The sequence below is a fragment of the Humulus lupulus genome, chromosome 1 (genome assembly GCF_963169125.1).
Source record: "Humulus lupulus chromosome 1, drHumLupu1.1, whole genome shotgun sequence".
NCBI lineage: Eukaryota > Viridiplantae > Streptophyta > Magnoliopsida > Rosales > Cannabaceae > Humulus > Humulus lupulus.
The window spans coordinates 146,595,071-146,667,159 of record NC_084793.1 but is presented as its reverse complement, the minus strand read 5'-3'; the positions used below and the strand labels follow the sequence as shown (position 1 = coordinate 146,667,159).

Sequence of the window (72,089 nt, the reverse complement as noted above, 5' to 3'; positions counted from 1 at the left end):
TTACCCAGCTCCATTCAACACCTAGAAAAACCCCCCGGATGTTAGACATTAATGGTTTATGACATACGGGTTCCTTTTGGAGAAGAACCCCACACTGGTACTGGACTTTCAGCGCGTGGGTAAGTTACTTTTCTTCCTGGCTCACTTAGTTTTTTTTTTTGTCTGCTCCCCACTCAAGTTCCTGGAAAACAGGACCGTACGCCCAGACTCTCCTCACCAAATCAATTCTGGACCACAAGAAGTATTATGCTACCCTGAACATGGAGGAGCTGGATGTAGGGGGATTTGTGGACATAGACAATCTTCGACTAGTTGGGATGCTTGCTGCCAACCAGATGATAGATGCCCCTAGCTTCCGGGGGCTGCAGTGCAAGAGGGATCCCGTCTTGAGGGATGAATTGAACCTCATTCACATCGAGGCTGTAAAAGCCGCGGCCCGGGCGGACGCGTAGAAGAAGAAGAAGAAGGAGAAAGCGCGCCAGGTTGAGAAGGTCACATTTGAAGAGCTAGACACCCTTATCGAGGGGGCTCAGCCAAATACTGGGGATCCTAGAGCTAGCATTTTGGGGAAAGGTAACTCGCCTTTGCTTTTAACTTATGCCCCTCATTTTGAAGACTTAGTTAGGGATAGGCAACTGTATCGAGATTACATGACCGGGGCCATCAGAGAAGTGGGGCTTCCTTGCCCCATTGTCTTAGATACGTTAATCCTCATCTACTCTTCTGGGTTCTTATAATACGGTAACTTTTTGGACCTGGACAACATGGGGGACCGCATTCATTCTTTCGCCCTAGGGGAGTTGAGTTATGCCCATTACTTAGATAAGGGTTCGTCCTAGAGGACTTTAGACTAATATTTCCCTTATTGTTTTTTAACTTCCATCCCCATTCGTATATTTTGTTGATGAGTTTCTGTCTATCTATTTCAGGTGATCTAGAAATGTATAACCCCATGGCCAAGATGAAGGAAATGATCAAGGCTAGGGCGGCCGCAGCCATGGCTTCAGCGAAGAAAACCGCTAAAGGACCGACCAAGAAAAAGGTTATGGAGCTGGTGCTCGGGGGTTCTAGGCCAGTACCGAATGTTTCTGAGAGGGCTCCAGCTGCGAGTTCCTTCTCGGTAGCGCCTACCGAAATGATCCCACCCCAAGCTACTCCTCTCCAAGTTATTAACTGGGACATGGAGCCATTCTGGGAGGGCAGAGAAGATGGTAGTGGGCTTGGCCACCATAGATTCCTCGAAGTGGGCCAAGAGGGCCAGGACCAAGGATCTTGCCTTGCCCGAGGAACATTCCTTAGGGGAGAGCCTGATCATCACGCAAAAAGTCCCAGATGCGCCCAGGCTCCTTGTTAACCCAGCTCTTCCTGAGGAAGGGGATCTGGTCCTCTAGGAGGAGAGGAGGAAGATGGTGTCCCAGGCTTGGGACGATGGATGGGACAAATGAGATGAGGTGTATTGGGCCCTAACCATTTTGCGGAAGGTGGAATTTTCCAACCCTCTGGGGGCTTTCAATGCTCCCCAACCCATTGTGGAATGACTAGTAACTGAGACTAGGTTTTGGCCTAAGCTGGGCCAGGACACGGCTCTGTTGGCTGCAGATTTGCTGGCCCATATGGGAAATACCATGTCTACCCTCCAGTTGAAGTGGTATGCTTCCTTGGCTAGCCAGGATGTCCTCTTCATCTCCCAGGCCATTCATCACTAGGCCATCGCGGTAAGTCACAGAACCGTATAAGCTTTTACTTAACCATACTTATTACTTGTATATTTTCTAACTTTGGTTTGTTCTAGGATGCCTTGTTGGCTCATAAGAATGCGAATCTGGTGGCTGAAATGGCGATGAAGCTAGAGACGACCATATGGAGCTAGAGGGGGTCGTGAACCAACGAGAAACTATTAAGGATGCCCTAGCCAGGGAAGATGCTCGGAAATAGGCTGACCATGAGGAGGCTGCCCAGATTAAAGCCCAGCACAAGGAAGCATTCTCCAGGAAGGATGCTGACCATAAGAAGTTGGTGGACAACCTAGAGGCAGAGCTGCTTCGTGCTCGGGGCTCAGAGGCATCGACCAAGGCCCTTCTCGAGGCAGCTGAGGCCTAACTTTCCCAGGAGCGAGAGAAGGTGGGAAACCTTGAGCCCCGGAACCAGGCTCTAGATGGCATGCTTTAGTTGGAGATAAAGCGGAGCGAGGAGGCTCACCAAGTGAAGGAGCAGGCTGATGCCTTGCTAGAGGCCACTTTTGACGAGGCCATTTACATGAACCTCCTTGTCTACCTAGATCCGGCTACGAAGAAGGCCAAATTTAAGGCCAAGGAGAAAGCTGATGCAGAGCTTTTGGCCGGGGGCGAGTAAGATGAGACTATTTCGAATGTCCTGGATCAGGGCGAAGCCTAGGTTTGGGTCTTCATGTGGTAATCCTAGCTTCATTCCTTTTTGTTTGAACAAGTATTTATTTTATGGATGCGGATGCGTCCAGGACAATTTTTATCATTTGTATTTATATATTGATTTTACCTTATGCACTATGATTTCCATTTTTCATTCGTCTATTTTCCCCTTAGAATTCACTAAGTGTCTTACCACTCTGCATGAACCTGGGTCGAATGTTGGGTACTGGTTCCAATGGTTGAGACCACTAAGGAAATGTTGTAGAAGGCATTTAGCCTGTCTTGGGACCCGTGTTCGGATCTTGACGGCCTGGACTGTTTTGAGCTTATCAATATAACTTAGCTTTTTTACCCTGATTTTATAGTTCGGGCTCCAACAGCCTGGACCGTTAGAGATTTGTATTAGATATGACTTAATTAGTTAACTCACTTTAATCGTGACGTTCAGGTTCCAATTGTCTGGACCGCTAGGGAGTTAATAACTATCGTTTGATTTATTCGTCCTGACTCTGGTGTTCAGATTCTAAGGGCCTGGGCCATCATAGGTTAGTTGATTAGCTTATTATGAACCTAGGGGTCAGGTTTCAACGACATGGGCCATTTATAAGACTAATTTCAAACAACTTATACCTAAGACTCATATTCCAATGGCTCTGGACCATTATAGAGGAAACATGATCAGGGATTTGGTTATTTGAGACTAGGTTAGATCAACCAATCTTTAGGTATTTTACACCTTTCAGACCGTGAATGTCCGGGTTAGGGCTGCGATTTGAGCCTTGCACCCTATTGGGTTTTGAACCCCTCGGACCATGTATGTCGGGGTTAGGAATGGTCCTATGAGTTACATCCTATTGGGTTTTATACCCCCCGGACCACGTATGTCCGGGTTAGGACTCGGCCTAAGCCTTACGTCCTTTTTTGTTGGGAGTTGGGTTTTGCCACCCCCAGTCTATACGGTCCAGATCAAGATTAAGCTCTGCACTTTGCATCCTATTTTTTTTTTATTCCTGGACTTACTCGTATAGATGTTCATACCTCCCAAGTGATTGAAGACTAATCTTAGGTTACTTGCTAGTGTAAAAATTGAAGATGGATGCGAAACTTTATTTCTTTACAATATTTCTTTATGATATTTTGTACACACATTTTTTATTAAGAAATCACCCTGGGGCGTACATTGTTAAAAAGAAGAAAAATTAGGAGAGAACAACAGAATCAGATCCTCTCGATTACTGATAGTACCGGTGGAGGTGTTCTGCGTTCTAGGCCCTTAGGACCTCTGTTCCGTCTAGTCGCCTTAAGCTATACGTTCCAGGACATACTTCATTTTGGATTTCATAGGGTCTTTCCCAGTTTGGTCCTAGAATCCCCACTCCTGGATCCTAGGTAGCAGGGAAGACTCTTCTAATGATAGATCGCCAGTTTTGAACTTCCGGCTTTTGACTTTAGAGTTAAAGTGCCTGGCGATCTTTCCTTGATACATCTTCAGCTGAACTTGTGACTCTTCTTGGATCTCTTCGATGAGATCTAAGGATTCTTGGAGTAAGGCGTGGTTCTGGAAGAGATTATATGTGTCCCATCTGTGAAACGAGGCTGTCATTTTTACTGGGTTGACCCTTCACATCCGTAAACCATTGAACAGGGAGTATGTCCAGTTGACGTTCTTTCTGCGGAACGATATGCCCATAGGACACGTGATAGTTCTTCCGGCTACTTGTACTTGTAGGCTTGTAGCTTTTTCTATAATGTTACCTTTAAAATCTTATTCACAACCTTTGTTTCCCATCTGCGTGAGGCCTTACGACTCCGGAGAAGCTTTTGATGATGCCATGTCCTTCACAGAATTCAATGAAGTGGACACTATCAAATTGCTTCCCGTTGTCGGACACGATTTTGTGAGGGAGACTGTATCGACACAAAATGTTATTGATGATGAAGTTCAGGGAATTTTTGGAGGTGATGGTGCTCATTGGTTCCTCCTCGACCCACTAGGTGTAATAGTCAATGACCACAATTGCGTATTTTACACCACCTTTTCCAGTCGGGACTGATCCTACTAAATCGATTTCCCACACTGTAAAAGGCCAGGGACTGGTCATCAGGGTTATTTCTGTTGGAGAGGCTTGCAGGATATTTGCATACCATTGGCACTGTAACATTTTCGGATAGAATCAACACAATCCTTCTTCATCGTTCGCCAAAAATATCTTTGCCTTAGGATTTTCTTGGACAAGCTGAGTCTGGCCGTGTGATCTCCACAAAAACCTTCGTGCACCTCATGCATGATCGCGCTCATTTCTATCCTAGATACACATAAGAGATATGAGATGGACAACCCCCTACGATAGAGTTTTCCATTCATCATGACGTATCTGGGAGCTTGGTACTGAAGTTTCATGGCGGCAGCCTTGTCCACAAGCAACCCCTTTGTGGTTAGGTAATGGATGAGAGGGTCCATCCAGGACATGGAGTAATCTATGGTGTTGATTGCAGGTGCGTGAATATTGGGTGCGAGAAGATGGTCGATCGAGACAAGCCCAGAAAGTTTTGCTTCAACATCCATGGAAAATTTTGCTAATGTGTCTGCAAGCACATTCTGTTCCCTTGGGATTTGGCGGATGAAGTATTTCTTGAAGGATTGGAGTAACTCTTGGGTTCGCGTCATGTAGGCGACCATCCTTTCCCCCTTTGTTTGGTATTCCCCCAAATCTGCCTGACCACTAGTAGGAAGTCATTGTAGACTTCGATATTCGCTGCCCCTACCTTCCGGGCCAAACGTAATCCGGATAACATGGCCTCATGCTCGGCTACGTTGTTCGATTCTTCAAACTGGAAGCGTAGGGCGTTCTGTAATTGATGGCCTTGGAGGGATATTTAGATGATCCCAGCCCCAGCGCCATTTTCATTCGAGGTTCCATCTACGAAGACCTTACATATAGGCGTGACGGGGTCGACGAGTTCTTAATCTTCGGTGATCCCGGAGCATTCCACAATGAAGTCATCCAGGGCCTGCCCCTTGATAGAAATCCTGGGAACATACACTATGTCAAACTGACTAAGCTCTATGTCCCATTTCAAGAGTCTTCCTGATGATTCGAGCTTTTGTAATACTTGTCATAGGGGATGATTCGTCAATACCTTAATGGCGTGGGCCTGGAAGTAAAGCCTTAGCTTCCTGGACGCAGTCAATAAGCAAAATGTCAGCTTTTCAATTAATGGGTATCCGAACTTTGCGCCCAATAACCTTTTACTCACGTAATAGACCAGGAGCTGGACCTTTCCCTCTTCCCGTACTAACGCGACGCTGATTGCATGTTTCGACATGGCCAGATATAGGTATAGCAGTTCCCCGTCCACTAGTTTAACCAAGATTGGTGCTTGGGCGAGATGTTCCTTCAACTTCTAGAAGGCCTCTTCACATTCGGTCGTCCATTCGAACCTCTGGTTTCCGCGAAGAATATTGAAGAACGGGATGCACTTGTCCGTGGACTTCGAGATGAAGCGGCTTAGGGTCGCTATTCTTCCCATCAAGCTTTGAATGTCTTTGTGCTTCCGTGGCAAGGGCATTTCGATCAGCGCTTTGATCTTGTCCAGGTTGGCTTCTATTCCCCTCGAACTTACGATGAAGCCTAGGAATTTCCCGGATGTAATGCCAAAGGTGCAATTTTTGGGATTAAGCTTCATCCCATACTTCCGAATGATGGAAAATGCCTCTGTCAGATCATCCACATGTCCCTCTGAGGCCCTAGACTTGACCAACATGTCGTCTATGTAAACCTTCGTGTTCCTTCCCAATTGGGTCCGAAAAATCTTGTTGACTAACATCTGATAAATGGCTTCAGCGATCTTGAGCCTGAAGGGCATGGCAATATAGCAGTACACACCTTTGTCTGTTTGGAAGCTGGTGTGTTCCTATTCTGCTACGTGCATTGAGATCTAGTTGTAACTAGAGTAGGCATCCATGAAACTCAAAATTTCGTACCCGGACGTTGTATCTACCATTTGGTCGATCTGGGGCAAAGGGAAACAATCTTTCGGACAAACTTTGTTAAGGTCGGTGAAGTCGATGCAAGTTCTCCACGTCCTGTTCGGCCTTGGTACCAACATCGGATTGGCTAGCCAAACGGGATATAAAGCTTCCCAAATGAAGATGATTGAGGACAACTTCTCAACTTTTAATCTGAGGGCCTCTTCCCTCTCCGCCCCTAGAGGTTTTCCCTTTTTCTAGACTGGAGTTGCATTCACATCAATGTTCATGGTGTGACATATGACGTTGCGATCGATTCCAGTCATATCCGAGTGAGACCAGGCCCAGATATCCAGATTCTCTTTGACCCAGGCAATAATGACAGCCCTGGCCTCTGAATTCACATTTTTTCCGACCCAGATAACTCTGGTCGAGTCGATGTCACTAATACACACCTCTTCTACCTCCTCCATGGGTTTTAGTGCCCTGTCCGCTCATATTCTCTGATCCAATTCATCTTCTCCCCAGATCACCCTTTGTGCTGGTGGCGAGGGTGGAATCGGATCAGCATTTCCTCTTCGAGAGGCTCTTCATGGACCATGTAAATTGGTCGGGGAGAGATGTGATAGCACTTCTGGGCGCTCTTCTAATCTCCCCGGATAGTTCCCACCCCTCCATTATCGCATGGGAATTTCATGCAAAGGTGGCGAATGGAGGTGATAGAACCAAAGTCGACCAGTGCAAAATGACCGAAGATAACATTGTAAGCAGTGGGGAAATCCACCACTATGAATGTGCAAAACTTGAACGAGCCCTGGATCTCGTTCCCTAACATTACAGGCAGTTGAATCTTCCCCATCGGGAGCAGTGAGTCCCTGTTTAAGCCATAGATCTGCATTGGGCATAAGGCCAGATCTGCCTCGGTCAAGCCAATTGCAGTGATGGCCGGCTTGAACAGCACATTGATGGAGCTCCCGTCATCCACAAACACTCTAGATACCATTTTGTTGGTAATTTGAGCATCCATGACCAAGGGATCATGATGTGGGAAGTGGACGTTCCGGGCGTCCTCTTCCATGAAAGTGATGGGCAAGTTCATCAACTTCTGGCGTTGGGCTAGATTTTGGACCAAGGCGCATATCTCATGGTCGTGGTCGAGTTCGCTGAGGTAGCATTTCTGATCATTTCGGGATGGTCCTCCCAGATGCGGCCCTCCTGATATGATGGCCACGTGACCATCTATCCGTGCAGGCGTGATTCCAGGAGGATATGACATTCCAGGTCTAAATGCATGCACAATTGGGGCCCCTTGAGGGGCCTATGCTCCTGGACCTATAGCATACCCTCCATGGGGAGGTTTATATGATCCAGGTGCACCCGGGGTCGTAGGTTATTCGGGAGCTACTGGCGATCCCCGAACACCCATTGGCATTCTGACCCATTGGTGGAGATGTCCCAACTTGATCATATTTTCAATCTCGTCCTTCACTTTACGACACTCTTCGGTCATATGACCCACGTCCTTGCGATAGGCACACCTTTTGTTGGTGTCCCTTGAGTTCTTTCCCCCTTTGAACATAGGGACTGGCTTCTGGTAATGGACCATACTGCCCGTCGCTAGGTATATATTCTCCCTGGTGTCCACCAGGTTGGTATATTCTATGTATTGGGGTTCGTAACCCCTTTTTCCCTTTTTGGAGGGTTCGGACCGATTCTACCCTTTGCCCGATCTCTTTCCCTGGGAAAGGTTTACGCTCGCCTTCATTCCTCGACTTGAGATGGTTGGGCTCTGCCGGGAGCGACGCTCTACCTGACTGACGCCATGATGTACCCGGAGAATGGGACAGATTGAGTTGGTGCGTACCTCGTTGAAGTGGGACCATAGACCGTTGGGGTCACGAATGTCATCCCATGGGTACCAGCGGATCCAGGAGCCGCTGGGGGTGCCGGATAATGATTTGTGGGGTATTGTACCCCGTATTCGGGAAAGGTCTGGGCACTTGATTAGGTTGCCGACTGCCGCTCAAAAGCTTGGATTCAGGCCTCCTCCCAGTTGATAAAACCTTGTGCCCTTCCGATGAATTCTTCCAGGGTGACTGCCTTACTGTGCTACATATCTTTCCCAGAGAGGGAACCAGCTCTGATCCCAGGCTGGAGAGCCACCAGGCGTTGTCCGTCATCCACCTTGGCTTTTGAGGCTTCCTCCGTAAAGCGCTGGATATAAGCCCTGAGAGTTTCTATGGGATGCTGTTTGAGATTGGCCAGTGAACTGATTTGCATGTCCATCTTCATGGCGACAACAAATTGTTTACAAAATGCTGATTTTAATCCCGACTAGGATTGGATTGATCCCGGTTTAAGTCTCTTCCACCATTCTTCCGCGGGTCCGGCCAGAGTGATTGAGAAACAGAGGCATTTGCCGTTGTCGCAGACGTGAGCTACAGTCTTCAGGCGGTTGTAACGAGACAAATGGTCCTTGGGGTCTGCATTCCTGGTGTAGGTGGGTAGGTTCAGCATTTTTGAACCCTTTTGGTAGTACCACATCCAAGATGTGTTTAGCGCACGACTCATTTTCCTTCTCTTTGGAATCGGAGCCTCCTCCTTCTTATTTATGGAACAAGTGATCTGTGACCCTCTTTAACACGACCAACTGTTCCATGACATGTTTGGCCATTCCATCATCCAGGGGAACTCTCTTGCTCCTCCTGTCATTGAGATTATTCCTGATGTCACCCCATCAGGGGAAAATCTTTTCCCTTCGGGCATTAAGGCCGTCACGCAAGTCTACCCGGGAAGTATTGTCTCCCGAATTGATGGCTTCCAGATCTTCCTCGCGCTTGTGTCCTCTGTGTTATTTATTCACGGAGGCACTGGGATGGAAATGTCATTTCCATTCGGTCTGTCTAGGGACATTCCGGGGCCTGACACCCTGCGGGCGCTTCCCTTGCAGATCGATCGGATGATCCCGTCTTGGGACAGGATGCATCCGTTCTTTCTCAGGGAATCGCCCTGGGTTAGCCCCAGTTTTTGGAATGGGATGTGCCTTCTTTTGGGGGTTTGCTTTTCCCACTGGGTTAGCCATCTTGGCTTTTCCTTTTACTTGAGCGGGATTCAATTGGCTGTCTTTGGGATGTAGTCTTGGAGGAGGGATCGGGCTTGTGTTCTGAGGTACGCCGATCCTGATTGGCGGGACTGGCGACTGTGTTCCTGGAGGCAGAACGGTTGAAGGATTGGCTGCCAATCCTTGGGCAACGATGAAGTCTTGGAGAGCTAGTAAAGACTCTTGCATCTGGCAGGTAGACTCTTTCTGTTCGGTTATCCTGGCTTCTTGGTCCAAGACTTGCTGTCTCAGGCGGACCACTTCTGGATCCTCTTATTCAGGGTTCATATTTTCTTCTTCAGGGTCAACAGGGTTTTCGACCTCGTGATCCTGATATTTCCTTTCATCTTATTCATAGTAACCTTTGTTGTAGTCAGCCCCGTCCTCGAAGTTTTGGGAGTCATCAGGCAGAGGCACTTGATAGGGAGTATCCTCAGGTTGATCCTGAGGAAACGGTTGTTTAGGCAATGGTCCTTCATTGCCTTGTTGTTGTTGGTGAGCAGGATCAAACACAGTATGTCTGGTGTTCACCATTGTTGTAGACAATCAAGATTGATATAAGCTTTCTTCATCTCTCAATGAAAGCACCAAAATGTTTACCGAGTTTTTTAGAAACAAGAATTATGAAAGGTAAGAGAGCTAAAAAGAAAGGATTTAAAATATGCAAGCAAGGTTTTTACGTTGTTGGGGCGTTAATGAGCCTTAGTCCACGAGTCAGTTGTATTAGAGCTTAGAGAGCTTTGTACAATGGAGTTTTCTGCAAGTTTGAGCAGAGTAATTGCTTACTAGAGAAAATCTCGATCCCCCCTACAGTGCACAATTGGTCCTATTTATAGGCAGTTTAGGTGCGGTGGGCTTGGGCCGGACTAATCCGGGCCCAATAGGGATGTAATCATGGTGTGCTTGCTAATGGAGGCTTAATACAAAGAATATTGCTAAATAATACATATTAATCAGGGCCCAAGCTGTAGAACTTTCAATAGTACATAACCTCAGACTGGTCTGCGGGGGCTTCTAAAGGGATCATAGGGATATGATCTGTCAGAGTAGTGGCAGTACTGTTTCCTAGTAGTGGCATACATTCCGTATGTAACCTCTTGAGAAGGTTAGTTGAGGAGACTGGCTTTCGAGTTTCTCAGGAACATATCAGCGTCTGGGAAGGTCAATCTTGCCCTATCCAAATGTCTGGTCCGGGATTAGACTTGCCACGGTTGCCGCCGACTCGGGCAATTGACTTCACAATAGAATTAGTACCTGCGAGCTGAATAAAGTAACGATTAAGAATAAGTACCTGCTACCTCGGATTGACAACTTGTTTGATCAAGTCCGAGGTGCGACTGTATTTCAAAGATTGATTTACGGTCCGGGTACCATCACCTCAAGGTGCGGGGAGAAGATATTCCTAAGACAGCTTTTAGGACTCGTTGTGGGCATTACGAGTTCTTAATTATGTCTTTTGGTCTTACCAACGCACCAGCAGCGTTTATGGACTTGATGAATAGGGTCTTCAAGGACTACTTAGATAAATTCGTCGTAGTGTTCATCGACGACATCTTAGTATAATCCAAGGACGAAGTCGAGCACGAGGAACATTTGAGGTTGATTTTGTCGCGACTAAAGGAGCATCAACTCTACACCAAGTTCAAGAAATGCAAGTTTTGGATTTCGCAAGTGGCGTTCCTCAGACACATTATATCAAAGGACAGAGTTGCAGTAGACCCATCAAAGGTAGAAGCCATGAAGGATTGGCCAAGACCAAAGAACGCATCTAAAGTAAGAAGCTTTGTGGGATTAGCAGGTTATCATAGGAGGTTCGTAGAGGGCTTTTCTAAGATAGCCACTCCACTCACCAACCTGACCCGGAAACAACAAAGATTCAACTAGAATGATAGATGTGAAGAAAGCTTCCAGTTGCTTAAGGACAAGCTGTGCTTAGCACCAGTACTCTGTGTACCGACACCCAACGACAAGTTTGTAGTTTATTGCGATGCATTGAAGCAAGGGTTGGGTTGTGTGTTGATGCAGAATGACAAGGTGATAGCCTACGCCTCACGACAGCTAAAGGAGTATGAGAAATGCTACCCAACTCACAATATGGAGTTGGCAGCGGTGGTCTTTGCATTGAAAATCTGGCGCCATTATCTTTACGGAGAACAGTGCGAGATTTATACAGACCACAAAATTTTAAAGTACTTCTTTACTGAGAAGGAGCTCAACATGAGGCAGCGCAAGTGGTTAGAATTAGTAAAGGATTACGACTACGAAATCCTATACCACCCGGGAAAGGCAAACGTAGTTGCCGATGCGCTAAGTAGGAAAAGTTATGGAAGTTTAGCAGCACTAGTAGGAATAGAAAAGCCACTGCAGCAGGAGATGATCAGTTCTCGAATAGAAATAGTTGTCGGTAAGCTGGCTAATTTGTCTATCCAGTCAAATCTGCTAGAAGATATACAGATTGGGCAAGGACAAGACGACACACTAGTGGCACACATGGATGCAGTCAGAGAAGGCAAGGCCACATATTTTTCAATATCAAATCAAGGATTATTGAGATATAAGGATCGAGTATGCGTGCTAGATAATCAAGGTATTAAGATGACGATTTTAGAAGAAGCACACAGTACCCCATACTAAGTTCACCCAGGGTCGACCAAGATGACTCACGACATCAAGGCAATCTATTGGTGGCCAGGGATGAAGAAGGACATAGCAGAATTTGTGTCTAAGTGTCTAGTATGCCAGCAAGTGAAAGCAGAACATCAGCGGCCTGCAGACTTATTGCAACCGCTTAGCGTACCAGAATGGAAGTGTGACGATATAGCTATGGACTTCGTGACATGTTTACCACGAACAAACAGGCAGCATGATTCAGCTTGGGTAGTAATAGATAGATTAACCAAGTTGGCTCATTTCCTGCCTATTAAGACTTCATACACGGCGGACCAATACGCAAACATCTATGTCCAAGAGATAGTACGGTTGCACAGAATCCCCAAAACAATAGTGTCAGATAGAGGATCGGTGTTTACGTCAAGATTTTGGGGAAGTTTACAGCAATCCATGGGTACTAAGTTAAGTCTTAGTACAACTTTTCATCCTTAGACAGACGCGCAGTCCGAGTGTACGATTCAAATTTTAGAAGATATGTTGCGCGCTTGTGTACTTGATTTTGGAGGATCATGGAATAAGTACTTACCGCTGATAGAGTTCTCTTACAACAATAGCTATCAGTCAATAATCGACATGGCACCTTATGAGTTGCTTTATGGAAGAAGGTGCCGATCACCGTTGCATTGGGACGAAGTAGGAGAAAGGCAGCTTCTCGGTCTCGAAGCTGTTAGAAAAGCTCAAGAAGCAGTAGTGCTAATTAGACAGCGTATGCTTGCTGCTCAAAGCCGTCAGAAAAGCTATGCGGATGCCAAGCGACGCGATGTGGAATTCAAAGTTAGAGATCAAGTCTTCCTGAATATATCTCCTATGAAAGGTGTGAAGCAGTTTGGGAATAAAGGCAAGCTTAGTCCCCGATTTATAGGACCATTTGAGATATTGGACAAAGTGGGAGCAGTTGCATATAGACTAGCTCTACCGCCAGCCCTAGCAGATAGCCACAACATGTTCTACATCTCAATGCTACGCAAGTATGTGTCAGACCCATCTCATGTCCTCAAGTACGATACGATAGCACTCCAGAAAGGCTTGAGTTATGAGGAACGACCGGTTAGCATCCTAGATAGAGGGATGAAGCAGTTACGGTCCAAGAGTATTCCGATAGTCAATGTCCTATGGAGTAATAGTTTTGAACGAGAGGCAACGTGGGAGTTGGAGGAGGACATGCAAGGCCGGTATCCGGAATTATTTGGTAAGTAAATTTCAAGGACGAAATTCTTTTTAGTAGGGGAGAATTGTAGAGTCCAAGAAATTTACTTAGCTAGTTAGATAGTGGTAGTAGTAATATTAATAAGTAGTAGTTATAGTATGTTTACGGCTGTGGATTTTGGTTCAAGCTGGGACTTAGTTGGACACTCGTAGCACACTTGTAGAGTTTATAAGTTTAACCTATAGTTTAAGAATATTAATTTTAACCTAAGGTTTGATTAATATGACTGATTATGAAGATGATATTTATTATACTATAAGGTTTAGATAGACCCAATAAGATATTAACACTTGTCATGTGTACGTTTAATGAGAAATTAAGTATTTTTGAGGAATAGTTTATTAAGAGTAATATTTGAAAATCCTAGGGTCTGCCAGCAGATTTGAAATCGTTAAAGGACTTAGTCAAGGCTATTTACTTAATTCAAATTAGAGTGAAAATGTGTAATTAATAATATTTCAGCGTATGCTGATATATCGCAGCTCTAGGGGGCGATATATCGCCACACGGGGATACAAAAAACACGTAACTTCGCACGACCACCTCGACGAGCCTCAGGCATATGAGCCCAGGCGATATATCGCCTATGGTAGGCGATATATCGGCCCTAGGGCATAAATTTTGAATGATTTTGAAACCGAGCTCATTTTAATCCTTAACCTCTTAATAAAGTCCAGAATCTTTTTGACCGAATCTTCAGCCTCTGCTGAACGATTATTCAAATGTTTTTCAATTAAAAAGTGATTATTTTATTCAAGCTAAATGAAAATCTTTTCATTCTTGAACTCTATAAATAAGACCTAGTACCTAGCCATTTCTTCATTCATCAAGTTGAGTTAAGAGCCTACAAGCTGCTAGGATTACTTTAGAGTGTTAAACACTTGGGTTGGGGTTATAAGCTTTATCATCTTAAGCTTATCAAACACTTGGGAAGTAAGGTTTATAGTGTATTTCAGTTTCGAGGTGTAGTTCGGGTATAGAAAATTCAAAGGTATTCCTATTCTTTGTTTCTTTCTATATTATTTCATTAAGTTCTTATAGTCTTTCTCTACTCAATTCCTAACTCAGTATTCTTTATTTCTGGTTAGGCGTCTAAGTTCTTTGAACTTGAGGTTCTCGTTGGTAAGTATTTTCTCGATGGTTTAGTTCAATCTTTTCATCTCTTTTCTTTTAGAATACTCACCTTTCTCAATTATGGTTTTAGGAGTGTTCCAAAATCTCGACCTTGTTCTCATCATCCCGGTATTTTGGTAAGGAAAATAGGATAGTTTTTATGTGATATGTGCTATGTTATGATTATGCTATAGTATGTTTCTATGCGTTATGATATATGTATGCTTGGGGCTTATAGTTGTTATATAGCAAACCCTATCACATTTATGTTTTGGGGCTTATAGTTGCTATATAGCAAACCCCAATAGTTATATATTTTGGGGCTTATAGTTGCTTAACTAGCAAACCTCATTATAGTTCGAGGCTTATAGTTGCTTAGTTAGCAAACCCCAATAGTCACCATGTACATGGGTTAGAATTGTGATATATGTGTTATAGTATATGATATATGTTCATCGTTTATGTGTATGATTATGTTCATGCTTGTAGTAGATTTTCCTTGTTGGGCATTATGCTCATTCCTTTATGTTTTATATGTACAGGAAAATAGTATGGCGGCGGGAAGGTTCTTGGCAGCTTGTGAATGTATATTGAGGGAGAATAGAAATCGGTGGACTGTGCGAACGATTCGAGGATGAAGTTTTTTAAGTCTTTTAACCAATTTACACTACTACAAAAAAGGCTTTTCTCTGCGGTTTTTTTACTCAATACACTGCGGTTTTCGAGAGTATTGAAAAGCGCAGTGTATTCGACCGCAGAGAAAAGTGTTACGCAAACTGCGGAGAAAAGCTACACTTTTCTCTGCGGTTGTAGTAAACCAACCGCGGAGAAAAGATACTTTTCTCTGCGGTTGTAATAAGCAAATCGCGAAGAAAAGCAACCTTTCTCTGCGGTTTTCTTATCACAACCGCAGAGAAAAGTTGCTTTTCTCCGCGGTTGGCTTACTACAACCGCAGTTAAAAGTGTTTCTCATAAAAAAAAAATTTCAATTTCGAATTTTGAATTTTGATTATATATATTTTTATAATTATAACCTAGCATTTTTAATAAAAAAATTTAATTTTCAATTTTAATTATATATAATTATTTTCAATAGTATAACGTAATTTGTTAAATTGTTATATATACATTTCATAACTAATACAAAATAACTGGCTAGTAATGAATCAAAGACTTTAATCATTCTAACCAATATAAGTTAGCACTTTAATCTTACATACATACAAAAATTTAGATTTCATAAACAAATGACATTAATCTAGCTAACCAATCACTTTGTAGTGGTAGTTGATCCTCTTTGACATTGAATTGCTTTTTGTCAAACCACTGTAAAATTGAAAAGTTAATATAGAATAGATAATTAAATACTATATCTAGTTTTTCTTAAGAAAAATAGAGTTTAAAATATAACATACTTTCTTCTTGATAACTTCTGCCGGATTCGGTGCATTTACAAGATCATAAATGTATCTTAGTACATAATAACCACATTCATGACTTTCAGGTTGTTTTGGACAAGAACCTCTCAGCAATTTTGTAAATGTGCCGATGTATTCATTTTCCAAATATTGTGCGTATGCTCTACAAAAATTAAAATTAATTAAATACATATTATACTCTCAACTTTTAAAAATTAATAATGCATACATTACAATTGAAGAACTTACTTTTCCATAACCTCCTTAATTATTGGTGGAGATTTATGATTTTTTAAAGGGTCCAAAATTATGGTCATCCCCCGCATCATCACGAGCACCAACATCCAATGTCGACTAAAATAATAATAAATTATGATTATTATAAAATTAAAATTCAACCATAGTAGTGATAATGTTTAAGTAGTTCGTTCTTACTCAACAATCCAAGGAATGAAATATATTTGGCCTCGTCTATCCATAGTCATCATTCATTTGGCTATAAGATCCACCGTATAGTTTTTACTTTCATCATTGCCAATAGTAAGATGTTCGGTGTCATAAAATTTGTATAATTTTCGTGAATTTGGGTGCATGCTTTCCAAAATGCATCTGTAGAATCAATCATTCATATTACATTTTCAATTAATAAATTAATATCGTCAAAAAAAAAAATTGGGCAGAGTTTCCTCTGTTTCTATAGCATATCCAAAATTATTAGAACCTATAAATTAAATTCAGACAAAACATACAACAAAAAACATGCATGTTCTCAACCATAAGCCACCGCAGCACACAAAATTCGCAGAACCTACTTCACTAAGACACACATGTTCTCAACCTTCTGTTATCTTCACAGCACACAATTTCATCTCAGAACTTACTTCACTATGGATGAATATCTAATATATTCAAACTCCTCTAATAGTTTGTAATGACATAACGAATTGATACACACCTTATACCAAACAGCATAGCTGAGGATCCAATATTATCCATGGAGGCTGCTTGATAAACGTCTTCTGAAGTGATGAAGATAGCCTCGCGTTCTCCTATAAACTCCGGGTCAACGGGAACTTGTACAACACCATCTATTCCTTTAATGGAATAATACTCCTTCACTATAAATTTTAGACTCAGATCAATTTTGTCCCATTGGTTATCTGTTAACCCATTTGAAGGTTCTGTACAACCCCAATTGCTTGATAAATGCTCATCTATAACCCATTTTTGTTTATTTTTAACCTTGTTTGGAATCATCGACCGTAATAACTCTATGTGATCACTAAAACATAAAAGAAACAACAAAAAGTTTAAACAACAAAAAGAAAATCACTACTGTAATATATATGATTGAAATATATTTTCTACTTACATTATATATGATTGAATCTCAGGATTATTTTGCAACACAACTAATTGAGCTTGATCTACTTCTGCCCTAGACACGGAGATCACTGTTCCATTCCCTCGTAGTCCTTTATCAACTTCATCTGAGTTATTTCGTGGTTTGCTGATTCCGATTGCCTCAACCCCACTCATGTATTCTGAGCAAAATTCTACTGCCTATTCCGATATATAACATTCAACCATAATAGCTTCAGGACGATAATGATTACGCACATAACATTTCAACACCTTCATACTTCTTTCAAATGGATACATCCATCTCGCCCAAACTGGTCCACACAACTTGGCTTCCCTTACTAGATGAACCATTAAATGTATTATAATGTCAAAGAAGGATGGCGGAAAAAACATTTCAAGGTTGCATAGAGTTTCCACTATCTTACAATGCAATGCATCCAATTTTTTCATTTCTAATTCTTTTCCGCATAAATGATTGAAGAATATGCAAACATTCATTAAACAATCTCGAACTTTTTTTGGTAATACTGACTGAATAGCAATCGGAAGTAATTGTTGCATCAACATATGACAGTTATGTGATTTCATACCCATCAGCCTCAAATCTCCCATGGATACCAAGTTTCGAATGTTGGATGAATAGCCATCAGGCACTTTCATCTCTGCAAATGATTTACATACAACTTTTTTCTCTTCTCTGGACAACGTGAAACAAGCAGGAGGTAAATATGTGCGTTTACCTTTCTGTTCAGGTGCTAAATCAGTTCGTATACCCATTTCAACAAGATCTAAACGACTAGTTAAACCATCCTTAGTTTTACCGGGAATATCAAGTAATGTACCTATAATACTTTCGCACACATTTTTTTCTATATGCATGACATCCAAACAATGTCGAACAAGTAAATCTTTCCAGTAAGGGAGACGAAAAAAATTGATTTCCTTTGGAAACATCCATTTACTTTATTAGTTTTCTGCATTTTTCAATACTTGAAATCAATTTTCTCTACTTCTTTAAGAATTTGTTGCCTCGAAAGTGGCAAAGGAGCAACACCTTGTTCTTAATCACCATCAAATGCTTTTTTTTGTCCCTATAATGATGATTTAGGGGCAAATATCGTCTATGACCCATATAACAAATTTTGTGCCCATTAGACAGACGAATAGCCTTTGTGTTAGTGCAACATATTGGACATCCCTGGTAACCTTTTGTGCTTAACCCTGATAGATTACCATAAGCTGGGAAATCATTAACAGTCCACAACAAAACAACTTTTAAGTTAAAGACTTCTTTCTTAAAACCGTCATATGCCTCAACACCATTTTCATACAAATCTTTCAAATCATCAATTAATGGTGCCAAATAAACATCTATATCGTGTCCTGGTTGTTTTGGGCCTAAAATCATTAACGTGAGCATCAAAATCTTTCTTCTCATCACTAACCATGGAGGAAGATTGTACATAACAAGGAAGACAGGCCACGAACTATGCCTACTACTTAGAGATTTATGTGGATTTACACCATCGGCAGCTAGACCTAGACGAAGATGTCTTGCTTCAGTTTTAAATTTTGGATTTAAGTTATTAACTTTTTTCCAAGCCTGAGAATCAGCAGGATGTCGAAGTTCACCATCTTTCACTTGCCTAGTATCATGCCATATTAAGTTTTCACAGTGTTCTGCACTTCGATATAATCGCTTAAGCCACGGAATCAAAGGCAAGTACCACATCACTTTTTGAGGAATAAGTTTCCTAATCTCCTTACTCTTGTTAGGTTTGTAGCGGGGTGAATCACATTCTGGGCAAGTGTCCATGTCTGCATACTCTTTATGATATAACACACAATCGTTTGGACATGCATGGATCTTCTCATACTTCAAGCCTATGCAATTTAAAGTTTTCTTCACTTCATACGTAGACTCGGGGAAGCAATTATCTGACGGGAAAATCTCTTTAAAAGCAGCTAAAAATTGACTAAAACATTTCTCGCTAACTCCATTTTCTGCTTTTATGTTGTAAAATTTTACCATCGTTGGTAATCTTTGTTTCAGACAACCACTGAATAATGGTTTATCTGCATCTCTAACCAATTTATCAAATTTTGAAGGATCATCAACAAACTCGTCTTGTGCTTCATCGAGCAATTCCATAGGATGATCGTCAAAATCAATATAACCCAAATCATCAACCCATCGCCTCCCGAATGGATATGGATTATTATTTTTCAATGATTCCCCATGCCAATACCATGTACGATAACTTGTATCAAATCCCCGACAAAATACATGATTTTTTATCATGGTAATATTTCCTTTTGTTCCATTACAACAATCTTTACATGGACAGTGAATTCTTTCCAGATCACTACAATTTGTTTAGCAAAATTCTAAAAATTGGTTGAATCCGTCTTGAAATTGTTGTGTTTCTCTATTCTCAAGAATCCATGACTTATCCATAATGATAATATCTACCTAATTCCTAAGTTGATAATGAAAAGAAAATTAATATAGTAATTGAAAAAATTATGTTCAATTATTAAATTATAAAATGAAATGGGCAGAGTTTCATTTATTTCTATAATATATCCAAAATTCATATGTATTTACAATTTCAATAAAAACATTATTATTATATATAGTAACTTATAAAACATGTTCAACTAATATCATAAAAAAAAATTGGGCAGAGTTTCCTCTGTATTTATAGCATATCCCAAGTTATCTACCTATAAATTCACATCAAACAAAACATATAACAAACAACATGCATGTTCTCAACTATAAGTCACCGCAGTACACAGAAAATTCCCAGAACCTACTTCACTAAGATACACATGTTCTCAACCTTCTGTTATCTCCGCAGCACACAATTTTATCTCAGAACCTACTTCTCTATGGATGAATATCTAATATATTCAAACTCCTCTAACAATAGTTTGTAAATATAAAAAACAAAAATAAAAAATTAAGTAGTAATTATTACTCACCTTCAAAATTAATATTCAACAATTTCAACCTCACACTCAAACAAATATTTCCTACAATAAAAAGTTAAACATTAGTAAATATATGGTAATTGAATTGATCCTAAAATAATATAATTAACAAAAATATACTTTAAAAAAATTATTACCTAAATAATATACAAAATTATGTAAGCAATAATTTTTAATATAAAAAATTATGTAAACAACATTATTATAAATAAAATAATACAAAAATACCCTAAAACCGAAATATACATTAAAGAAATCAAGTTTTAGTGATCAATACACGTTTTAAACAATGAAAATGTCTTCTAATCCTATATAAAATTTCAAAAATATTAGAAAAATCTTTAAAAATAACCATATAAGCATACATTGAAACCCCCATTAAGTCCACATAGCATTTCTTCATTTTTATACTAAAACTTCAAAATAAATCAAGATTAAGTATATTTACATGATTTCAAGTTTTGATATGCAAGAAAATGGAAAAAAAAAAAATGTACAATATGGGGCTTACCCGTGGCTGGGGACGGTGGTGGGAGATTCGGCCGTGCCTCTCTGTGAAGTGATGAGTAAGTGCAAATGAGAGGGAAACATAGGGTATTGTGTTGAAGTAGGTGAATGACCACTTTTCTCCGCGGTTCTATACCCAAAACCGCAGAGAAAAGTATTACACTTTTCTCTACGGTTCTAGACCCAAAACCGCGAAGAAAAGTGACTCATTCAAACTTTCCACTGCGTTTTTTTTAAAACCGCAATAAAATAGGGCACGGACATTAAATATAATTTTTTTGACTCTTTCAAACCTTTTCTCTGCGCTTTTTATTTATTGTTGAAAAAAAAACGCAGAGAAAGCCTATATTTGTAGTAGTGTTATTTAGGTTATGTTCTATTTTATTTCAAACAATGAGATCTCATATCCTAACTAAATTTTATGTATTTTAACCTTGGTTTTATAGTTTTTTAATAAAGTTACGACTGTTTTGTATATAAGTTTTCTTAAGATTAGTATCTATGAATAGTAGTTATTAATGGTCCAAAGTCTAGAATAAGTTGGGTCGTTACAAACTAGCAACAAACTTCTTTTAAAAAATAAAATAAAATAAAAAATAGCAACAAACATAAATTTAAAATTCACTTATAATATATAATCTCTTGTTGTCACCGCCAAATTAAAAAATTAGAACAGACATAAAGTTAACAAAAATAAATTAATTAATATAGAATCTTTTTAAGATATTTTATTATAATTTAAATAATTAAATCATATTTATTTTAAAATAATTAATCATACATATTATTTTTTTATCTTATAAATTTGTGTGTTAGTTTGTTTTTTATCAAGTGATTGGAACTCTTTTAATTCATCATCAAATTCACCAAAGGATATTGTAAGATATATTAGAAACAAAAAATAGTTGATATATGTATACTACACTACACTATGACTTTTTCTATTATTATTTTAGTCTATTATTAATTTCTTTTAAATATTATTATAATTTATATATATGTCACGTAGCCATGTAAATATATATTCATGTTAATGTTGCGTTTATATGTCATGTATGTACAAATTATTCATATATACTATATAATTGTAATTCTTTCTATTATATATATATATTAAAAAAAGTGAATTAACATTTTTTATTAAAATTATAGACAATATTTTGTCATAATATTTTTAATACATTTATATCATACATTATACTAAACATCTTTTTATTTATTTATGATATTGTTTATTTATTTAAAATTTATATGATAATTAAAAAATATATAATAAAAATAAATACATATTTAAATAAGCATGTTTACAATTTTAAAACTAAGAAACGTGCATTTGCACGTTGCTCTTCTACCTACTATATATATTGTGAGCTACTTGAAAATAACTAATACATATTTTATATATATAGTTGGTTTGATCAGACGCTAGCTCTTTTTTGTTCTCATATGCTTGAATTATTTGATATTTCGAACAAACAATTCCACGTTTTAAATAATTTAACAAACGTGGGTTACCTCGTCATATGAAATCTTGATGAACAGTCCCCGTAGGTCCAACAAAAAGGATAAAACAATTATTGATCAAATTATATATTCTAAGACATTATGAATTATCTTTGGGAGAACACATATCAAATCCAACTATTAATTATAGCAAAAGCATCAGGAAAAGTAATAAATTAATTAAAATTGGAAAGATGAGAAATGATTACACTCGGTATATCAAAGATTTGATGAATTAGGTAATTACCTTTACATATAATATTAATATCTTTTTTTATTAAAAAAATAGATAATATATAAAATGGAATAAGAATCGTATCTAATTTCACTTTTACACAATTGTCCACAGTTTTAGGAGGTAATTCAAATTAAAAACCCACCCCGATTACTACCTAAAATTGAAAGTAACACATGTTATAGTGTTTTTTATTAGTAGTTTGTTTGTGCAAAACTTAATATATATATAGCGAAGAACATAAATTGGAAATGTTGATAGCTATATTATTTGTAAATTTGTGAAGCTTCATTTTGATGCTTCCCTTGTATCATAATGTCATCATCATCTTTTTCTTTTTTCTTTTTTCAAAAGCATTATTAGTTTTAATAAGTATAAATTATTTATCTTTTCTCTAACCATCAATAATAATTTTATTGTTTTATTCCACATTAAAATAACTCTATCCTTTGTCTTTGCATGGTCAATAATTTCATTTCCACATTTCAATGCAATTTCAAATCTTAGCACGTCATTGGAAATCCGATACCGTGATATAAAATAATGTTTTCTTGTCTTTAGTCCCATGAATTATTTTTATTTAAAACAATTTGACACGTATCATTTTTCATTGTTATATATATAAATCGAGTTATATATTATTACATAGATAGACTTTACACACTTAAAATACACACAGTAATATATCAATGACTCAATATTTTAAACATCACATTCACATAAAAATAGTGTGGTCCTAGCTTAATAAATTTAAATAGTGTAAAATGTATCTCACATTATTATTATGTATATTTTGTTTATGTAAAAAGAGTGTTTGTCAAGCATCATATAAATATATATAATTTTTTTTATAAAGTGTAAACATCGTAGAATATAAATATATATATATAAAAAGAAGCGACTACAACACATTCATTTTTTTGACAATACTGGTGTATTTTTTTTAAAATTTTTGGCACCTGGATAGATATAATCCAAAGAAAATTATTTGACGATGTACATTTTAGCTATCTAAAATATATTACAAATTTTTGAAGAAATTCCGAATAAATTATAGTATAGAAAACAAATTCAAACAATCTATTGCACCCGTGCTTATTTTTTGTATACGAGTGTAAAAGTTAATTGTTTGAATATTGTTTTTGTTTGAATATTGTTTTCAGTAAATTATCCAGAATTTATTGAGAATATGTAGAATATCTTAAATGATTATAATATACACTGTCATATAAATAAAATTAGAAAAAAAATGATCCAAATGTAGAAAACATAAATTGGTTGTAAAAAAAAAGTTGATGCAGTATAGTCGTTATATATATATATTTCGAGTAACAAAGTAAAATTTCATATGTAGAGAGATTTCGTCAATTTTTTATTAAAAGAACTAATAAGTTAGGTAAGAAAAATTATGCAATCTTGTGGCCCTGTAAAATCAATCGTTGCTGAAGTTATCAAACTTGGATATGCTCTCTATCATTCTCGGAAGATCACATTATCAATCCACGCTTGAAATTTCTAGAAATGAGGGTCTGTTAAAGTATTGTATTTTGTTTTCAATGTATGTTTTCATAAATATATTAGATTAGAAGATAATTTTTTTTGTTGTTTTAAAAAAAAAAAATATGTGTTTGGTTAATATTTTAAAAAATATAATTTTTAAGATTTTTAAAAAAACATTGAATGAGAAATTAATAAATATATTTATAAAATAATATTTTAAAAGTTTGTAATAAATAATTAGATAAAGTAATATGAAACAGAAAGTAATAAAAGAAGAAGGAGAAAAAAAAATTAAGGAGATAGAAAGTAAAGAGAGATAAATTGAGAAAGAGAAAAAAATGATAAAAGAAATAATGAGAGAAGATATGATAAAATAGAAAATAATAAGAGAAAAAGTGATACATGAAAAATATAAAAAAAAGTTTGACAATTTTTTTTTTAAAATTATAGAAAAACTACTCAAAATTTTGTCCTTTTCTTTATAGTAGCTTTGTTTTTAAAAACGGTTACCTTAAAACAATGCCGAAAACACTCATATTTATTTTCAGAGAAAAGATTTTTTTTAAAAAAGCAATATATAATTATTAGTTACCATGCCAAACAACATCAATTATATGTGTGAATTTTCTGTCCAATACAAAAATTATTTATTAGTTATAATAAAAATTAATCTCAACCAATTGTAAAATATAATCCCCACATAAAAAGTATAATGTGAAGTAAAAGGAGAATAGTGGCCTCCAAGCGAAAAAAAAAATTATTTATCTCTATTTTGCTCAATAAATTCCTAGTAGAACCACAACAAGAAAAAATGTCATTTACTTCGGTTTTTAAGCTTGATTTACTTCGGGTTTCGCTAAAATTCGCAACCGCAGTAGTTCGGAGCGAAGTAAAAAGTAGTTAAAAACTGAAGTAGAATCTCCACTTTCTACTTTAGTTTTTACATAATAACCGAAGTAGAAAGTAGGGTATGCCTCCATCCTGGGCACTTTCTACTTCGGTTTTTAAAAACCGAAGTGGAAAGTGCACATTTTACTTCGGTTTTAACCTAAAAATCGAAGTAGAAAGTACCCCTTTTATTTAATAATTATTTCTGATTATTTTTAAATGGTCCAATTCTATTTATATATATATATTTGCCTAATTTTTTTTAAACGATCTTATTATAGGAATTTATAGTTATATATATTTTTATAATTGGAATTGATTATGAATTTTTTTGAATGAAAATATGATAACTTTCATTAATTAGAAATGTCATACATAAGTGTTATACCCAAAAATTGGAGAATGCATCCTAGGAGGCTAAGGAGAATGCATTCTAGGAGAGCTAAGGGGAGTGGTCCTAGGAGACCCCAAGGAGGGAGTGGTCCTAGGAGACCCCAAGGAGGATGTGGTCCTAGGAGACCCCAAGGGAGTGATCCTAGGAGAACCCAAGGATGAGGTCCGAGGAGAACTCAAGAAAGTGTTCTTAGGAGACCCCAAGGAGGATGTGGTCCTAAGAGACCCCAAGGGTGTGTAGGAGGCAAGCCTCCCAAGGTTTCCTAAGTGTTGGCTCGAACGTGTCCAAGGTAAGTAGCTAAGGAGGAGGAGTCTCATGCAAGAGAATGGAGACTTAGATTTTGATAAGGAGAGCCTATACAATGTTCGATCGGACATGTTTGGGAGATGCTAAAGGAGGTTGCCTCAATGTTGTCCAAGGTGAGGTTCCAAGGAGGTTGCCTCAATATTGTCCAAGGTGAGGTGCCAAGGAGGTTGCCTCGGACCACCTTGGTCCGAGGAGAAGCCAAGGAGATTGGTTCAAGGAGGAACATGGCATGCTAGAGGAGAGTGCCATGTTAGAGGAGAGAAGTGCATGTCCTACCACCATGCACGTTCAACCCACGAAAACATGTCCTACCACCATGCACGTCCGACCAACACTTGCATGAGTGGTCAGTAGGAGGTGGATCAACTAGCTAGAGGAGACTAAGTCAAGATTCCCAGAGACAGCTTCAACAACATACGCGGGAATCTCTCATTCTTCCCACAAATGGGGGGTTTGTTACATTTCGAATTTTGAATATTTAAATGTAATAAATATAATAAAATATCCCTATCATAAGGGGATATCAGTTGAGGATCCCAGGCCTATAAATAGAGAGCTTATGGGATGGAGAGGTTCTTCTTCTGCTTCTTCTTTCTAGAGAGAGAAAATGGGGACTGTGTATTCTAGAGAGAGAAAGTTGGGTCTGAGTATTCTAGAGAGAGAATTCTTGTATTTTTTAAGTTTGTACTGAAGAAACTCAGTTGGCTCAGTCCATCTGATCTTGAGTACAGGTTTATAAATCACAACTCTAAGTGGATTAGGCTATTACCGACAATCGGGGCTGAACCACTATAAAATCTCTTGTGTTATTTACTTTTCTTGTTTAAACCGTCTGTGTCGTTTTTATTTCTCTTGAAGGCTTGTCGTATTTGACGTTCTCACGTCGTTGGCTAAAAACGCAGTCAACAATAAGCATATAAAACACAAGTACTTAAGTAAGATAGCTAGCCTTAACATTAATACATTTACATAAAACTAAACTTAGAACTAAACGAACTTATAAAAAAAATAGGCTTACTGATAAATGTATGTCATCAATTGACCTAACCATTCGTGTTGGATTGGCAAGAGGTTTGTAATATCACAATATTGATTCTTCCCATCAAACTGTAAAATTAATTAATAACAACATTGATTATTTTATAGATTATCGATACCAAAATAAGTTATAAAAAATGAACTTATTTTTTCTTTTAAGGTTTCTATTGTATTTGATGTCCGTACAAGATCTCTAATGTACTTCAATACATAAAAACTACATTCATGACTTTGTGGTTGTCTTGGACATGAAACATTGAATATCTTTGTAGGATTGCCGAGTAATTCATTGGAAGAAGCATTATAATATGCACTATTTAAAAAGAAAAATAACAAAAGTTATTAAAATGTAGTAACATGTAATAGTTGTTGCGTATTAAAAAATATTTTTAAAAATTTAAAAATTACCTCATTATCATTGAATCAATTTCTTCAGGACATTTGTGTGCTTTCAGTGGATCCAAGAATACGATTTTTCCTTTTGGCTTAGCAATCACCAACATCCAATGTTCCCTAAAATAATAAGCTTGTTAAATAAAATAATTAAATTTTTAATATATGAATAATCAAATAAGAAAAGTTTATAGTATTTCTTACCGTATGTTCCAAGGTATAAAGTATAGTTGACCAACTCTATCCATGGTCATCAACCAATTTGCCAAGTCAATGGTTGATTGTTCTACATCGTTAATGTTGACGCGGTTTTTCGCCAACAGTGAATTATATGAATAACTAGGATGGATTAGTGCTTAATGGTAAACCGTAATAATAAAATGATAATATTCAAGGATGCTGACAAATAATTATCAAGGGTAGGAAAATGATCACTCCTTTTTATGTGGTTCGGAGGTTAAAATCCCCCTAGTCCACGAGTAAATATTATTAATGTTTCTCTCTCTTGCTATTTTATAGAGTATTTGCCTTACAAGAAGAAATCCAACCTTTTGCACTATCTAGGGTCTTGGTATTTATAGGAGAATGGTCTCTGAATAGGCCTTGGGGTCATCCCATGATCTATTTATCCTTCACGCCATCTCTGTGACACTGATGATTAATCTCTAAACCTTACCTTGAAGTGTGGTCTAATCAGTAGGTAAGAATGGATGATGGGCCGCATGGCCTAAATCAGGTGTGGGATGTCTGATCACGCACGTTTATATTGCGTATTTGGGAATTCAGGAATAAAACAGACACGTGCTGTCTGTTATAGGCACGTTTATATTGTGTGGTTGACTTTATAAAGATTCTGGGATATGTCAGGCCTTTGATGTACCACAAGCTTAATGTAATGCTAGCTCGTGCCTTTTGACGCCATGCTGACAATGGTTCCAGGTGATAAGCAGCTAAACGATCCATCAACTCGAGCTATTCGTTTAGGGGATCATACTAAATTTCTCCGAATGAACGGTGAACACGTGGCACATCGGTTATGGCTTTTTATTAGTTCCCTTTTCCTGAGCTGCCTCAACAAAGTACGTGCTGATACTCAGGGGGTACATTTTCCCCCCAAGCCCCTACCCGTGATCTATGACATCACTTTTGTCTTTCACGGTGGGGGCTTTTAAACTTCCTTTTCGTATATCCAAACCCTGTGCGTTACTTGAGTATCGGACACGTGGAACACTGTGATTGGTGTCTGTTCGGGTTTTGAGGATTGTATTAAATGGCCTGGCCAACTTTTTGCTGCCGTTTCGTCTTTCGAGTTATGACCCTCGTATCTCGCATTAATTTGATCGGACGGTCCTCGTTCTCTCATGCCTCTTACGTATAAATAAGGTTGGCAGTTTTCAACACTTATCACCCTTCATTCGAAATTTTCCTTTATTTTCTCTCTTTCGAAATTTAAAAAGCTATTCTTCTTCTACTGCTTATAATCCCAGAAATCCCCATACTCTTGCCACAAAAACCTTTCAGGAGTCCAGCCTTACGGATTCTTCCAGGACTCCTACTTTTATGCTGTAAGCCACTTTTGTTTGGAAAATACATTGTAAGTTTCCTACTCATTGTATGTTTTGTGTAACGCCCTGGATAGCCAAGACCGCTACACTGTGTATTTATAAAGGTGTGAGACTTGCTAATCAAGTCGTTTAATCAAAACGTGCCATTAGTTAAAGTGTTCTAGGGCTAAAAGACATTTTGGCCTCAAAAGATACATTTTATAAGTTATAAACAATTTACAGAAGGGATCCCCAGAAGTACAAAGTTTAAAAGCCATTTTACAAAATTCAACAGTTAAAAGTAAACATTAGCCGTACTAAGGCAAAATACAAGGTTCTGGTCCTCTCGTCCTTGTAATCTCCTCAACCGTGGCGGCTGAGCGGCCTGACATGTACATTCACCCTGCAAAGCTCTCCAATCAGGGTTGATCAATCTTGCCCTTGCCTTTACCTGCACCACGCAGCACCCGTGAGCTGAGGCCCAGCAAGAAAACAACATACTCAGCATATACAATATTATCAAACCTATATTCTAATAAGCATGTTCAGATATTCAATCCATAGCATATAAGCATACTTCAAGGTACAATTAACCTCATCTATACTTAGAATATTTAACAACCTTACTAACCACAATCATGGCCAAATATAACAATCACCTAACACAAATACTAGGGCTGACACCTTAGGCCATGCCCTCTGTTTAACCCACTGACTCTGGCCCGCTTAAACCGAGCTGAGTGCATAATAAGCTGTCCTCGGATACCAGTGTCCGAGCCGTGCCAATTGCACAAGTTGACTGTGGCACACTTAGGCCGTTGGTTTATAATTTACATGGCATAATACCATTCTTTCAATCATATATATCAGGGAGCCCTTAGTCCCGTTCAAATATTCAACCGGGTGTAGTTTTCTTACCTTTGGCTTCTAGATGAACTAGTTACGGGCGATACTCCTTGAGCGCGATCCGATCCCCGAGCCCTAGCTTAGCACCTAGTCACAACCATGATAAAGGATACCATTAACAATCTTAAATGAGCTTCTAGACAAAGTTCTAGTCCTCGGAACATTGAACTTCACCAAATATGGTAAAAGATTCAATCCCGAGCACCCTAGGTTAAATTCCCAAGCCTAAAATCTCAAAATCCTAAAATCCCTTAAGCGCCGCGGCATTAGCCATTCATACCTCGGCATGGCCCCAAACGAAACCCTCCAAAGACACAAAAATAGGTAAGGGCCGCGGCCCTACATGGACCATGCCACGGCCCGCCCTTCTTCCTCAGCACAACTCAACTTCCAAGGGCCGTGGCTCACCAAGAACCATGCCGCAGCCCGACCCTTCGAACCCAGAAAAATCCACCATTTTCAATCTCTAAACCTCACTTTAAGCCATCCCAAAGCCCCCAACTCAAAACGAATTAATAACAACATCATTAGAATGATTTAAACAACACAATTCAACCAAAATTCCAGCCTAACACTCACCAAAATCCTAATTCCAATTTCTGATATTTCAAACCTAAAAACTCAAAACCAGCCATGGAAATACTAAAATTCAACCATCAAACTTTGAATTGAAACTTACCTCAGCTGTAGAATCGTTCCTCCAAGAATCCTCTGACCTATCTTCAAAGTTTCAATCCTCAAACTCCACCTTAAATATCAAAATCACAACTATTAGAAACTCAGCCATTTTTCTTAAAGTCCCTAACCACAGAATGAAAATCAATGCTTACCTTGGCTCTAATTCAACCCTTGATTAGTTCCTTGAGCTAATCCTCTAGTTTAGCCCTTCAATTCCCCCAAGTTTCAGTTAATTCCCCTTGAAAATCAGGGTTTTTCCTTTGCTAAGAGAGATAAGAGAGAGAAGGAGAGAAAGGTCAGTTTAAACTTGTGTCTACTGTTTTCTAACATATTCCTTAAGTCTATCCTTAAGTTATCAGACTAATCCCAAAGCTCGGGGTGCCGGAAACGCCCCCGAGGGCAAAACGGTAAAATCCCCCAATAATCCCGCCTAGACATCCTAACCTCAAATATATCTCCAATTATTTATTTTCATAACCCGATAGTCTAAATCACTACTCGATACCCAAAATATCCCTGACTTGTCCCAAAGTCAATTATAATGCCCCGTTGTGACTTTTCCCGCTATCTAGCCCTAGGATCGCCTCGAGTCGCCGGCTACAGAGTTATCCACATAATAATGTGGTTCTTACATTTATCACATATATATACCATATTATCATCAATTATCATACAAGCATTACTAATCATATAATTACACATTTAAATCACATTAAATCTATTATTGCCCTCCTGGCATACTAATCAAGACCCTTAAGCCTCATTAGCGAATTTGGGTCGTTACATTTTGGTTTCCTTTTTTCTTTGTTATGAAACCTACATCTCATAGTCCTAAACAGTAGGTTGTTTCTAACTGGCTTTTGGAGCATAGGTTCCGATTCTAGGTATATTGAATAGACCCAAAATAGGTTTAGGATGGTGATGTTCACAACCAGATAATTTATGAGTAATATTTCTCGGTAAATTTCTGGGTAATATTTCGTGGTAAATTTCCATTCGGGATATGGAAGATGAGTGGGTTTTAGGGTGTAAAAATGGGTAGCTTAGGGGTCACGCTTCCTAGGTGGTTTTTCCACTCAAAACCTCTCCCCCAAGGCAAGTAATACTCTGTCCCTCCTGATATAAGGATCCCTGAATATCAGGGATCCATCGGAAACTTTGGCGCGTAGCCATGGCAGCGCGTGGCTTCACACTGCTGGTTGAGATTACCTTAGCTCGTGCATGAAAACCCTTGTTCTTCTTGCGTTGTTTATCCTTTCATAGCTTTTAGGTTGCCTACTAAATTTTTGATCATTCTTGTTCGCTAGGCGATTAGATGGGGCCCAAAAGGAATGTGTCTAAGAAAAACGCGGTCGGCTCGTCGTCCCAACCATCCAGCAGAGGGAAGGAGGTCACGGTGGAGTCTCCCATCCCCCAGTTCGATCCCACGGTGGAGAAGGAGATTGAGGTGGGACCTGATGCTTTCTTTGAGGGAGAGAGGATAGCCTCAAAGATCACGACCCAAGGGAGGGTCAACAAAATAATGTTGTCCCATAACATCGAGGTTGGGACCGACGCTCTTATTGCCCGACCTCCCTTCGAGGGTGAGAGGAGCTGCGGACCCCTTGATGAAGACTTCGCGGCTTGGAGCGATGAGCATCTCAGGGTCGGGGCCTTCCTCCCTCTAGATCAATACTTTGCCGAGTTCCTCAATTACATGAAGTTGGCACCATTTCAACTACCTCCAAATTCTTATCGTCTGCTGGCGGGGCTAAGGTATCTTTTTCTGAAGCACGAGTGGGAGGTCCCTACCCCGGCAGATATCCTTTACTTCTTCTGCCTCAAGGCCAGCCCTGATCAAAGGGGATGGGGCAATGGGTTATACTACCTGACCCACTTCCCAAAATCATCTGCGGTAATCGAGCTTCCCAGCCATCCCAACGACTTCAAAGATCAATTCTTTATGTCGAATGGGTTTCACAACTCCGAGTAGCATTACTTCAACCATCCTCATAAGCTTTCTTTCTTTCTTCACCTCGCGTAATATTTATTACTTTTTTCTTTCTTTTCACGTGTATACTGACTGGAGTAACATCATGCAGCCATTTTCGCGAGGATGGCCAGATCCGTGACCCTTGGGGGTCAATATGATACCTTGGCTGGGATCCCGCCTAGTGAGAAGGACTACCACCAGCTCGTGTCTGATAACACGATGTTGGCGTGTAAGTTAATCTCTGTAGGTCAAACTCTGGCCTTGAAGAGGATGCGAGCCAATCATCTAGCAGCTCGCGTGCTGGATCCTATTCCCGAGGGCAATGCCACGGCCGACGGTGGCGACGAGCAGGAAAAGGAGGCCGAGGTGCAGCTCGTGCCGAAGAGATGAGCTCCAGAGGCTGCTCGGGACCCCGATTTGGAACAAGCTCAGTCAGGGGCAGCAGCCGGTCCCTACGGCCAAGGTAACCCATACCCCTTTCAGTGCCTGGATAGGGCAGCCGCAGACCTTAGGCTAGTTAGATTTAATCTGAATCAGCTCGTGCACCGTCATCAAAATGACCTAGACCGAGACATAACCTTGCTCCAATGTGTAGATCAGTTAGTATTTCATCATGACATTGGTCGTCCTAGGGGTACTGTGGTAGTGGACAACACTTTGCCTTTTAGGTCGGCCTTTTTTGAGGAGTATGGGACCAACCTTAGGTCGTGGCCCTCCCTTCTTGAGGGTATAGTCGCTCCCAGACTTAGGCAATATGTGGAGGAATCCAGTCCTAAGTTAGAGCCTGACTCGGAACCTCCCCTAATCCAAGAAGTGGTCGATTTAGACCTTCCTTCCCCTGTAGCCGCTCCGAGACCGAAGGTCGTGGAAATAGACTCTTCCTCTAGCTCGGAGGGTAGGATTTTTTCTACTTCACATGTATTTAATATTAATATCATTATTATCTTTTTTGTTATTTTGAAGAACATATGTGCATTCTTAATGCATTCCCCGTTCTTTCTTCTAGGCGAGGAGATGGCACAGAGAGGGGAACCTGACATTTGCTTGATGTTCCAAGAAGAGAGATCCAGTGAGGGTCCCTTTGTCAAGAGGCTTCGGTCTTCTACAAAGAAAATGTCACCCCTGGCTGCGACTGCCTCCCAATCCCCGGCTAAGGGGAAAGGCTGTGGCCCAGGAGCTCCGTCTGCTGCAGCCCTAGAGAAAAGAGGTCTGACTGTGCCTATTCCTTGCCTTCCTCCACCTCCTGCTCGGGAACTAGTAGCACCGGTTGGCCCCCAAGCTCTAGTGGTCCCTATCGCCACTGTTCGCATCCCCGTTAACCCCCAGGATCTGGAGCTGATTCCAGACACTTTTCGAAGGACCATCTACGAGACGAAAAACTACTCGGTGGAGCATTTTTACAAGGCCAAGCCCACCGACATGAGGGCGATCGAGGAGAGGAGCCCTGAGAATGTCATGGAGTCTTCCTTGGGGATGAACCTCACAGTAAGTATTTTCCCTAACCTTACTTTGATTATATGTATTTTATTTTTCTGGTATGTGCCTAACTGTTTCTTTGCTTTTTGTAGGCAGTCTTGGCTCAACACCGCAGCATCTCGAGCCTGGTCCAGGAATGAAGAACTCAAGGCCAAGCTGACTGCAGCCTAAGTTGCTCTCGCTGCCTCTCAACAGAGCGAGCAGAGCACCAAGGCTGCTTTAACGGCGGCCTATGCGAGTGAATAGACGGTGATGGTCGCTTTAACCATTGCCCGTGAAGGCGGCCTCGGTAGCCCTTTAGGCTGAGCTCGAGGGGGCCAAGGAAAAATTGGTGGAGGTCGAGGCAGCCATTTTGGAGGAGAAGAAGGCATCGACGTCCTCCAATGGAGAGTATGTTATATCACTATTGGGCCTTCAACCAGGACATCAACTTCTCCTTCATGGCCTCCGACGCATGGGGGCACTACCTCCAGAAGTTCAAGGCTCGGCTGCAACAGAAGCTGCAAGCCCCGACCAAGACTGGGGAGACTTCTACTGTGGGCGAGCAGGAGACTGAGAAGGTGACGTCCTCAGAGCGGCCTGGGGGAGCCTATAATTTTTTGTATTTGTATTTTTATTTACTTTCATTTGGAAGTACTTAGCACGAGGTTAGTCTCCTTGAGACAGTTTATATATATTAATTTTAGTTATTTCAAGTTTTACTTGTTCAATCTTTTTCTCATCTTTTGTGATGTGTTCGGTAGAAACTTAGTTCGCGTTAGTTTTATCGACACCTCGTGTTTCTTAGAAAAAACACTGGTTTAATTAATTTAACCACCCTTTATGTTTTGGAATCTGGTCGTGTCCAGGGTATTTAATTTTAAAAACTTAGTTCGCGTTAGTTTTATCAGCACCTCGTATTTTTTAGAAAAAACACTGGTTTAATCAATTTAACCAACTTCTAAGTTTTGGAACTTGGTCGTGTCCAGGGTATTTAATTTTAAAAACTTCGCTCGCATTAGTTTTATTGACACCTTGTATTTTTTTAGAAAAAGTACTGGTTTAATCAATTTAACCAACTTTTAAGTTTTGGAACCTGGTCGTGTCCAGGGTACTTAATTGTAAAAACATAGTTCGTGTTAGTTTTATCGACACCTCTTGTTTTTTTAGAAAAAGCATTGGTTTAATCAATTTATCCAACTTCTAAGTTTTGGAACCTGGTATTGTCCAGGGTGCTTAATTGTAAAAACTTAGTTCGTGTTAGTTTTATCGACACCTCGTGTTTTTTTAGAAAAAATATTTGTTTAATCAATTTAAGCAACTTCTATGTTTTGGAACCTGGTCGTGTCCAGGGTACTTAATTGTAAAAACTTAGTTCGCGTTAGTTTTATCGACACCTCGTGCTTTTTTAGAAAAAACACTGGCTTAATCAATTTAACCAACTTCTAAGTTTTGGAACCTGGTCGGGTGATCTTCCCCCCAAGTAATCAAAAAGTGGACTTGCTTGGTTACTTTGAACTAATCATACAAACAAAATCGTACATAGACACAAATGAAACCATAAACCAATTTTTTTTTATAGTAAATTGGCTTTTATATACAAGCCTTACATACAGGAGCGATTTGATCACTGATAATACTATCTCAAATGCACAACATTCCAGGTCTGTGGCACCATCTCTCCATTAACTCAGACCAATTTGAAAGTACCTTCCTGTATGATTTTGATGATCTGATAGGGCCCTTCCCAGCTTGGGCCTAAGGCACCATCTTTAGGGTCCTTGCCCGCTAGAAACACCCTTCGGAGTACCAGGTCTCCTAATCCAAAGGCACAACTCTTAACCATTGAATTGAAATAACGAGTGATTTTTTGCTGGTAATGCACGAGCTGTAGCTGTGAATCTTCTTGCTTTTCATCAATCAGGTCAAGGGACGTGCTGGGAAATTTTTCATTCTGCTCCTGACTGAAGGCCTGGAACCTGTGCGAGGCTATCTTTGTTTCGACAAGAAGGACGACCTCGCTTTTGAAAGTCAGGGAAAAAAGGGTGTGCCCCGTTGAAGTTTGGTGCGAGGTCCGGTACGTCCACAACACCTGCAGGCACTGGTCGGGCCAAACTCCCTTGGCCTCGTCTAGCCTCTTTTTAAGGCTTGCCTTGAGCGTCTTGTTCACAGCCTCAACCTGCCCATTAGCCTGGGGGTAGGCAACTGAGGAAAAACTCTTAATTATGCCGTGTCTTTTGCAAAATTCGGTGAAGAGGTTGCTATCGAAATAGGTTACATTGTCTGACACGATCTTCCTTGGCAGGCTGAACCGGCAAACAATATTCTTGACCACAAAATCGAGGACTCTCTTTAATGTTATTGTTGCCAGGGGCTCTGCTTCTGCCCACTTCGTGAGGTAGTCAATGGCCACTACTACATAGCGAACTCCTTCTTTTCCCGTGGGTAGGGCTCCAACTAAGTCAATCCCCCAGACCGCAAACGGCCACAGGGACTAGATCACCTTCAGCTCGGCTGGTGGAGCTCGGGCGATCGTGGCGAACTGTTGGCACTTGTCACACTTTCGGACATAAGAAATTGAGTACTTTGATAGGGTGGGCCAATAATATCCTTGCCTTAATATCTTTGAGGCCAGGTTTTTCCCCCCAGCGTGATCTCCACAAAAACCTTCATGCACCTCCTACAAAATAGTTTTGGCCTCCTCCGGCAGAACACATCGCAGAAGAGGCAAGGACAAGCCACGTCGATACAACGTTCCGTCTATGATGGTATACCTCGGATCTTGATAGAGTATCTTCCTTGCATTATTTGGCTCGTCAGGTAACTTTCATGTTGTAAGGTACTCGACTATGGGTGTCATCCAGGTTGGCCTGGTATCGATCATCTTGATTTCCCTTGTATCCTCTATCACACTTGGACTTTCCAAGAATTCCACTGGTATCAGGCTCAGGGTCTTGGCTTCCCTGGAGGTGGCGAGTTTTGCTAGGGCATCAGCATTGGCCTTCTGCTCACGAGGGATCTACCCGACTAGGCAGTACTCAAATTCAGACTACTCCTTCTTTACCTTGGCTAGGTAGGCCGCCATCTTGGTTCCCCGCGCATGGTATTCCCCTAGCACTTGGTTCACCATGAGCTGGGAATCACTGTAGCACTGGATGGCCTTGGCCTTTAGCTCCTTGGTCACCCTAAGCCCAGCCAATAGAGCTTCGTACTCAGCCTCGTTGGTTGACGCCTTAAATCTGAATCGTAGCACGGAGTGGAAATGATGTCCCTTCGAGGATATCAAAATGATTCTAACTCCGGACCCGTTCTCGTTAGACAAACCATCCACCACTACAAGAAAAAATGCTCTTAATAACACCAAAAATGTGTTATCAAAACATACCATAACACTTTTTGATGTGTTAAGACCGACTATGTTATCGTAGGTCAGGGTACTTTACATAACACTTTATCATTGTTATACAGACGTGTTATTATACTGTCAACGATAACACAATTTCTTTGTTATTTTAATAAATAGATAAGTGTTTAATTATATTATTTATAGTCGATTATATAACACATTTTAATACTTATAAATTTGTGTTATACTACACTTTAGTATAACACATTTTTTGTGTTATATAATGAAGTTTGCATAACAAAATTCTTTACTTATAAAAAGTGTTATTGTAATAGATATTATAACACATTTTTTCGTATTATTTTAATATTTAGATAAGTTTAAATTCTCATTATATATTCATTTATATAACACTAATTTATTCTATTATATTTTTATTTTTTATTTATATAATTAAAATTAACTTTCTAATATATACTAGCATCATCAAATGAACTTGATTTTCAAATAACAAAAACTAAAAACATTCAACATTGTATTAACAATCCACAATTCAGTTTAAAACATTCAACATTGTATTAACAATCCACAAATTAGTTTAAAACATTCAACACTGTCATCAACGACAAAATGTTCTTTAAGTATTCAAGTAGTCTTAAATATTCAACATATTCTACTACTTTCAGCACAAAATATTCTACAGCCGCCCAACACAAAGCCTTCAAAATTAAGTATCCTTTTCTATTTCGCTTGTCACATCTGCAAAAATAAACAAATAAATATTTTATTGTTATTATCTAGCATCACAAATTACTTCAACAATAAAAAAGAGATAATAGTGATAAATACTGAAAACAAAAATCATTAACATGCTACTGTACAAATTGAAGGCACCAAAATCACCCTTCATGAGTCAAAGTTTGCCATAATCTATACAAGAGATTGTGAAATAAAGAATTTGATTGTAGAGTGCATAACAATAAATCAACAGACCTCGTGAACAACTATAAACTACTATAGAATCACAGAAGAATACAATATTTTGATCCTAAATTATTATAAATTCACTCTTTTAATGAATCTCAATGGTCTTAAGAGTAGCGGAATCATAAACATATGATTCTGTGCATATAAATATAATAGCATAATGTAAGAAGCAATAAAGAGCACTACATATGCTTGTGTGCATATAAACATAGCTGCATGATGTAAGATATATATAAGATCCAATGGCCTAGAATCTAGATGACACTCATATTATATGTGTGCAAGGCAACCATGTGATTAGGCTTACTAAAAAAGAAGCAATAAAGCGCATAAATGGTTGTGCCAATTCATTAGTCTGAAATAGTTTGATAGATTAAATAAAGAGCATGACCTTGTATTTAGACTAAGTCCAACAAGCCATAAGAAACTCATAAAAGAGAAACACAAATAGAACACCACAATAAACTAAGCTACAAAAATCAGCAGCAGAGTGTGCTTTATGATCGAAGCCACTGCCAAAAAAAAAACAGAGAGAGAAAACGCAACAGACTAAACTTGGAAGTTTTATTAACCAACAATTCTGGACCAAAATCATTGTCAGAGAAGGATCCCTTCTAGTTATGAATCAAATACTATTTTTCAACATCAAGAGAGATATTGACAATCCCTTTAACACAATCCAAACCCAAACACAAATAGAGTTTATTGACACCTAGAATAAACAACCAAACAAAAAGCTATTATGCAGGCACCACATTACTTCAAAAACATAAAGCATGCATAAAGTACAACATAGTATTACTGTCTCATTAGCAGTCTCTTGAAAGAAACCATCAAAATAACTTATAGGGGCAAAGGATATAGAAAAATTGTTGACAACATAGTATTACTGTCTCTAATTCTCTACTCATACAGTAATAAGAAAGGAAAAGGAAAACCTTTTGGATAGCTAAATTATTTCATCACTGATGTTACATAAGATTATATTTAAAATAATTGATATTTTTTCTAATGGGGAAAAAAGAAATGAGGCATTTCTAACCTGAGGAATATATTTGATGACTGTCATAAAGACTTGGATTGAGCTAAAAATGGAAAGAATCAGTTCCAAGTCAGAAAGTGAATCAGTAATATATTTCATAGCAAATGGAATTTAGAAACCTAAAGCTAATTATGATAAAGCGATTAAGCCAATAAATCAAAGCAAACAAATGCTTTTATCATCTAGCTTTCCAATGTTTTTTAATCAAACTGAATTGTTTGAAACTCAATTTGAGAAAGAGAGCAATCTCTCTTTTGCCATGTTTTTTCAATTTTAAACTTATGCTTCAAGAAACAATTTTTGTATGATTCAAAGTGTATAACACTTAACTATAGTTCATACATAAATTTTCGTTTCTGAAAAGACTTATTAAGTGATTAATTCAAGTATGATGCATGCAAATTCATTAACAAGAGTATAAACTATATTTAAACCTTAAGTATGCTAGTCTTGGAATCTTATATAAGGCATTCATTCAAACACTCTGATTGCATAAACTGTAATCTATATATAATGTATAAATTGTTCATTAGTTCATAGCATTGAGAAATGGTTATAAACTAAGATTTATTCTTACAATCGATGACCCTTTATAACTTTATTTATCATAGATCTATGGCTCTATGCAAAAGTAAATGGAATGTTCAGAAATCTCAGCCAATATATAAATATATACAAAAATGGAAAGTTCAAAAATCTCAGCCAATTTTCTATCATCATCCAAAAATAGAAAACTCAGAACTAAGACAAACACACATACATATATATATATTTATGTATGTATATCCTTAATTTATTGAAAACCCCCTTTTACTTCCTTCAGACATAAGCTATATAAACTTAGTTATTAGACGCCATTCATGGAGCGACAATAAATTATCGACTCCAAATTTCCAAGTAACAGAATAGTTGGATGGTGAACTTATACCACCTAGGCTTGTACTCAGGGAGCCAAATAATTGTATGACTATGAAATGAAAGAACTCATTGTCTAATGTTCAACTACTTTTTAGTTAACTACTCTACAAGATACCAACTGCACTTTAAGATCAATGCATTTGTGTGTATATGTTGTTTTCTTGCATTCAAAAGATATATTCAGTTTACTGAAGCCAAAAAAACATGAAATTAATGTGCCTTGCATTTGTTATGGTAAGAAGTTTAAAAAAAAATCTTCCAAATTATCTTATGTACTCTTAAAATGGAGGGATCAAAGGCAGAAAAGGATCAATTTCAATTCAAGCTGAGATATATGAATTCACACCCTCCTTTCACCTGGTTGAGGTAAGCAAGTCCAGTGTTGATACATTGGAATACAAAACAATAATGAAAAAGGATATAAGACCAGCTTTAAAAGACATTGTTTGGGCATGGCAAGGTGAACAGATGCAACAAGAATAATAACAACACCACCATCAACAATTTCTGCATAATTCCATTCTATTTTAGTGTGCTCATTTTCTTAATGCATACACATGTTGTATTATTTGATTTTTTACTAATAATGGTATCAATTATGATGAGATTATTTGAGCACAAGAAAGCAATAAATAATGGTATCAATTATGGTATCAATTATTTGTATGGTTAAAAATAAAATAAAAATAAAGCGTGAGTAGACATGAAAGTCTCCAGAAATTACATCCCGAAGAATCAAGACTCCTCTCTTTGAATCTTGGCATGCTACAAGCTCATAACTGACAAGATTCATACCATCCCTTAAAGATGTGACTAGTGCTACATCTGAAAAAGATAAATGGGTATTTAGATGCAAATGAGGCTGCTTGAAGACATTTCATGCGAACTTGAAATTTTTTTCCCACTTAATCTGGGATTCTGTCACTACCTTAAAACGGGGCTGCATATAATTCACTAATTTCAGTTATAGTAGCACTCTGTCTTTCATTCTCAGAGTTTCTTAGCAACAATATTCAGAGTTATTTTTTATATCCAAAGAAACAAATAGCTAATATGGTGTAAAATATGACTTGTAAGATAGCTTTTTCAAACCCCAAAGGAAGTAGGGAAAGAGAGGGGGGCAGGTAAGTTTACAATAAGGAAATCAAGAGAAAAAAGGTATGCGCAGAAATAAATAAAGTAAGAAAATTGGAATGCATCATTGCGGAGTAAAAATAATCCGAGAGTAGATTAAAAAGGAGAACAAAAAATTATACCTGTGACAACATATAGAGCACATAAAGCATGGAAATCAAGAGAGTGATCCTGTAAAGAAAGAAAGATAGGATCAAAAAGAGTACACAGTCGCTACTCCTTAGGAACTAGAAAGTTACATCTAACATGTGAGAAATAATCATAGCAAAATTGGAGTGTATAAATATCATATGAATGAAAATACATATAGCTTATTATCTTTTATGTTTAGACATTTAGTTGACGCACTGGCATGAGAAACTGAGGTTCAATTCAAGAAAAAAACAAAGATGGGGCACAATGATGTGACCTACTCATCAAGATACCACATAGATGGGTCACTGATGTGATCTACACCAAACTTAACACTCTCAAGGTCCTATTTTAATCGTACCAGGTAAGCCTATACCATTTGAAATATAGAACCATTGTGTCTAAAAGAGTGATTGCTTAATCTAACAATGATAAGATATGGTTCAGTATACACAACTGTCAACAACACTTAAAACATTTGTCCAAATAACAAGTAGCCCAAAAATAATATAGTGAGATATAAATAGTCCATTCATATAGTAATTACTGACTAAGATGGCCATAAACGAACCAAGTGATGTATTGGAACAACTGTCAATGTTCCAAATCTGCCGTTAATTCGTCCAACAATTTCATGGACCTGGCTTGTGAGTTTTTGATCTGTGAAAATGCAATATGAAACAGTGTATTAATTGAACTTTAGCAACAAAGCAAACAAAATGCACTTAGAATTGAAGTGTACTTCCTCAAACAAGGTAAGTTGTTTAACTCTAAAAAAAAAATATCTTAACCATTGTTGACTGAGTAAATTATTTTAAAACAATGACAGTAATAAGATGGAGAGACAAAATAGAACACTATCCTGCATCAACCCCAAGCTACAATCAGAAGTAACCTAGAACTCAAAACATAAAGCTTATAGCTCAAATTCAGACATAGAAACACATTAAACTACTAAAGGATCTAGCACAAGGAATTCAACTTAAATTTAGACATTCCAATGAGTTTTTCTCTCCTTACTAAAGAAGAAGAATTCCTAAAATGCAACAAATGCTAGTCCTTCTGCCAGGGCTTGAATTAATCAAGGAAACAAAAAATAAATCATGAAACATAAAGAATAAAACTATTTGCAAATCAGGCAAACACAAGAAGAAGCAATGCAAATTTAGACAGAAGTATACACTCTGGAACATCTATCCTAGTTGGCACAACAATTTGCAACAAAACTACTACTTTGTCACGCCAATCAGGGTTTTCCTCGAGGAACTTTTCGAAGGCCAATATCTTTTGAGGAATCCCTTTGATCATATCAAGGCGAGCTACACCTAACATCACCTGTAATGCCATATATTTCACATAAGAAATAGTTAATATATAAAACATAAGATATATCATTAAATATACAAATTAGAGTGGAAAAAAATATTAATCTACTAAAATTAGAATTACAAACACCTCTCTACCCATGCAACAAGCAGTAGCAATAGCATAAATAGAAATGTGTCACTAGGAAGGTAAGGATTAAGAATTATCTAATAGCTTTACAGTAAAAGAACCAAACAGGAATATCCAGGACGAACACGCTGAAACAAATCATAAGTTTCCATAACGTGTGGGTTGAAGAAACTAGACAGTGATAACTTGCACATGTTACTATCATAAACAAGGTCTCAAAGCATATCAAGTGACCAGCTATCCTTAAACTTCATGTCATAGGAAACTAGACAGTGAGATAAATTATGCTTAAGAATTAATACATGTTCCCATTATGTTGTGGAAGTTGAGTGTATGCATGGCATACTTTTATTCTAAAAATATATTATTTACCTTCCGCCCAGCAAATCTTTCTTTAAGTTCTCTGATGTGTTCCTGGAGTTGAGGAAGCTCCAGTGCTGCTAGTGAATTCATTTCAAGAAAAGGAAAAGGATGTGCTGCTAGTGATTATGTCAGATAGAGAAAGATGGTAGTGTACCTGTCTTGAAGATATGAGTTGTACTCGCGGATTGTAGGAATTGCTATTAGCCACCACAATATCAACCAATACACAATAATGGGGTTTCGAGGAGGAATCCACAAACAGAACTTCAGAAAAGAGGTGTTGAGCTCTACTGTGAGGAAGACGATACAAAGACTAACAACTTGAATGAAACGCCATGGACCCAGCAGGGGATGCCACTCATCTTTGTCCCACTGAGCTGGTGTAAGTTGTTCTAGTGTTCTTTTGACCTGAGTCAGTAAAAAATGCATCTAACTCGGTGTCAATAACAAAGGTTCATAAGAAACAGAAAATGAGACATGACAAGCAAATTTCTTAAGGTAAAAAGTACAGGGAATCCATGATTTTCCATTTACATGAAAAAAGCACTAAAACACATGTATTTCTACTCCAAACAATATGATCCAATTTTCAACTTCTTACTACAACTTAGTAACTCTCCATTAAATATTCAAAACTAAAACACCAAAATCAGAGCATACTTTTCCAATAATATTAACTCTCCATTAAATATTCAAAACTAAAACACCAAACTTAAAGCATAGTTTTCCTATAATATTAGGCTGACGGCTTATCCCAACCCACTTGTACATTTTTCCATCAAAGTACCTAACAGTATGCATACACACCAAAAGAAACTTGTCATAATTTGCATAGAAAGCTCATATAGCAGACAATGACAAATTATAGCCACAATCTGCTTAATATTGAAGAAGAAATAATTGAATACTATGGCTACGGATAGAGCTCAACAATTTATAAGCATAAATTGTTCATAAATTGAGTTCTCACCAAACCAGTTGCAGATCAAAATATCAAGAACAATACTGTCCCACCAGCATTCATTAAAAAAAAAATTGTTTTATGCCTCGGAACCATAATACTCTAGTGTGATCTTAATTTTTTCACCGTGCCAAACTATATCTACAAAAGCACAACAAAATTTCTCCTAAAAATCTCAGCAATAACATAACTGCAATTTAGCAACTAAAGGAGCAATAAAATTTATCTTCTAGTAGGAAAAAAAATCTGTATAAATTCCATAGAAAGAAAATTGTATTACAATCTCTAGCAAATCAAACACTAAACAACTACAAAAACAGCATTGCACCAAAATCCTAATAACAAAGGACCGATCACTTAAAGACCAAAAACCTAACTCAATTACAACTGAGGAAAACAGGAAAAGACAGTAACCTTCGCGAGAATCCAAGGGCTGAGACTGCTTGATGACATTAACAGAAGACAAAGCAGAGGCAGCAACATCACAACGAAGAGCCAGAACCTCATCGCCGTAAGGCACCAAATTAAGCTCCTTCTGCGACGACGACGGTAGCGGCGGTGGCTGCTGATTCTGGTATTGGCCATGGTGGAGCCGGGGATCGGCTTGCAACAAGAGCATTGTTGTCTCTTGTTCGGATCGCGAGAAAATTCAGAATCAGATCATGAAAGAAAAGAAAAACCATAAAAATAAAAGGAAACGAAAGTGATTTTCCCCTTTTCTTTCTCTTTTTCTCGCTCGAGAAGCCCAACGATTAGAAATTGAAGGTTGATAGAGAGATAGAGAAAGATGAGAGAGAGAGTGAGGAGTTCGGATGTAGTACCAAGCCGAAGAAATGGGGAAAGGAAATGGGTCTCAGAAATGTTGAAGGAAAGGATGGGTCTCAGAAATCAGAAATGTTGAAGGAGAGGAAATGGGTCTTGGGTCTCAGAAATGTTGAAGGAATTGAAGGAAAGGAATTGGGTCTCTCGGCTCTCACAAATTTTCAAGTCTCACAAATGAAAAAAAAATGCTAAGTGGCTGGATGGTGTAATTATTACCGCCCTTTTTTCATAAAGTGGCCCAATATAGTACTCTAGCATAATACTTTTTTATTAGTATTATATTCATGTGTTATGGAAAGGGGTATTTGGTGTAGTGCACAAAGATCCTCCACAACGCCTACACCAGCTCTTCATTTGGTTCCTCTTGGAACCCAGTGCATTCGGCCACGAAATTAGCCAGGGCTTGGCTTTTGATTGCAGTCCGTGGTACGTATAGAATTTCAAATTGGCTGAGCTCGATGGCCCATTTCAAAAGACGTCCTGATGCCTCAGGTTTCTGTAGTACCTGCCTTAAAGGTTGATTGGTTATGACATGGATTGAATGGGATTAGAAATATGGCCTAAGCTTTTTGGAGACTGTTATAAGGCAGAAAGCCATTTTTTCCATCAACGGATATCGAGATTCAGCTCCGAGGAGCCTTTTGCTAATGTAATAGACTGGCTTTTTAGCCCGGTCCTCTTCCCGGACCAACACGGCACTAGCTGCATCTTCTGTAACAGCTAAGTAAAGAAAAAGAGGCTCTCCTGCCTTTGGCTTGGACAACACGGGCGGCTCGGCTAAATGTGCTTTTAGGTCGAGGAAGGCCCGCTCACACTCTTCGGTCCACTCAAACTTTTTATTCCCCCAGAGCAGGTTATAGATTGGCAAACACTTGTTGGTAGATTTGGAAATGAACCGATTAAGGGCTGCCACCCTTCTTGTCAGACTCTGGACGTCTTTTCGCGACTGGGGCGACGACATTTCGAGTAGCGATCTGATTTTGTCTGGGTTCGCCTCTATTCCTCTGGTGTTGACTATGGAACCCAAAAATTTTCCTGATGCCACCCCAAAGGTACATTTTTGGGGATTCAACCTCATACTATACTTCCTTAGTATCTCAAAACATTCCATCAGATTGGGTACATGGTCATCGGCAATTTTTGACTTGACCAACATGTCGTCAACATACACTTCCATGTTTTTCCCGATCTGATTAATGAACATTCTATTGACCAATCTCTGATATGTAGCTCCGACGTTCTTCAGCTCGAAGTGCATGACTTTGTAACAATAAAAATTGGTTGGGGTCATGAAGCTGGTATGCTCCTGGTCTGCGGGATTCGTAGCGAGATGGTTGTAACTAGAGTACGCATCCATGAAGGACATGAGCTCGTGTCTCGCTGTGGCATCCACCAACTGGTCAATTCTTGGTAAGGGGAAGCAATACTTGGGACATGCTTTATTCATGTCAGAAAAGTCGATACAGGTTCGACATTTTCCGTTAGGTTTTGGGACCAGAACAGGATTGGCGACCCAGATTGGGTATTTGGCCTTGCGAATAAAACTGCATCTTAAAAGTCGAGCAACTTCCTCTTCCAGGGTCGTAGCTCGGGTCGTGCCTAGACGCCTCTATTTCTGGGACTTCGCAGGCATGCTTTTGTCCAAGTTGAGGGTATGGATGATGATGCCCGGGCTGATCCCCACCATGTCTTCATGAGACCAGGTAAAAACGTCTAGATTCCCTTGCATGAATTTCAGCAGCTCCGCCTTTCTCTCATCACCAAGGTTTTTTATGAGCCTAACCACCCTCGAAGGGTCTTTAGGATCGATATTTATCTCTTCGACCTCTTTGATAGCCTGGATCTTGGACCAATCTTTGCCAATTCTAGGGTCGATATCGTCACTTAGGGTGGTACCCACGCCGTCGGCTGGCCTAGATTCCTTTACCCCAGGTCTATCTCTCACCTCTTGGGGTTCCTTGCTTCTGCCCTGAATGGCCATCGCCTACTGCCTGAGTTGTGATTTTCCCTTCATGGAAATGCTATAGCATTCCCTGGCAGTGAGCTAATCACCTCGGACCATACATATCCCCGTAGAGGAGGGGAACTTGACTGCGAGATGGCGGATATAAGTTATGGCTTCAAATGCCATCAACGTAGGCCGGCCCAAAATTGCGTTGTATGTGGTGGAACAGTCGATGACCACAAACTCGAGGAGCTTAGAGACAAATCGGGGTCCCTCTCCTAAGGTTATTACTAACTCAACCGTACCTATTGCTACCGACATTTCGCCAGAGAACCCATACAGCATGACGGTGGTGGCCTTCAGCTCGGTCATCGACAATCCCATTTTTTCTAGCGTGGACCGAAACAACAAGTTCACTGAACTCCCATTATCAACTAGTATCCTCCTGACTCTCCGATTGGCGAGCTGGGCGGTGATAACTAGAGGATCGTTATGTGGGAACTGGACATGACTGACATCTTCTTCAGTGAAATTGTTTGGCTGTCTCTCCAATCGCTGTTGTTTGGATATGGGCTGCTCTGGGACAAATTCGATTCCGTTATGAGACTTCAAGTCGTTGATGTATCTTTTCTGAGCACCTCTGCTCGAGCCTGCTACATGGGGGCCTCCTGAAATGGTGGTTATCTCTCCTCCTATTATTGGAGGAGGGAGGTCCTGTCCTGCCTGGGCTTCGGTCGAATTTGCTGGGGTTTCCAGAGCTGATTGAATGCTTTGCCTGGCTGGATGGTTAGGAGTGACTCGATTCTGAGCATACTGAGCCAAGGGTTCGACCCGGATGAGTGTCTCGATCTCATCCTTCAGATGCCTGCAATCATCGGTGTTGTGATTGATGTCGTTGTGGAATCGACAGAATTTGGAAGGGTCTCTCTTAGCCTTCTGGTTTTTCAAGGGCTCTGGCTTTTTCCAGGGAAGGCGGGCAGAATTCGCTAGGAAAATGTGCTCCCTAGTGTTTATGAGGTTAGTATAAACCGTGAATACCAGTTTGAACTTTTCCATGGGCTTATTCTTCTTCGGACCGTACTGGCCGCCCTCACCGTTTCCCTTTCTCTTGCTTCCACCCCCTTGATTATTATGGGGAACGGTCTGAGTCATATTTACGACGTCCGTTTCTGCTCCAACAGGCTGGTCAGGGATTTGGCTGGTTCCCGCAACCGAAGCTCGCGCTTCTTCCAAATTTATCCATTCCTGGGCCTTGTTCAAGAATTCATCCACAGTGTTGACACCTTTCCTCTGGATTTCTTTCCACAGCTCGCCCCCAACAAGGATTCCAGTTCTCATAGCCATGAGGCTGGAACTTTCGTCCACGTCCCTAGCTCGGGCTGCAACATTTGCGAACCTGCTCAGATAAGCTTTTAAGGGTTCCCCGGGTTGTTGCTTCACGTTTTCTAGGGTATCTGCTTTGACGTGAACTGCTTGAGAGGCTCGGAATGCCCTCTTGAAATCGGTAGAGAAATTCCTCCGCGAGCTGATCGACTGTTTCTTACATTGCATGAACTACTTCCTTGCTGGCCCGATCAGAGTTGAAGGGAATATCAGGCATCTTAGCTCGGGACCGATATTATGGGCCATCATCAAGGTATTGAACATCCCCAAATGATCTGACAGATCTCTATCTCCATCGAATTTGGATAGATGGGGCATCCTGAAACCCGCGCGGGTATGCCGTCGCTGCGATGTTGGGGGCAAAAAGCTTGAGCTCGTCCCCTGAGTCATATTCGTCTTTTCCCTTCTCTGACAGGAGCCTCTTCATCAGTTCCTCCATCTGAGCTAGCCTTTCGAGGGTTTGGTCTTTGATCCTTGGGTTGTTCTGGGATTGTTCAACAACTCCCGTCCCATTGTACGTGTTAGGTGGGTTATTGTCCCTCCAAGCTTAAGCTTGGTTTGGCGGGACCTCCCCGTTGTCATGTATTTCGGAAGGACCATCCTTTCGGCGAGCACGACTTTCGTTTCTGGCTGGCTCGCCCCTCCGCGAGTTAAGGCGATCTCGAAGGTCGGTCTGCGAGGCGGCCCCTGGGCTTTGTGCCAAACTTAGATGATTTCGTATGTCTCCTCCAGATCTGCCACTTCGGTGGCTTTCGGTCCAGTAGCTCCCATTGGAAAAGCACAGAGCCTGCTGTCGAGGGAGAGGATCTGGGACATTTTGTGCGCTCGCAAATGATGAACAGGAACAGCGGGAGGAGGATTCCTTTTGTTGTTCCCGTACAGGAATATCTCGAGTAGCACGAGGAGGAGATGGATATCTTATCGGCGAAGGGGGATGCATAACTGGTGAAGTAATCCTAGTCCCATCTGACCAGACCAAGCTAGCTCGCGGTCGCTCTATCCCACCGCCTCCAGCTCTCTGCACTAGGCGATTTGACCGCGACATGGGAGGGCTGGCTGGAGCAGGTTGCCCACGTGAGCTCTCCCCGGACCTCCTCCGCGAGTTGCCCTGAGCTCTCCTGGGTGTGTTCGATTGTGGAGCCAAACATGGGGTTGAAGTTCTGACTGAGCGGCTGACTTATTGATGGGCCCTGGGAAAATCATCAAACAAAGTTTTCAGGCGATGGCGCAACATGGGTGCAAAACTCGTGGTTGAGTTTCTAACCGATCGACTGGGCCTGGGTTGACTATCCCGGCGGGAGTTGTGAGTCATGCTTTGCCTCTTTCTGACGTCAACGTCGGTTGCAAGAGGGGGTAGCCGGGCCAAGACTTCCTCGATTTATCTATTTGCCTTGGCTAGATGACTCCTCAACTGCATGTTTTCCATTTCTACTGCCGTCAGGTAACCTGGGTTCGGATTTGGAGGTAGGGGCGCTGAACTCCCAGTGTCATCATGGCCCATCAGCTGTTTCCCCGATCGTTACTGGATCTCCGACTCTTGTTTGTTGGATACGGCGGCATGGTGAGCCTCCTGCCCACCATGTTGATCCGCCTTGTTACCATGCCTCGAACGAGTGACCACCATTATCAAGTTTTTGGGATAGCACTAATCTAAATCCTCTCAATGAAAGCACCAAACCATTGACGCGGTTTTTCACCAATAGTGAATTATATGAATAACTAGGATGGATTAGTGCTTAATGGTAAACCGTAATAAGAAAATGAAAATAGTCAAGGATGCTGGCAATTAATTATCATGGGGAGAAAAATGATCAATCCTTTTTACGTGGTTCGGAGGTTAAAATCCCCCTAGTCCACGAGTCAATATTATTACTGTTTCTCTCTCTTGCTATTTTTACAGAGTATTTTCCTTACAAGAAGAAATCCAACCCTTTGCACTACCCAGTGTCTTGGTATTTATAGGAGAATGATCTCTGAATAGGCCTTGGGGTCATCCTGTGATCTATTTATCCTTCACGGCATCTCTGTGACACTGATGATTAATCTCTAAACCTTACCTTAAAGTGTAGTCTAATCAGTAGGTGAGAATGGATAATGGGCCGCATGGCCTAAATCAGGTGTGGGATGTCTGATCACACACATTTATATTGCGTATCCGGGAATTTTGGAATAAAACAGACACGTGATGTCTGTTATAGGCACGTTTATATTGTGTGGTTGACTTTATAAAGATTCTGCGATATGTCAGGCCTTTGATGTACCACGAGCTTAATGTAATGCTAGCTCGTGCCTTTTGACGCCATGCTGACAATGGTTCCAAGTGATAAGCAGCTAAACGATCCATCAGCTCGAGCTATTCGTTTAGGGGATGGTACTAAATTTCTCCGAATGAACGGTGAACACGTGGCACATCAGTTATGGCTTTTTATTAGTTCGTTTTTCTTGAGCTGCCTCGACAAAGTACGTGCTGATACTCAGGGCGTACCGTTAACATTATTAATGCTAACACGCTCAATGTCAAAACACTTGTAAAAGACACACTAATTTGGAAACCAAATGCATCTGCAAAATTTTCTTAAGTGTTAAATATTTTTGAAAAATTTCGGCAGAGCTTCCCCTATAAATAGAACTACCCAAACCTATAAACATTCAATTTACTATGAAAATTTGCAACAGATCACAGAGCATTACTCATAATCATTCTAAATTTCATATCATTCTAAAGAATTAGTTGAAGGGGTACCTTAGTCTGAATATCATTGTTGAGCCTCCAATCATATATAAAGTAGGAACTTGTTCCACATCCTCTGAAGTTATAAAGATTGACTCGCGATTCATGAATGACGGGTCCACTGGAATTGAGACGCCTGTGTTTATTCCCTTAACTCTACAAAATTCTCTCACCATAAACTGAAGGCTAACATGGATGCGATTCATGATGTGATCGGCAAATGGTTTGCCTTCTATTAGAGTGTTTTCTAGATTGACGTGAGATCCAGCTGATGACCGATGTGTGCTAGTCAAAGAATTATGGTTCTTCTTATCCTTGGATGGGCTTGTTGACATAGGAGGTTTCTTTTTTAGAGGACCCTACGCAACATCAAGTAAAAATAATATTAAAAATATGGACCAACAAATATTTTAATAGGTAACAAATTAAAGAATTCTTTTATACCTGATCAGTCATAACTAATTCTTTTGGCCAAGGAATGAATACGTCATAGGTATCTCGAACATAGCGTATCTCCCCAACAGAACATGGGATTTCAGCATCCTCTTGGTACATTTTGGTGACTCGCACCCTTGCATATTCGTCTGTCAGTTGAACACCATGAATAGTCAGTGGACACACCCCATCAATGATAACACCCTCTGCTACCATGTTATGAATATTATCTGAAAAAGTAACACATCAGTTGTACATTGTGGAGGCACGTCATCCTGCATGTCATCATTGTCGTGTTCATCCATATCATCTATCCCACCTGCTTGTTTAGCTATTTCTTCCTCTAAAGCTTTAAGTTCTGCTCTAAGCCTCGCAATTTCTGCATCTTTCTTACTAACAACATCAACCATTTCTTTTGCTATTTTTTGTTTTCTTCCAAAGACGGACGAAATCTTCGCAAATGACCTACAATAATCAACCCAATTATTTAAAAACTAAAATATTGTAGAATGAATTTAAATGCAACAAATAAAAAATAATATCATACCCAAGTGCTCTAGCACGACCTGGGTGCTCAGGTGTCCCTAAATCTTGCGTTAATATGTCATTCCGACCTTTTGCAATGATTTCTCCACTACTAACTTTTTCTTTCAGCTCATTCTGTCAAACAAACCAGTGATCGCTTATATTAGTAACTTATAAGAACTTTATCATTCCTACATTACTTTAAAATACTTGCTTGAAACCACTTACAATTCTTGCTTCAATTTGTTTGTCCAAATCTGTGACAAGAACCTTCTTATTTTCTCGTGCTCTTATCCAAACTTGGTACCGTTCTACATCTGCCACACCTAGTTCATTTTTCTACAACATACAACAATTAATTAAAGTTGGTGAGTGCAATATTCTTCATAACAAGTTGACAGTTGTAAAATAGTGATGAGAATTACTTACCAAGTCCTCTCTAACATTGGGAAGCCCTCTACGAGATGTACGATGCTTCGAAGTATATTTGAGAGCTCTTTCACGTTGTGCTTCCCGCAAAGCCTAAATAAAATAAGTAACGATAAGTTTTTAAGCAATTATTAATACTTCAAAACTAATAAATCATATACGTAAAATATATACATAATAGTACCATAATCTCAGGAGATAAACGGTGGCTAACAAAGGTCCTCCAATCTTCTAGGTCAAGTTCTGGATATTTCTTAGGAAGGAATTGGAGTTCATCTATCAGACCCTCTTTTGCCAAAGGGTAGATGTAGTCACTAGTGATGTTGGTCTTAAAATCTCTCATCATTCTTCCCGACCATTTAATTGATTCTGGTTTCCAATTTTCTGGAATGTTAAAGCCACCCTGAAATAGAAAGAAATGATTAATGAAATGCAAAGTAATTCATGAAAATGATCAATATATTAAAATATTTTCTTACATATACATCCTCCCATATTCTATTCTTCAATTCTTGTGGGACATGTCTCCAATCCTTATAATTGAGAGAGACTATTCTCCTAGTTTTAACTCCAAGGTACGATTGCATCTCGCTATATGCTTTCCCTATAGGTTGACCCTTATCATTAAACTTAATATTTCTCTTTATTCACGTAGCTTTTTGATTATTTATATTGTTCTTCTTTGTTGGGCTTCGCCTATTTGGTGTGTTCTCCCCTTCAGAATTTGTCATCTGCACATAAACAAGAATTAATGTTACAATTATGACATAAATATATACATATTTAACATAAAAATGAATACATTACTCACTGGACACATTTTCTTTTCCTTTTTCTTTTCTTGGTTGATTCACAATCTACCCATATTTTGTCTCTAATATCATCTCTAATGTATTCCCCATCATCATCATCATCTTCATTGAAATCATGGATTTTCTCAACTTGCTCATGTATTGGTTGTCCAACAATAAAATTATCATGAAACAAATCATCATTTTCATCTTCTATAAGCTGCCTCTCTGGGGTTCGTAAAAAAACTGACCATTTATCATCAGCAGGATCAGTTATGTAAAACACTTGTTTTGCTTGGGTAGCCATGATGAAAGGATCATTCTTGTGACCTTTCTTACTTAAATCAACCAAAGTGAATCCAAGTTCATCAATTCTAACCCCAACATTGTTGTCCACCCAAGAACACTTGAGAAGGGGAATTTGAAATGAGGAATAATCAAGCTCCCATATTTCTTCAACAACCCCATAATATGTCATAGTACCAGCTACTGGATTATTGTCTTTTGCACTAGCGAAATGCATTGCTTCTTCAACAATACTTACTCCACTATTTTGAACCATTCGAGCATCATCTCTTGACTTTGTGTGAAATCTTTTTCCTCCAACAATGTCAGCATGGTGCTTTATTACATGAACACTTGCTCCAAATGATATGCGTTTTAACTTTGTCGACACTCCATGGTTTTCTTCTCCCAACCTTGCTAGAATAGTATTTTTCAACCATCGACTAAATGTTTTATGATGCTCATTTATAATCCATTTCAGTTTATTTTTAACCTTGTTTGGAATGATTGATTGTAATAACTCCATGTGCTCATTGTAAAGACAAAGTACATCATTAAAATTTCAATTATACATAAAAATGAGCATAATCTTTATTAAATTTATAACTTAGGTTATATATGGTTGAACCTCAGGATTGTTTTCCAACACAACTAAATGAGCTTGATCTAATTCTGCACGAGATATGGTCACTACTGTTCCTTTCCCTTGTAATCCTCTATCAACTCCATCCGAGTTATTCCGTGGTTTGCTAATTCCGATTATGTCGACCCCAACCATGTACTCTGAACAAAATTCCACAGCTTCTTCTACTAAATAACACTCAACCATACAAGCTTCAGGGCGATGGTGATTATGTACATATCATTTCAACACCTTCATATTCCTTTCAAATGGATACATCCATCTCGCCCAAACTGGCCCACACAACTTCGCTTCTCTTACTAAATGGACCATCAAATGTATCATGATGTCAAAAAAAGATGGTGGAAAATATTTTTCAAGGTTGCATAAAGTTTCAACTATTTCATCATGCAATGCATTCAAATTCTTCATTTCCAATTCTTTTATGCATAGTTGATTAAAGAAGATGCACACACTTCTCACACAATCTCGAACTCTTTTTGGTAAAACTGACCGAATGACAATTGGAAGTAATTGTTTCATTAATATATGAAAATCATGTGATTTCATTCCAATTAACTTAAAATATTGCACAGACACCAAGTTTCGAACAATCGATGAATAACCATCAGGCACTTTCATCTCTGCCAATGATTGACATACAACTTGCTTCTCTTCTTTAGACAATGTAAAACAAGCAGGAGGCAAATGTGTGCGTTTACCTTTTTCTTCAGGTGCTAAGCGGTGTCTTATAACCATCTCAACAAGATCTAAACGAATAGACAAACCATTTTTGGTTTTACCTGGGATATCAAGTAATGTACCAATTATACTTTCACACCCATTTTTTTCTATGTGCATGACATCCAAGCAATGTCTAACGAGTAAATCTTTCCTGTAAGGAAGTTGAAAGAAAATTGATTTTCTTTGGAAATATCCATTGACTTATTTGTTTTTATTCTTCTTCCTATACCTAAAGTCAACTTTTTCTACTTCCTTAAAAATTTGCTCACCTGACAATGGCAAAGGAGCAAGGTCTTGTTCCACAGTACCGTCAAATACTTTTTCTTTATTTCTGTCAGGATGACTTAAATGCAAATATCATCTATGACCCATATAACACATTTTGCGTCCATTTGACAAGCGGCGGTCCCTTGTGTTGGTGCAAAAAATTGGAAAAGCTTGGCAACCTTTTGTGCTCAAACTTAATAGATTACCATATGATGGAAAATCATTAACAGTCCATAACAACACGCTTTCAAATTAAATACTTCTTTTTTAACACCATCATATGTCTCAACACCATTTTCATACAACTCTTTCAAATCATCAATTAATGGTGCCAAATAGACATCGATATCGTGTCCTGGTTGTTTTGGGCCTGAAATCATTAATGAAAGAATCGTAAGATTGTACATAACCAGGAAGACAGGCCATGAACTATGCCTACTACTAAGAGATCTATGCGGGTTTACTCCATCAGCAGCTAAACCGAGACGAAGATGTCTTGGTTCATTTTTGAATTCTGGATTGATATAATCTACCTTCTTCCAAGCCTGTGAATCTGCAGGATGCTGGAGTTTACCATCTTTCACTCGTCCAGTCTCGTGCCATATTAAGTTCTTAGAGTGTTATGCGTTTTGATATAATCGCTTCAGCCACAAATCAAAGGTAAGTACCATAGCACTTTCTGAGGAATAAGTTTCCTAATCTCCTTACTTTTGTTAGGTTTGTACCGTGATAAACCACATTCTGGGCAAGTGTCCATGTGTGCATACTCCTTACGATATAAAATACAATCATTCGGACATGCATGAAGCTTCTCATACTTCAACCCTATCAAACTTAATGTTTTCTTTACTTCATATGTAGACTCCAGAAAACAATTTTCTAACGGAAAAATCTCCTTGAAAGCAGCTAAAAATTGACTAAAACACTTATCACTAACTCTATTTTCTGCTTTTATGTTATAACTTTAACCATTGTTGGCAATCTTAGTTTATTGCAACCACTGAAGAATTGTCTATCTGCATCTCTAACCATACTATCAAATTTTTCTGGATTATGAAAAAACTCTTCTTGTGCTTCATCAAGCAATTCTATAGGATGATTATCAAAATCATTACTCTCAAAATCATCTACACCTCGCCTACCTAATGGATATGGGTTGTCATTTAATAATTCTCCATGCCAATACCATTTACTATAACTTATATCAAATCCCCGACAAAATACATGACCCTTTATCATGGTAATATTCCCCTTTACTCCATTACCACAATCGATACAAGGACAACGAATTTTTTTGTGGATCACTACAATTCTTTAGGCAAAACTCTAAAAATTTGTTGAATCTATCTTGAAATTGTGATGTTTCTCTACTCTCAAGCATCCATGATTTATCCATACTAATAACAATATTAAATTCCTAATAAGTTAGAAAAAAACTTATATTAGGTTCCAATCTTATAGAATTTTTTTAAAAAATCAACAGAGAATCCTCTGTTTCTATAGCATACCGTAATTTCATAATTACCTATAAAACCAATACAAACAAACACAATAATCAAGCATAGATGAATCCATCATTATTAGGTTCTAGTCTTATAAATTTTTTAAAAAATTCGGCAGAGTATCTTCTGTTTCTATAGCATACCGCAATTTCATAATTTCCTATAAAAACAATACAAACAAACACAATAATCAAACATAAATGAATCCATCATTATTAGGTTCTAGTCTTATAATTTTTTTTAAAAATTCATCAGAGTATCTTTTGTTTCTATAGCATAACGCAGTTTCATAATTTCCTATAAAAACAACACAAACAAACACAATAATCAAGCATAAATGAATCCATCCTTATATCACCAGAGCACGTAAATTTCCCAGAGCCTACTTCACTAATTTTCAAACATAACTTTCACTAAATCCAATATGCGTGATTTAATTAGCCTTATCTTTATACATAAATCTTGTAGTAATATAAATAATAAAAAAAATAACTAACCTTCAATATTACTCTTCAATTCACCCGAAATGAACAAAAAAGTTCACCACTCAATCGACGACCATACTAAAACATTACTTACATAATTAGTAAACTACATAATTAATTATCAAACCAATAAATAAAAGAAAATCAAACAAGTTATAGAAACTAATGAACAACACTTTGATCACCTTCAAGCTATTTATTTTTTCAAATATTTAAAAAGCAAATTCATCTCTTGTCACAATTTCTAAATTTACTAATATACATATATATTTATAATAAACCAAATTTTTAACACATTATTTAAAATAACAAAATAAACAAATAATTAGAAAAGTTAACAAAATATTAATAATTTTAATTATAAAATTCGGAATAATATAAAAAAAAATTAAAAAAATATAGAAAAATAAAAAATTATCAACAAAACAATGTTTTAGTAATCCATACCTATTTTGAAGCTCAAAAACACATTGTAAAGAAAAAAATCCAGTCAAAATCCGGCAAGAAACACTAAGAAACCATGAGAAATAATACCCACGACTAAATGTATTTTTTTCTCTAAAACACACAAAAAAAAAAGGATTTTGGGGCTATATATCGGTTTATAATGAAGGAAAGTGGTAAGAAATAAAGAAAAAAAAGGGTTTGAAAAACGAAAATGGTGTTGGCTCACGGTTGTTAATGGAGGTTTTGGGGTTTTTTTCTACAGAGGAGAGAGAGAGATATGATCGTTTGGGTGGGAGAAAAGGGTTATATAACCCTTTTACTTCGGTTTTTAGGTAAAAACCAAAGTAGAAGGGGTTGGGTTGTGCACCTTTTATTTCGGTTTTTATAAAAACCAAAGTAAAAGGTGCATAAGGAACGCGTTTGACTTGACTATTTTTTCACATCTTTATTCTTACTAAACAGAAGTCACGGGCCTGTGCAACCAAACATGGTCATCTTCCCTTTGAATTTTTAACTTCGTTTTTAAAAAAAAACATAGTATGTAATTTTTTTGAAAGCGTCAAATTCAAAATGAAGTAAAAGAGTTTAAAATGGTTTTTACTTCAGTTTTTTTGTATGCTCAGTATAAAAACCGAAGTAAAAGCCTATATTTGCAAGTAATCGTTTGGTAATTAAAAGAATTCCAAGCAAATGGTTTCTTGTTTGGTCAAGATTAAGTATATATAAGTTTTCAATTTATATTGTACACCAAAATGGCTCATATATGTATATAGATATACCAAAACCAAATATACATACCTTCTAATTATTTTAATTTAGTTAGTAATATTATAAACACTTAACCACTCTTAAGCTGTCATTTCATTGGTGCGTATTATTTCTGAATAAAACAAAGAGATCACAAACAACTTAAAAATAATAATAAAAGAAAAAGCCACGAATTTAGATCATTCTTAACAGCACATTATTTTTTATTCATGGCTATTTAATTTATTCTTAGATTGTAATTTTAGTTAGATATTTTCTGACTAAGTGAAATGAAATGAATTATTTAAATCATTTTTCAATTAAGTTAGCCATTGATTAAAATAGATATAGATTATGGACACAATATCTTGAATTAAATTCTTGTCCCCTCCGGCAGCACTTTTTGTAACCACTTGGAAGGAAAACGTGATAATAGTTTTATATGTTTTCATTTAATTATTTTAAGAAGAGTGTTGCTAATAAGGCAACTAAAGTTGCAAGACTACATTATTTTAAGTGTCTAATAACATTACTCTTTCGAAAAATAATGCATTCAACTTATCCATGGCAATTCACCTATAAATAGAAGCAACATATGCATTTACAAATCAACAAAAACAGAATAAATAGATTTGTGAATATCCGTAAGCTTGTAGTCATCATGAAATCTACACGTGCTGTTTTAGCCCTCCTTTCAGTACATTTAGTATGAATTCGCTTCTCAATCTAATCTATTACCTATTATATATTAATTGCTTACTATTAACTCAGTTCCCAATTTTCTATTTCAATAAATATATAGATCAGGGAGAAGTTAACTTAACTCGAACTATACCTGACATTTTCTTTTGATTTTGATTACATATATATATATACAATATTAATTATTAATAGTCTCATTTGATTTTGTAACATTTTATATATCACAAATAGTTTATCTTAATAATGTGTTGTTGGTACAGCTGTGTTTTAGCAGGACTGAATCAAGAAAAGATCCAGCGGGAGAATACTGGAGAAGCGTGATGAAAGATGAGCCGATGCCAAAGGCAATTGCAGGGCTTATTATGCTTAGTAACTCTGATCATTCGACACCAAAAATTCCCAAAGAGAAAACCAAGTGCTCTGACCATAAAAGTACATTAAACTCTTTCACTGAAGACTTCGAACCTGTACCTCATGTTACTTCTTATCCTGACAATGAAGCTAAATTATCAGTAAAACCATTGTTTACCAAAGACTTTGAGCCAGAACCTCAAGCCACTGCTTATCCTAACGATGATGTTGAATCATCTGTAAAACAGTTGTTTGCCAGAGACTTTGAAGCCGAACCTCAAATGACTGCTTATCCTAGTGATGATGTTGAATCATCTGTAAAAAAGTTGTTTACCAAAGACTTTAAACCAAGTATGGGTGATGTCACAGCTTACCATGGAAATACTAATCGTCCTAATGCCCATCAGAATTCATTTGCTGAAGATTTCGAGCCAACCCCACACGTTACTAATTACAACGAGTGACGACTTCCCCAATCTCAAGTTTACGATCCAGTCAAGGTTGATCATATTACCACTCGTTCTATGCATGTGTACTTATGCTTGTAATAATTAATGTACGTATTAAGATCTAAAATAAGTTTTACAGAACTTGTTTGGAATTATGGATTGGAGGAGGAATAGATTGTGTAATGAGTGTGATCTTATTTAGTACTACTTATGGTTTGAACTTTCAAAATAGATGTGAGTGGTAATGATAACTAAAAGGCCATATGATTACTTTTCTCCATTATCATTTCATTTGTCATTGTTGCTCCATCTTGCTTCAAGTTTTATTATACTTTAACGCATACGTCATTTTAATTTGTATCTACGACCTAAAAAATTCCATGCAAGTTGTAATTATAAGAAAGTAGAGAGATAAAGAATATGGTTTTGGATGTTATTAATAGGGGGATTGCTCCTCTATATATACAGGTTACAAGTTGACAGACACATGATCTACAATCAATGAGAATAACCTACAATCAATGAGAATGATCTTATGATCAATTAGAACATAATCTTGGTTAGGAAATCAATCATTGACTATAATTGATTGAGAGATTTTGTGAATCTTTATTGTGCCCTTGCAAGATGGAGCTATGGGAAGATAGAACATTCTTAAATTGTAAAGACAAAAATTAAGTACGAAGAAGTGTAGACAAAAATACATTTGCTACACGTAAGGTACTGTTTGGGTCAAAATCTTCCCCCAGATCTTTCATTAATTTCACTTGCACATATATATATATATATAATACATTGTCGTTTGTTGATGTAGTTCCTCTGATTATTGCACATTCTGATGGATAATCCAACAACATGAATGTGTTCTTCAATGAATTGTGAAACAAGAACAAAGATGGAGTACATGTAACAAGATACTCTGATATGCTTAAGCCAATACAATGCTCTAACTCTCAATCCACAATCTTCACAAACACTAATCAATCTGAAAATCTGAGGTCCCCAAAATAAGTCTATCGTCTCCTATTTATAAAAACAAAATGACAAAGAATAAGGTTAAGAAGGCTTATCATGATTGGTCTACGTGTCTGACTTCTTTAACATTCTTCCTGCCTCTTTTCCCTTCACGTTATGAGCTCAAATGCTCATCGATCTTCTTGCTCAATCTAAGCTCTGGGCTCTTCCTCTGGTCTATCTATTTTGAGTTCAGAGCTGATTAGCCTGTTAATTCATTTTGAGCTCAGAGCTCATCAATCTATTCTTTTATTTTGATCTTAGAGCTTATCAATCTATTCGTTTATTTTGAGCTAAGAGCTCATCAATCTACTCATTCATTTTAAGCTCAAAACTCATCAATCGTACTTTAATTTTTTTATTGAAATCTTTCTTCAAAATCAACTTTTTCTATATTTTAATACAATGTCACGTCACTTCGGGGGTTAGATCTTATTTTCGTTCAAAAAATTGATCATCAATGACTTCCAAATTCTCTTCCAAGAATCCTACCAAAGCTTCTTCCACAACTTCGTCAAGCAGGATTACCAAAATTCCAAAAAACTACCAAAGAAAGGTATGCATAAGCATTTAGTCAGGTTAAAAGAAAATGCGCATTCCCTCCAGAAATAACTATCAGAAGATTGAGCGATGAAGAACTCAAAAAATGGTGTAACGAAGACATTTGTGCCCTATAATAAATCGTTATGGGGCCCAAGCATCTAGAATTACATCGATTTAAAATCAATCCTTTCTCGTGCATGTCCTTTCAATTATTGGGATTCACTTGATGTAGTTGGTCCCTAATGCTGTCCAGGCTATTTGTGGGGCCGCTATGATTGGAACACTATGCAAAACCTCAAATTTTGTTCAAGATATGTTCTGCTGCTTTTTGCAGACTCTACACAATCGCACGCTTGAAAAACAATCATTTTCTACCTTCTATCTGTCCCCCAAGAAGACACGCTTCATGTTCAAAGATCGCCCTATAGTCAATAAAGGTTAGGATGAGCTTCCCTTCGTAATTGGGGGCAATTGGTATCACCCTTAAATGCCTAAGGAAAATTTTGTTATATCACACGTGTTCCAAGAAGGTAAATTTCTTTACTAGCACTAACTTTCATTTTTAACTTTTTGCCTCAAAGTTTTGTGTTTAATTTTTGCTCTTCAATTTTCCTTTCTTTTTGAGATGAAATGGCCTACAAATGTTTCATAGCCAATAAAGCGAGAATCACACCTTTAGTCATACAAAATCATCTATGAGCACAAGGATGATCCCATCGGCATTAGGCTCCTTTTCAGAGAACCAATTAAGGGATATATGACGAGGCTTTGTTTTCCCCATTCCATTTATCATCATAGAGAATTATTCTTAGCCGATCATGACAACGAGAGAGAGAAAAAATTCTTCGACCGTTACCTCGCTTTCTTGTCATCTTACAAAGCCAATCATGCTCACATATTGTTGATAGATTTGACTATGCTCTAAACCATGATTTCTAGGGGTTTTGCACAGTCTAGTGAGGCTGAGAATAATATTTTGACTTTGAGAAGGGTTCAGATAATGGGTCCATTCAAATCATCCATTCCCCTTTCCGCTCTCACACTTTGATTTGCGATGCTGACCCTGTAGAGGCCTCTGCCACTCAGCACAATATTGTTGTCACTCCATCAACTACTGATCTTTCCCTTGCTATTCTTTCCAGTATAGCTTCGCACCTTGAAGTTGAGGACTTTACTATCTCCCCTTCTCCTTCTGCTCAAAGATCTAAGAGGATAATGACAGCGCATAGGGAAAAGCATCCTAAAGTTTCAAGTTCAGGTGCTGCCGACGCTAAATGATTGGCTAAAACAGTAGACAAAACTCGTGCTATTGAGCTTCCACCTACCCCAAAATGCTCAAAACACTCTATGATTCCTAAAACTTTTGTTGATTCTTCTCCTTCTGCATCTTCAACTAGCACTTTTCCACCTAGCCTTCCAAATTCCCCATCACCCAAATTACCACCTTTTGCTTCTCTTTTGCCTGGTTTTGATAAAGAAGTCAGATCAATCCAAAACTCTCCAGTAAACTAGAAAGAGCTAGTAGAATCACTGCCTCCTATAATGGTTCGTGCTTCTCCCAATCTCTTTCCACGACCTTAGCTCAATCTTTTCTCCTCAGTCCAAGATCTACTACCACTTTAGACTCCATCATCATTACTGCAACGGTCGTCCCTTGACCTGTCATGCCATCTACTGAAATTGACACCATTACCACTGAGCTGGAAAGTTTACCACTTGCCAACATTCCTGCCCCACCCACTTCAATTTCTCTCCCAGCTGAGTTGCCTCCAATGACCTCTCCATCAATTTTGTCTCTTAGTTCTATCGTTGTCTTGACATTTTCTCTACAAAATGCAGCTGCTCAACCTCCTAGATCAATTACTATAGTTGCTACCTTCGATAATTTGGTTATTTGTTAGCCTATTCTTTCAATTCACATTGAATGTTCCACTCCTTTCAATACTCCATCTTTACTCATCACTCCAAGTTTCCTTCCTTTGATGCCCAACAGATGTTTGAGGACTTAACTTTATAAGATTTTTAACACCTGTACTTAACTGAAGACTTCCCTGTGATTTGCAACTCCTCAAGTGCTACTATTGTCGTCTTCGCTACGACAACCTTAACATTTTAGCTGCATAGCCTCTCGGTGATACTGCTTTTTCTGCGGCCAAAATAATGCTGTCATCGCCAGCTTTGTTGAAAACACAGCTCCCGTTATCATTAGCCATGGTGTTGATAGCTCAGCCATGGATGTAAGCCCTGGTGTATCCTCGTCCATTCCTCCCCCAATTGCATCATTAGCGCTAAGTAAAATTGATGCACTTGTAAGACTAGGGGTTGGTAACTTTTACCAAGATATGAGTCAACGTCCTGCTGCACACCTTGAGATAGTCCAATCATAAGAAGTTTTCTACGACTCCCTGTTTAATGAGGGGAATATCTTGCAACTCCCACACATGTAGTTCCCAGCAACTTCTCTACAAATGGGGAGTACACTATCGATGACCTTCATCCAAGAGCAGTTTGATGCCCATTAGACCATGGTAATAATTTGGGTTTTTTTGTGTGTTCAATTGTTATACTTAATTCTAAATCATCAATGCATAAGGCTTTTTGCCATTCTATATTCATGATTATGGAAACTCATTGTGTTCACTAGCACGTGCATGCTAAATATTATCACAAATTGCGCAATTCTTGTAGCGACATAGACGTAGTTGCTCTTAAAAATCATTACGCGTTGGACATTGCGTTACATAGGTCTATTATCAAGACCTTACATGTACCATTCTAAACTTGGTCATGAATGAAGTTAAAATCAATATCTATATGCTTCACACGAGAGTGAAACATAGGATTGGAGCATAAATGAGTTGTGCCAATGTTATCATAGTAGATTACAAAAAAATAAAAAAGTTGAAATCCAAGTTCAGTTTAAAGAGAACAGAACCAATTGAATACAGTAACTGTTGTGCTAACTGATCTATATTTTGCTTGATTTGATGATTTGGAAATGGTACGCTTCTTCATTGAACTTTAAATAATGTGACATAAATAAACAATTAAAGCACTAGTGGGAGTAGTCATATTTTATTACCATCTCAATTAATAACAGAGAAGGCATATAATGTTGAGGAAGTGTCATGATGCAAGAGAATCCAATGATTAGTTGTACAACACATATAACACAAGAAAGATTTGGGAAATGATCAATGATTAGTAGTTGGGTGATGCATGAACTGAGATATCTTTTTGACAACAGAAGCAATATCCTGTCGAGTGAGAGATAGATATTGTCGTGATTGGTTAAATACAAGATTAAGTGTATTTTCACAAAGTGGTGCAAAAAACATAACAATTTCACATCATGGTGATGTGAAATTTGACTTTTTGTTGTAGGCATTCAAAAAATTTCTTTTTGAGTCTAAAGTATTTGCCTAAACATTTGTGAACATTTGGAGGTGCTTAAGGTCACTTCTGGAAAAGTTGGACAGGCCATCAAGCAATGAGTCACCCTCGATGAGGCGTTGTGTCATGCGTGCAATCAAGAAAATATCTAGCTACAGCAGGCAATGTGTCACCTCCTACGTCTGTATGACTACATTTTTTTCCTCCAAAATGTGTTTTAAAAAGGTCTTATCCTATTAGTTGGACTCTAGGTAAATGCCTAGCCTATTTGTGGAGATTTGTTAAATATAATGGTTAATTAGTTTTACACAAGGTGGTGTAAAGCACTTAACGATTTCAGTTGAAGTGAAAAGATGAATTTTTATTGTAGCCATCTATGATTGACCTTTTTTGGGTTTAAAGTGATACAATGAGAAATCCAAGCATCACCTAAAAGTTTGAAGTCATTTGGAGGTGTTTAAGGGTCATTTTGGACACCTCAGGCCGAGGGATGGCTACATGTTACTTATAGCCATTAAACAACTAATAGCTAAAACAAGCAACACGTGGCTTGCTCAGTAGCTATATATCGTCTGACACTGAGAAATTAATGTGGGTTTTGGATCCCAAAATGTGTGTTTAAATGGTGCTATCCTATTGCTTAGTCCTAATGACAGTGCCTACACTATAAAAGGGGTCCTTTAGAGTTCTAAAACCTTTATCACACATTTCAACTCCCTCTCTCCCTCTCTCTCTCTCTCTCTCTCTCTCTCTCTCTCTCTCTCTCTCTCTCTCTCTCTCTCTCTCTCTCTCAAAGATCATAACGTTTCTCCAATAAAATCATCAAGAAAGTGTTTGTCTTGAGAATGGCGCTATCCTATTGGTTACTCCTAATGATAGTTCCTACACTATAAAATGGTTCCTTTAGAGTTATAAAACCTTGGTCACACTTTTCAACTCCATCTCTTTCTCTAGCTCTCAAAGATCATAAGTTTACTCCAAGAAATGCATCAAGAAAGTGTTTGTCTTGAGAATTTCAAAGGCTTGTTCAGTACCAATTTCCTTTCCTCTCTTAAAAAAACCCTTAAACATTAATGGTTGGCTAGGAAATATAGAATTTGGACATCGATACTCCTCGTCAATGAGCCTTATGGTTTTTTCTTCCCCAACGTTGAAATTCCAAAGTGGTGTTCTTCTTCTCGTCATAGATTAGATTTCATTTTCTAGTTTGCACTTGTTTTCTCCCTAAAATTTTTGGATCTCTGCATTGTATATTTCATCCCAAATATATCTAGATAGGTGGTGTAAGTTCATTCTCCCCGATGTCTACCCTCGCGAAGTTCTCTAAATTCACAAGTTGCGGCCGCCCAAGACACGGCTAAATCCTCACGTTCTTGGCTATCCTTCTTTAAACGTAGGTTCCTCGACAAAGGGGACTCCTGAACTATTTGATCTTTTGGCTCGTCGTGAACCAGAGACAAAATCCCGGTGTCGAATGAGTGATATCCGTGTATGTGCAACTCTTTGAGTTCAGAATCATGGGACATCTAAAACAACAAACAAGCAGTTAAGCACTTGGCCAAGAAAAGAGTTACCAAGACACTCCAATTAACAAAAGAGAAAAATACTGCTCGTAGAAGGTCAAGAGAAAAAAGAGGGAAAACCTAGAAAGAGGGAATAAAACCCTATAAATTTCTAACCCCAAAAGTTGCAATAGAGATTGCGTAGGGACTAAGCCTAGAATAAATAAAAAATCGATGAACAAAATACAGATTGTATAGAACATTGAAAGAATTAATTCAAGGGAGAGAGACTTATGTCATAGAAAATGCCAGCATGCTTAGTACATAGTCCTCACGCGAATAAATCAATGCCCTTAGACTTCGAATATCCTCGCCGAACTATTTGGATGGTTGACTGGCTCCAGGCCGAACAGTAGGTAAGAGTTTGGCAAATTTTGGGTGAAGAAATAGGTCTGCAACTCAAGAAAACTGGAAGGGCAGAAAAATTTCTAATGAAAGGGGGAAAGAAAAAGAATCACCAGTTTAAATAAACAGCCCTGAAATTTGAACCAACGGTCGGATCATTGTCACAGGTAATCGAGTACCAATCGAAGACCTGCCTAGGAAAGTACTATCTCGAGACGCCCCTTAAGTTGACAACCTACTCCTAGGGACATGTAAGTAGAAGAAGTCTATCAGTCCCGACCAGGCGGCACACGACATGTGTCCCTTGCATTTAATACATTCATAGAGGTTCTACCAATCGACTTGCGATACATGTCTGAGGAATTAATGTGATTGTAGAGGTCCCACAATTAGGGAACCAACACATGTCCTGCCTCAAAATCTGACACAAGTTCCGAAGTGGCCTTTATGTTTGGCACATGTCCAGTCAAACATAGAGTTATCGACCAGGGTCTTGAGTTGTTTTCTTTGCCACGTGTCAACAGGCAAGAAGTCTCTATCGCACGAAGTATGCTAGAGACTTAGGGGAAAAATGTTCCAAGCCTTTTTTATACTATTGTCCACGTTAACAATAAGAGACACATGGTGACATATATGGCATATCTTCTCAGTAGTCCTCGGGGGTGGATTACCTTGTCAAGGAACCATCTGTACACAAACTACCGAACATTCAAAGAAGGACCTCAGAACCTGTTGTGAATCCCCAAGACATAACTCCTTGGGAGCTCCCCGAGATTAGGTTCAATAAGAAGGCCTTCATGTCAGCTTCTGGGAGAGTCCAAGAAATCTTGCTAACAATTTAGCGTGGTATCCGGAGATCTAGGGACCACATAGTATAGGCCCAACACAGACTTGATTGGAGGAGTGGTTCAATGTGCCTTTGCGTTAGGATTTTGGGGACCATCCCCTTATTAGGCTAGAAGTTCGCCTAGTTAGGCCAATAGTCGAGTGACATGTGTAGAACACTATTTATTTAACAAGTAATTCCCACAAAATATGGAGACAAATGGAAATGTTTATTGTAAATAAGGCTAGCAACCAATTTGCTACCCTCACGCTGTCTATAAATAGGTCATGAAGGGGTCATTTGTAGGGATTTGAAACCCTAGCTTTTGGGACTCCCATTTTACTTTGGAGCTTTATCCTCTACCCAAGTTGTAAACCCTAAAAAGCTTGTGATTCCAATGAGTTTTTCTTTATTCAATTGACTCGTGGACTAGGCTTCGTTAACGATTGAACCACGTAAAACCCAATCTGTTTTGCTTTATTTCTTTTTAGTAGCTCTTTTATATTTATTAGGTCTAACCCTAGGTCACACGCTAGTCACTGTGCAAGCATAGTGGCTAGCGTGTAGCATTGTTGTGCTTCCCCAAATTTTACTCATTTATCTATTAAATTAATAAGATACAATATCTATGCATTAAAATAATGTATTATTTCATAAATGAGGAAATATCAATTAACTCAATATTAACTTTATCATATAAAATCTAAATAATTTATTATCATATAATAAATCAATATCATAATCTCTTCATATTAATTAGACAATGTATTATCAATTAATATGTAGTGTTTTAAAAAAAACATATTAGACAATGTATTATAGAGGTGACTTGGGGACCATGGACGTATAATACTAAGCTTTAATAAACCAGACTATTAATTAAATTGATTATTAATACCAAGTTCCAATAAACCAGACTATTAATTAAATCATATAATTAAATAATCTTATTTATTAATTCCATTATTACTCCACTATAAACATGGAATTTAAATCTTAGTAATTATAGAATTATATTGAAAGAATAATTTCATGCAGTATATTGATATAATCACTTTATCTAGTTATGTCCCCTAATTTATTGGTCCTTTAATTAGAGTAGTCAAGATTACAGTCTTACCATTGTAATTACCACTTGTTCTTTTTTTTTTTTTTGAATAAAAGTGTATTACTTTAATAAGAACTTTCGGCTACAACAATAGCCTGCAACTTAATTGGGACAAACCCCCTGCTGAAAAAACAACCAGGATTAGAATAAGAAGAACGAGCCAAAACATGGGCTGCCCTGTTCCTTGACCGCTTGACAAAAGAAATTGAAACATTACAAAGATCACTGAGCAATCTTTTACAACTAGAAATAACAAGCCCAGAAGGAGATATCAAATGATATGATTTACAAAGAGCATTCATAAACACTAAACAATCTGTTTCAATAGAAATATTTTGTGTCCAAAGACTAGAGGGAGAGCTGTCTTCATTTCTCTTACTCTTCAACCAACTCAGGACCTCCTTCATTCCTATAGCCTTCACCAGCAGAGGGTCAAGAATCCCCAATCTGTTCAACGACATAGCTTCAATTAGATCACCCTCATGATTCCTAGCAAGCCACCCGATTCCAAACTTATTCTCAGGGGCGAAGATAGCAGCATCACAATTAACCTTAACAAGACCAACATATGGTTTAGTCCAATGCTCATTAAATACAGCCGAAGAAGGCACTGAATTATCAAGGGTCACATTGCCCTTCTCTTGAGCGCTATCCCATTGTTATAGATACATAAATGCCCATTGAACCACTAACTCTGCAACTGAACTTTTGTTGTTCCAAATTAACTCGTTCTTGGCTCTCCAAACCGCCAAGTAAATCATAGCCACCAATCTAATTTTGTCCCTAGTTTTGTTGTTACAAAAAAATTCAAACCAAGACCCAAAATCAATCCACCCGTCTAATGAAAATCCTGGCACCACAGCTAGGCAGAGTCTGGCAAACGGACATGCGACCAAACTATGCCAAATTGTTTCCCTACATGTTCGATAAATAAGGCATTGGCTGCCTACACTAACCTGTTTTTCTTGTACCATAGTGAGAGTAGGCAAGCAGTTGACCAAGGCTCTCCCAAGGAAATTCTTGACTTTAGGAGGGATTTTAAGATTCCAAATTTTGCGTCAGTACCCCGAGTTATTCCCCATATTCCATCTACCATTTAAAACATGGAGAGCTTTATAAACGCTTTTTACTGAATAAATTCCAGAGTACTCCTTACACCAATACCAAGAGTCAGATTCCCCATGAGAATCAATGGGAATACTATAAATGATCATTTTATCCCATTGAACAAACAAGTCTTCCACAATATCCTCATCTCACTCAACTGCATCTACTTTAAACAAACTATTGACTTTGAGACCATGAAGATCCTCATTAGATTAGGGGTAGTAATAAAAGGATTTTCCATGTCTGGAAGCAAAGGTTGCCCCACAATATCAATAGAAGTTCCGGACCCCACTCTCCACCTTGCTCCTAACTTGACCACTCTTTGTGCTTCCCAAATGCTTCGCCAAATAAAACTAGGATTAGAACCAATTGCAGCAGAAATATAAGACCCTTTAGGATAGTAGCGGGCCTTGAACACTTGATCACCAAAGAGGTATTATTAGAAAGCAATCTCCACCCTTGCTTCCCTAACATTTCCAAATTGAAGTCTCTGAGGTTACGAAAGCCCAACCCACCTTTACTTTTATGCAAGCACAATTTATCCCAGCTTTTCTAATGAATCCCTTTACTTTGAGCCAACCCAGAATGCTACCAGAATTTTCTCATTAGTCTATCCACATCCTTGCACAAACCAAAAGGAAGCAAAAATACACTCATAGCATACGTAGGAAGAGATTGGACAACAGTTTAAAGAAATATTTCCTTGCCCGCTCTTTATAGCAATTTCCTGTCCCACCCTTGGAGCCTCTTACGCACCTTCTCTTTAATTAAGCCCAACATATCTGTTTTATTCCTTCCAAGCATACTTGGAAGACCCAAATATGTGCTCCTCTCTGATGCCTCTAACATATTTAATCTGTCTAGGACCACAGTCTGCATCCTTTGATCAGTATTGGTACTAAAGAAGACAGAGGACTTATTCAGATTAACCTTCTACCCTGAAGCAAGTTCAATCTTTTCTAATAATTCAATCACCTTATTAGCTTCTTCTTCAATAGCCCTATAATATAAGTAGCTGTCATATGAAAAAAACACGTGCAACACCACAGGAGCACCATGAGCTACTTTGCACCCATGTAACCAATGCATAGCCTCATACTTTTTAAATAAGTTTTGAAAACCCCTCAGCACAAATAATAAACAAGTAAGGAGATAAAGGATCGCACTGTCGAATCCCTCTCGAAGGAGTGATAGGACCCATACTCTCTCCACCATGAACCACGTTATGGCTAACTTAACCAACACACTCCAATATCAATCAGACCAAACAATTAGAAAAGCCCATTCTCAACATAATAGCCTCCAAGAAAGACCATTCAACATGGTCATAGGCCTTACTCATATTCAGCTTAAGCGCCATATACCCAGTATTACCTTGTTGCTTCCTTTTCAAATAATGAAGAATCTCAAAAGAAACAATCACATTATCTATAATTAGTCTACCCGAGATAAAAGGACTTTGATAATCTGAAATATTGCTAGGCAGGACCAACTTCAGTCTATTAGCAACAACTTTAGAAATGGCTTTGTACAGGGCATTACAAAGGGCTATCGGTCTCAAGCTCCCATAACCAATGGATTTCTCTTTTTTGGAATAAGAACCCAATTAGTATTATTTAGTCCACTTGGAACCTTACCTCACTTGAAAAATTCTTGAATTGTACTCACGACATCAAGACCAATAATCCGCCAAAATTTTTGATAGAAGACAGGAGTAAAACCATCAGGCCTAGGCGATTTATTAGGGTACATCTGGAATAAAGCATCCTTGAATTCCTTCTCCTCAACCGGCGTTAACAATAAAGGATTCTGAATCGAAGATATTGAACTAGGAATATAAGAGACAACTTCCTCCCAATCAGTAATAGATGTTGAGAAAATACCTCAAAAAAAATCCTCAATAAGCCATGGTAGGCCATTATCCCAGTCCAACCAATCTCCATCAACCCTCTGAAGCTTATGGATAAAAATATTCTTTCTTCTAGCACTAGCGAAAGCATGAAAGAATTACTATTTTGATCTCCATCCTTCAACCAGAAATGCTTTGATATTTGTCTCCAAAAGACGTTTTGATGAAATTTTTTTGCTAACAAATTGTTTGTGTCCTATAAGCAGATGGGCTTCACATAAAACAATCGTCTAGCCACAAACTTAGCTCTAGACTGAGAACATAACGTTTCACATAAAACAATAAAAATGGGCTTCTTTTGATATACCATATCTTTTAGGAATTGAATTGTCCTTGGGTTCCCAAGCCCATGGAAATTCCAACTAAGGGTACTCATAATCCTTGACAGGCCTGCTCCGTAAGACCCGCCCCAAATTCATTTTTTTAAAGCCCAACATCATTAGAGCCCATAACTACATCACAATCCTTGTCCAACCCAATCAGATTAGAATATGTTACTCTCTTTCTTTTCGCATGCAAAATCACCATCTCCCCATTTTCAATTTCACAGTCCTTTCCCACTCTTGGCCCCCAAGTTATTATCATATTTAGCACCCGAGATATCCTCAAGTCTATCCTTCCCATCGATAATAGCATGATCTCCCCCTTTACTGCTCGATGAGGTCAACTGCTTTATCATCTCCTAAAGTTTTGCTTGCCCAACACCTGCAGACGTGGTAACCATTTTCACCATGTC

The 72,089-nt window shown here is 38.3% G+C and overlaps 1 protein-coding gene and 1 long non-coding RNA gene across 2 annotated transcripts; one reads left to right on the top strand and one right to left on the bottom strand.

Moving 5' to 3' along the window:
- Positions 1–37,437: 37,437 nt before the first annotated feature.
- LOC133819763 (uncharacterized) lies at positions 37,438–41,930 on the bottom strand. The gene is made up of 3 exons (XR_009886450.1): positions 41,677–41,930; positions 41,096–41,144; positions 37,438–37,651 (listed from the first exon to the last, which is right to left on the bottom strand). It is a non-coding gene; the product is annotated as an uncharacterized LOC133819763 (long non-coding RNA).
- Positions 41,931–58,683: 16,753 nt separating this feature from the next.
- On the top strand, positions 58,684–59,777 carry LOC133819750 (organ-specific protein P4-like). The gene is made up of 2 exons (XM_062253080.1): positions 58,684–58,750; positions 59,007–59,777. The coding sequence occupies exons 1-2, from the start codon at positions 58,706–58,708 to the stop codon at positions 59,559–59,561; spliced, it is 600 nt and encodes a 199-aa protein (XP_062109064.1). The 5' UTR covers positions 58,684–58,705; the 3' UTR covers positions 59,562–59,777.
- The last annotated feature ends 12,312 nt before the right edge of the window (positions 59,778–72,089 follow it).

Excerpts from the sequence above, each read along its gene's own strand:
- LOC133819750 (XM_062253080.1), top strand. The coding sequence starts at position 58,706 with ATGAAATCTACACGTGCTGTTTTAGCCCTCCTTTCAGTACATTTA. Across the intron at positions 58,751-59,006 it reads CCCTCCTTTCAGTACATTTA|CTGTGTTTTAGCAGGACTGA; the intron begins GTATGAATTCGC and ends TTGTTGGTACAG.